Source organism: Stegodyphus dumicola, chromosome 5, assembly GCF_044657685.1.
Source record: "Stegodyphus dumicola isolate Sdum_Otavi_A_Nest chromosome 5, ASM4465768v1".
Classification (NCBI taxonomy): Eukaryota; Metazoa; Arthropoda; class Arachnida; order Araneae; family Eresidae; genus Stegodyphus; species Stegodyphus dumicola.
This window is the reverse complement of record NC_140772.1, coordinates 56,047,246-56,108,193: the sequence shown is the minus strand read 5'-3', so window position 1 is coordinate 56,108,193 and position 60,948 is coordinate 56,047,246. Positions and strand designations below refer to the sequence as shown.

At 32.3% G+C, this 60,948-nt stretch overlaps 1 protein-coding gene across 5 annotated transcripts; it reads right to left on the bottom strand.

Annotated features, from left to right (window-relative positions):
- Positions 1-667: 667 nt before the first annotated feature.
- Positions 668-46,926, bottom strand: CycB3 (cyclin B3). Of its 5 annotated transcripts, none has more exons than XM_035350186.2 (9): positions 46,828-46,926; positions 45,214-45,260; positions 21,359-21,666; positions 15,847-16,003; positions 11,430-11,660; positions 4,271-4,426; positions 4,043-4,189; positions 2,385-2,515; positions 668-1,108 (listed from the first exon to the last, which is right to left on the bottom strand). In XM_035350186.2, the coding sequence occupies exons 2-9, from the start codon at positions 45,250-45,252 to the stop codon at positions 1,036-1,038; spliced, it is 1,242 nt and encodes a 413-aa protein (XP_035206077.1). In that variant the 5' UTR covers positions 45,253-45,260; positions 46,828-46,926; the 3' UTR covers positions 668-1,035. The 5 variants fall into 5 exon arrangements, with proteins under 5 accessions (XP_035206077.1, XP_035206076.1, XP_035206078.1 ...); XM_035350185.2 differs by having other exon boundaries at positions 46,724-46,862; XM_035350187.2 differs by lacking the exon at positions 46,828-46,926 and adding an exon at positions 46,602-46,675.
- Positions 46,927-60,948: the final 14,022 nt, after the last annotated feature.

Here is a 60,948-nt window from a genome sequence, read left to right as displayed (position 1 = left end):
ACAAATTATAACCCATGAACTCATTCAAAAGATAACCATATATGTCAGTGAATCGCCAAATATATTCCTCCAAAATGATAATTTACACTCAAAATGGCACTTGTAAAAATAGACATTTCTGATGATTAAAATTAAGGACCTTCTGCCGATTTTGGCCAAAATTAAGGACTTTTAAAAACCAAAAATCAATTCCAAAAAACTTAAGGACTCTTAAGGACCGTACTAAACCTGCAATTCAATTTGATTGCATAATTAAATGTGAAACAAGACATTGGGTTCCTTAGGCAAAAAGCAAAGAATTTGCATAAAATTTAATTAAAAATGCATCATGTTTAAGACATATTAGGAACACATTTATCTTTGAATAAAAAATATGACAATCAGATTTCTTTATATTCTGACAAGTTTTATAATAGATAATGAACATATTTAAACTGCATTGGAAAACTAATTAAAAACTTAGGCAGAACTTAGGAGATGGGAAGAGGTACACCTTTGATCTGTTTTATATAAATTTTACAAACTGTAATTAAACTTTGTATATTTCTTCTAACTTTGCAAAAAATGTTAAACATTTAATATTTTCTTTTATCCATTTCACTGTAAACAAAAATGCGAAATACTTTCCTTACTTCTAAATGTTTTATAAATGAATACAAGAAAAGAGTAAAATTAAGTGAATTTTTATTTAAAAAATATAAATGGACATCATTTTAATTTGTCAAACATGCTAATCAAAATTGCATTACACACAAAATCCTCATGATGATGCATTGCTTATAACAAGTACAGATAATTTTGCTGAAGAATTAAGATTCTCAGACTTTCAATAAAAATAATAAATTATGTATTTAGATAAGCAGTATTAATATAATTTCAATGATGTCATACAAACAGTCATTCTTCAAGTACATATACTCACACATAAAAATAAGAAAATACAGTATAAAATTTATCTACAGTTTTCATGAAAATTTACAGATGTAAACAAATACATTTAATATGATATACTTGTACCAATGATATAGTAAGCAATTAAGTTTCTTGATCCTCTCTTCTCAATTGCTTTAAATTCAGTGTAGGAACTTTTGCAACTTTGAAGAAAATTCTAAAAGAGAAAATATATATATATATATATATATATATATATATTAAAAGTGTTTTAAAATATAAATAAACTCTATAATAAGTTCAGCTTGACATATAAATTTAAAAGCTACTACAAATACTGGATATCCGGCAACTTTCGTTGTTATAACAATCAACAAAATGAGAATGATCACGTTTTACTCCTTTGTGGATGAAAAATGCTTGGCTGAACCAAGCACAAAGACTACCTACAAAATTATCTCTCACCATGTATATATCCTTCCGAGGGTTATTGACATATCCGATTTTTAATTGAATGTATATTGGAAGAAAAAGAGTCAAGGTACAACATGAAATGGTCATTTTGGAATTATAACCAAGAAAATACTACTTATTCATGAAAATCTGGGGCATTCTGAAATATCAGGGCGAAACTTGTAACATGCTTGAAGAGATATAGTAACTGCCTTCATAAGTGCATTTCACAGCTACGGCATATGCACAGATAAACACCCTTAAAGGAAATACTTAATCAAAAGAGTGTGAAAAGGAAAGCAATAAACAGAAAATCAAGTAAGCAAACTTCAAGGATGAATATTTTACTAAGCAAGGAGTATTTTTTTAAATTACTTAACAAAATTTTTAATGCAAAGTCCTGCGTATACGTAAATTGATTTCTTTTATTTTTAAATAGTATTGACTTACAGAATACACCAAACCTGAATGTTTTGGGAAATATATTTGTTATTCACCTTTATAAATTTAATTTTATTAATATAATGGTATTAATAAACAAAGGTGCTGTATTTCAATATTTTTTAAAAAATGGAGAATCTTAAAAACAGTAAATCCATAAACATAAGTCCATGACCACGATCATCAATAATCATCTTCTCTAAGATGACAACCCCTACACTAAAACAAAATTATCTGAAACTATGAATAGGTAAGTTAGAAATATTTGCTGAAATTTCAATGACATTTTCATTCATTTGCATAACATCTCAAAGGATATATCAAAATAATTCTCTAAGCTCCCAGTAATGGTTCTATTGACCTAAAAAATTGAATCTGCTCATATTTAACATTTGATTATGGATACCATGCTATTTAATAGACATCTAAAATATAGTCTACAATATTTAAGTATACCAAAAAAATTCTTAGTTAACTTAGTTCTTAATTTCACTTAATTACAATTTAACTAGAGCAATACTAAAGGTAATATTTAAATTTTTAAAAAAATCGTATCTTTGAAAAATAGGCTTTGCTACAGGAAAAAAAAAAGTACTTACTCATGAGAATATTTTTTGCGAATAGTTTGTAGCTGCTTATTGGGTACAGCAGATATATTTTTATTCAATGATATCACAAGGTCACTCAACTCATTTTCTTGATAGCCAGAATAATACTGCAGAGTAGGAGTCTGGAAAAAGAATATTCTGTATATGATACATTCATTTACAGCAGCATCTTTCTAGAATTTTAATATTATGCACATTACAGTTTTTAGCTTATTTTTATCATGAAAATAATTTACAGCCTGCACATATATATAGTAATATATAAGGGGCAATCAAAAAGTTTCCATCTGAAGGCTGTACAGTCCTGATTTGGCATGCCAGCTATGCAAAATCATCTTTAGCATTTAGGCAATCATCCCACTGCTTCACCAGGTTGAATATACTTGTTTACTAAAATTCCTTTTTCTGCTGCTTGAAGTAGTCAAACTGCCTGCTGCACTTCTCCATCTGATCGGAACCATTGACTTTTCAAGGCCTTTTTTAAAGGACCAAAGGTGTGAAAATCACATGGAGAGAGATCAAGACTGTAAAGCGAATGCTCAACAGTCTCCTATTTTAATGTGTGTAACTTCAGTATTATGACATTTGCAGTATAGCTACGTGCATTATCATGTAGCAAAACTTAATATAAATTTTCTAGTTTTATGTCACAGGTTTCTTCCATCTTTTGGAAGAAGGCTTTAGCATTCCTAAACCAAAACAGCAAAAAAATGAAGAAATAAGCATAATTAACCTAGATGGGAATTTTTTTTCTTTTAATGTTCTAACACCAGGAAAATGGCTTATCAGATTATATACCCATTATTTGGCACCTGAAATAATATCAACATGTAACAGAAGTAAGATTGCGGTAGCAAATATATTCCAAAACTGGAAGAACAGCAAATGCACTTTGAAAGGTGACGGTGATGGCAGATATTCAGTCTAATGGTAGTAGATACAAGAAATTCATTCATGAGAAAGGGATTTTCTAATTAACTCATTTTCATCGGCTGCACAGGCTAGTGATTTTGAAATCCCCACAGATAGGCACAGAACATATACACTAACATCTAACATTTTCTATACTTAAGGAAGGTTAAAGTAACTAGCAAAATAATGATTATTGGAGAAGTCAAACAACAAGAATCAGTGTAAAATTTGTAAATTTTGCAGAACTAGTTTCGCTAGTTCTGTAGTTAAACCATCAAAAGCTACTCCTGCAAAATCATTTGCCTCAATATTGAAGGTCCTTTTATGTGTGATGTAGAAAGGCTTGAAGAATGAGCTTGCATGAATTCTTAAACTCTTCCCCCCCTTTTTTTTTTCTTTTTGGTCGTAAATACAAATAATAAAATTCTGACAAGCCATAAATTTAAGCAACTTCAAGATTAAGCATTAAATAATGTTTCTGAAGTCTAGTAAAAATCATTTACAAATATAATTGTATGTCATAGAAATGAGTACAAATACAGACAACTCTTATACATAGATCTGAAACTAAAAATTGGTATATTTTGACAAATGCTGAAAAATAGTAAATCTATAATATATTTTGCAATACAAATTCAGGTGTCTAAAAGCCTCACATTAAAAACAATATAAAAGTTAAATACTAGATACATTAACCTTATAACAGAAACAGGAATGTTAAACTAAATAATTCATACCCATTTCTCTCCTTTCATCTTTAAAGCAAGAAACAGAGAAGCAGCTGCCATCTTAGAATCCAAAACATCAATCAGATCATAATCCATCAAAGAAGTTTCCAGAATATATCGAGCTAATGTCAGAAGTTCCATGCCAATTCGACCACACTAAACCAGCAATAAAATCTTATGAGTTTTTGAAAAATAAAACTACACAAAACATTCTTGATAAATATTTTGTATACTTACACGAGCAAATCTACGTAAAAATCTATAGGACAGTGGAATTCCCAGGTCAAAATTTACGGTCTTGAGGATTTTTATTTCAGTCTGAATTAACTGTTCACGGTTGTAACAATCATCACATATGTATAAGTAATCATCAACTAAAGGTGGTTGTCTTTCCTGCATACAGATATGACCAAATTAGCTTAAATAATAATATATTCTCATAGATTAAGAATTAAATAAAGACAATATGAAAGAAAAATAAATAACATTTAATTTTTTTAAAATCTTCTTTGTAAACTTTTCTTTTGTAATATAAAAAAAAATCAATCTTAAAAACAGCATATTTGATAGCTATTATTATTATAAAAATTAATCTGCATGTCCCAGCATATACATAGTGGAATAAAAAGAAGAATACCTATGTTTGAGATAGAAGAATGCTTGTAATAGCCTTTAGATGCTTAATTGGTGACAAAACAGTTTTGACCAAGAATATTCGATGGTTAAACAGTTGAATCTAGATATTTCATATTTACTATATCCTAGCATCAATCTCTTGAACAGACTTTCAGCTGAATGAACATCCAAGCCAAAAAGATATTATAAATTTATGAACATCCAGGTGTTAATTTGGCCCAATCATATGGCAGCCAGCTCTGCTATTCAACGTAAACAACCAGAACAAAGCAAATATCAAAAATTCAGAATGTAACCATTTTATCACCGGTTAATTTATTATTCTATGGCAAAACATTTAGGAAGTATCAAAAACAGAAGAGATTAGACACCTTTGTGGAAGATTCCAAGAAAATTAATTGCATTATGTACGTAGAGAGCCCTGAAAATCTCATATAGTCTACCTATTTATCTTCTAGGAATTGAATCCTAAATTATCAGTTAGTTCCACAGCTCTACATACTCGATCACTGGTGATTTAAGCATACAAATGTCGAATTGTAAGGTATTTTCTCCTTTACCCTGTGCCTTCATTTTGTAGCTAAGCACATCTGCCTAGCAGTTGGGAGGTCTAGAGTTTAAATGAGGGCACTGCACATTTTTCATAATCCCTACTCCAAAATATCTGGTTGTAACGAAAGTTTTCCACCAAAAAAGATTCTTAACAAAGTTAGGGGGGAAACACATGAAAGCAGTAACTGTAGTGCAGGTAGTAATTACCACCCAAATCTATGATTTTCTGCCAACATTTTGGTACTTTTTTAAAGTCTTCAGGCCAGAAACTCGGTGGCTGTGAATTCAAAAACAGATCAACCTCATTTCGGACGTCCTGTGCAGAATGGAAGATAGCACCAACAAAATGTAGCTGCAGGAGTGAAAAATAACCGTAGAAGTCCGAAGGAGCAATATTGGGGCTATATGGTGGGTGTAGCAAAAGATCCCATTCGAGTCCATATTTAGCCCACTCGGTGAATGCAGACACATGTGGCCTTCCAGGAAATTGCCTTTTTCCGCCAGAACTTAGTTCGAAGATTTTCCTTGATAGCAGCATCAACACGGACTAGCATCTCGCTATACACCTTACTGTTGAGGTTTTTACTTCTTTCCAAATACTCTTCATGGATAATACCACGGCAATCCAACCAGATACAAAGCATGATCTTTTTTGTTTCACAAATTGTGTTTGCGATGCTATCGAGGAGCTCATTGGGTGCAGACTAATCTCCTTTTCGGCTTGTGTTGAAGTAAATTCGCTTTTTATCTGGTCCAGAATTTTGTACTTGCATTGATATTTCAGCAGATTAGTGTAGGCCTGAAAATGTATGTCCTTATCTGCCCGAGTCAACTCATGTGGCACCCAGCAATTGAACTTGTATGCCAATGTATGTGATGCATAGAGCAACTAATGGACAAGGCATTAACGTCTAACTCCTTAGTAAGTTCTTGTATGGCTGCATACTGTTCTTCATCCACAAGTTCTCATAGGTGGGCCTCATCAACATCAGAAGGCCGGGAAGAGCACTCTGCTTGTTTAATGTCATAGTTCTAGTTTTGGTACCAAACCTTCAGTGTCATACGATACAATATTAAGTACCTAAAGCTATACATATGATTTGGTGACATTCTGTAGCTGACAATTTACAACAGAACTGGAAATAAAAGATGTTTCTAATCTGGTAGTGTGATAGTTCCATTTCAAACAACTTGTACTTAATGATAAAGATATTTTTTTTTATAAATTTCACAACACAGTGTTTGTTCTAAAGCAAGTCTCTTTCTTTCAAATGCCAAAAATTGTTCGACAAAATAAAATTAAACACAACACGAACTGTTGGCGCAAAGGATATTTGTGGTGGGAAACTTTCATTAAAACCCGATAAACCTAACAACTTTACAATTGGCACCGAACTAAAATATATTGGTTGATAATTAGTCACCACCAGGTATTTAGAAATTGGGTCCTCACCTCCTCAGTTAACCTTTAAAGTGGAGGAGAATGCAAGATATTTTGAACTGCACTAGGAAGGCATTCTCACTGAATGTGCAGTTCAAAGTACATCTGGTTAGCAATTAGGAGGTCTGGTATTCGAATCTTCGCAAGAGCACTGCACATTTTTTCGTCACATTTAATGACTCCACAGATTATTTCAGATCTCTAGAAAGACCTTAGAAATATTTGAAACAATGTTAAAATATGAAATGGCAACAATTATACAGCAAAAACAGAAGAAAAAATGTTCTTCATTTTTTGTCCATTTAAAGATATTAATGAAACATTCTGCTATATCTAAAAATATATTTAAATTTTCTTACTGTAAATAATAATAATGAACTTTTCAATCATAATAAATACTAGTTCAGATCTATATATGTGTCCCAAAATAATAATTTTCTTTTTGAATGCTTATTGAATAAATGAGATTTACTTTTGGGCAAAGGTAGTTAGCAAACAAATTCTGAAATATAAGTTTTTTTTAATTGGAAAATATAAAATGCTTAAATTTTACAGATATGATTAAACATACTAAATTCAAATAATGTAGAACATTGATAAACCCAACACTGGAAAAACTCTGAAAATTAAATTATTTAAGCTTAAGATGGAAAAATATTCTTTACTTCAAAGAATGGAAGATAACCTATTCCAAGCTATCCTTAAAATAAATTCATTGAAAAAATCCTTCTCATAAACAAAAATCCAGTCATGAAAACAAATATTTTTATATAACATTAACTTAAATTCTTTTAAGCTACAGAATTACAAAATAAGCTTAAAAGCATTTCATATATATTTAAAAGCGAAAATTAAATATGTACTTTGGCACATTTCACAAATGAAGAACAATTTGATATACCTACAGAGCCATTATTTTAAAATAATCACCATGCTCAAGCAAAAGTAACAAGTCTAACTCTGATAAAAACAAATAAGGCACTGTATATTTTTCATAATAAAATGTAGAAAATATTTATAGTACAAAGTTTGAAATTTAGATGGCCAATAATTAGAATAATGTATTATCTAGATCTCAAGAAAAGAGAAAAGCGTCATAAATAGATTTTTTTTCCCCTCCAAATTAGCTTTTTTTTTTTTTTTTTTGGTGGGGAGGAGGGGTAGAGTATACTATACATTACATTACCTTTAAACACCTATTGTCTATCAAACCACATTTTCAATTCGGCCTTTGCGTAATCATGAGAAGTGCAACTTTTCTGTCTTTTTATCCTTGTATATAATAATTAAAACACTAAAGACTCATTTTTGTTTGTAGGAGAATGATGTCCTCATTTCTTAGCGTGACAGGAAAACAGAATTAGATATTTTATTCAATTTAAATCTGGCCAGCACTGGAAATTAAGCTCTTCAACTGGCAATTACAGATTTCAAGCAACAGAACTTTATAATTAGTATGAAATTATGTACTTCTATAAACATTTTTAAAAATGTTGAAAATAATGTTTAATAAAACAAAATATAAAATTTAAAGTTTTTTTTCCCCTAGATTTTGGTTCCTTTAAGGGCATGACTGTGCTTCATATTTCATGTAAAGCTTTTGCATACAACTAATGATCTAACATGCAGAACTGCCAAAATTCTGATCAATCAAAATATCAGACTTTGCACTATATATAGAGAGAAACTGACATAAATACATTTTGCCCAGAGGGCTGTATGGTTTAAAAATATCAGCATATTTAACGATGTAAAATATCACTTACAGTCAAAAGTCGTTAATCCGGACTCGTCGGGACTTCGGCGATTCCGGATTATAGATCATCAGTTTAAATCTGGTAAGATGGCATGCAGAAATTGCAAAATTAAAAATATGAAACCATAATTTATGAAATAAAGAACAATTATGATCTAAAGGGTATCAAAATTTACAAAAAGAAAAAGCTTAATATTTATTTGTTTACTTTATTAAACATTTCTTTCAACGTAAGTTGTTTAAGTTGCTTCATTTCATGTGATAATACTTTCTATTTAATTCTATTAAACAGACATAATTTCTTGTTTAGTTACAAAGTTCCGCTGTTCAAGTCCTACAATTGCTGTGTCGAGAATACCGACTAATTCGTCAATTGAAACGTTTTTGTTTTCAATAATCTCTCTGTCACTTTCTTCACTATCGGAAGCGAATTATAATGACGAGGAACTTGATTTAAATCATATCAAAGACGGTGTACATCCAGATGAAATATTACATTCAGTAAGAATTATAAGCCAAATAAAATAAAAACCATCTGCCCTGAAGATAAGGATAGTGTTGACAGATCAACTTCCAATTCACTGCACGCCACTGCGTTTCTGCCCCCCCCCCTGCCGCAGAGCAGCGTGAAATTGATAAACAGATTTCGGATTTCAAAACATACTTTCGCTTTGTAGATCTTTTACATATTAGTAAATATATATCGGAAATTCTATTTGACATAATCGAAAGTTCAAGCTTACTTTTATAAAATTGCTCTAACAGTCTGCAAAAAATAATAAGCCGGATCCAATTTGAAGATTAAGGAACAACGCAATCTGCAACATTAACTGAATTAGATAATTTTAGCTTAGTTATACCGTCCGTTATACATTAAACGCGCATGTGTAAACGTATTATGCGCTTGTGCACACCCATATTCGCAGCCGTAAAGGTCCTACGTGCAGGCGTAAATGCCTTTGCGTGTGCGTCAACGCGACGCATGCGCAGAAAGTTTGTAGCTCTGAGGTCCGGATTATGGGTGTCCGAATTAACGACTTTTGACTGTATTAGCTTTCTGCACATTTTCTTGTATTTTCCTGTATTAAAGTGAATTGAAATATAATTTCTTTACAAGTTTAGATTCCAGATTTTATCAATCTTCCTCATAACTAAATCACTTTATACATGCCTGTCCAAAATTTTACGATGAACACTATTATACAAAATCTAATGAATTAATATGTTACAACATTCACAATTAAATTATGCTCTCTAGAAAGGCAATGAATGTTCAAATTTTCAATCCTTCCATTTAGAAGTCATATTACAATTTGAAAGGAAGCAAAACTGAATTCTCATTACCTCAACAAATGAATTCTCACCTGCATTTGTCAGAAATTCTGAATGTGAAAGAATAAATATAAATTTTTGTCATGTATCAAAGACAGCTCAGTTTGATATGAGAAAAGAGTGTAGAAAAGTTAGAAGTCTTCAAATGAGATAAGTTGCAGTGGAGTTTGGAATCATCAAAGCATTATCTCCAGACTTGTAGTGTTTTAGACAAATAGAATATATTTCAGATGCAATGCAGGAAGTCATTATTTCTTTATAAAGTTACAAAAAGACTGAAATTTAGTTGTTATAACCCAACATAATAAAGGCTTGCTTTGTCCTCATTGGCTAATATATGCCAGATGACACGCAGTGGAGCTCGATGCCTATTGGGGAACTGGAGAACGACGTTTCTGGATACGTATATGCTCTCACTCACAAAGCAGAAGTTATCTGATTCGCAAGGTTTTGTTTTAGATATAATTTAGAGAAAATTCAATTGCTTTTAGACGTCAAAAAATCACTTTTTTGTTTGTTTGTTTGTTCATATAACAAAGTATTAAGCCAAGTTCCATAAAAATCGTGAGAAATTTTAAGAATAAGAAAAAGTCAGGAGAAATATATTGTAAATCGGGTTGGCGGGAGAGCGGTCGAAAATCGAGAGTCTCCCGCCTAAATTGGGAGAGTTGGCAACTCTGAAATTATACAGGCTATTTGAAGACTAATCATGTACGACATTTAGAGAGCACCAGAGGGCATTTATTTACAGCAGCATCAAATCCACCAAAATGACTGATGCAGTAATGGACCAATGTCCGCTTCTCCAATGATACTGAAATCAGTCAATAAACGAATTTCAAATAGCATATTATCTGGCATAAAAGGGGTAATGTATACCAACAGCAAAGTTTATAAGAAAGGTATCATTCTGAGGTGTTAAGGAGATGGCACCACTACTAATGAGTGTACTAAGCTATAGGTAATAGGAGGCAATGGCATCATAATAGGCAACCTCTATTGTAAAGAAGTTATTGAATGTTATGTTTGCTTGTTCAGTGGTGCTTTTTGGGCATTTAAACATTTCTTTTTATGGGTGAAAATGCCACACTTCATCAAATTAATGCAAATCTGGAAAGTCTGAGTATCTATCAAACTGAATGGCCAATATGCTCCTCAAACCCCAGTCCCATTTAGTAAGTAGAGGACATTATCATGGGAAGTCAAACTGTAGCTTTCAGGTCTTTTCCAGGAAACAAATCTTAAATTCACGCTTTAAATAAGGAAGGAAATAATCTGCTTCCGTAACTTCTTAATCATTTAATAATGAGTGTGTCATGGCATTATGATTTCTGCACCCCAATTCAAGGTTGACCTATTCCTTACCCAGTCAAAACGCAGACCCCAAATGTGGATTGTTTTATTCATGTGTTATCCTTCCGTTCACTTTTTGAAAAAGATTTGTTAATTTCAACAGAATGTTGATATTATCTTGAATTAAATATTGGGAAATAAATATTTTGCCTGTGTGTCTCTATTAATGACAGTTTTCTCTGTACATACAAAAATATTTTTCATCCTAAGTTTTGGACTTGTCTGCATAAAAATTTTATATTAAAAATATTAAAAAATAACACAAAAATTGAATTGCACAATAAAATATAAAGAAATAAGGAAGACTATTCTGCGAACATTCTTACATCAAGTTTTGCTGCCACAAATATGGCAGTCGCTCCTACTAATTGCAACTGAATTTTTGGCACAGTTTGACTCATAAGATATCGATCAACTAATTTCACAGCTAAATACAGAGTCTCGTGATTAAGCTCAAAGCTTTCTTGAACTTCAACCATCCAGTCAATTAAAATAGCTCGCATTGCTTTTGAAAGTTCTGCCTGTTTGTCAAGGTATTTTGTCACAGGAAACATTTTCTGCAAAAATAAATTTCACTATTATCACACCAATATGTAAACACAGATTAAAAACAAAAAATAAAATCATACCACAAGCAGAATTCCAATTATATTTACATCTTAATGTTTTCATTAATTTACATAATATAAAAGGCAAGTTCATTAAAAAATAATCTACTAAAAATCACTTTAGCAGCAACACAACTAATTTTTTATTAAAATCTGATGTATCACAAATGAAGCCCCATAATGTAATTATGCATGTTATATGTTAGTTTTATTATTTAATGCCCTAAAAAAGACTGTAGTTTAATTTTAATTGAAGTGAACACGTTACGGATTTTGTTTTAGAGAAATAAAAGACAATATATCCAGTTAATATATATTAGAAATAAAAATTTTAAGAGTAAATTTTAACAAACCGTTCCTGTTTCAGTTGAAATAAGAATGGGTTGTATGTTCAAGATAGCATGTAACTTTTTGTCAAATAATTTTTTATATATTGTTTCATGGGAATAATATTTTATTTAACTATGCAATCTTTACTGAAATAAAATGTACCTTTTTTTTAAACACATTTCTGATATACTGTTTCACATGCAGGAAATACAAAAGACAGATTTAAAATAATGCCCAACAATAGCTAATTACTGTTATTTTGGCATGAATCAGCATATAAAGCTGTGTTTTTTCAAAAATTATTATATTTCGTATGGTCTGGGTCACTAGCCCCAGCAGTATCCAGATTGTTTGAGATCAGACTAATTAACCCTCTGAGTGTTATGACCGGCTTTATCTGGTCATCAGAAGTTTTGCTACTTGGCATATATTAGCTTATAATTTAAAACATTTTGCTTTCTTACTTTTTTTAACAATGTAAATATCATCTTAATGAATGTAAGTTTATGAAAATACAGACTAAAATAAGTAATAATACAAACTCAATAAATAAATACTGTTTAAATACAGTTCTTCATGGCAGATCAAAAATCCTGCACCGCTCAGAGGGTAACTAAACACATGCAAAAATTGATAACTGGTTCCCCAAAAATCTTTTATCAATTTTTTTAATAAATAAATTCAAATATCTTAAAACGTTTTAAAACCATGTTTTAGTAACTCATTTTTTATTTTCTGAAAAGTGCAATATTGATATATGAACATCTTTTCTGTGGTTAGGTTAATTGATTAAAGCAAAGCAATTAGAGGGCTATCGAGCCTATGGGGAAGGGTGCCTTCATTCCCTTTTAATGGAAACCGGCTGGTATCCACATTACACAAGGGGAAAACCACAAAAATCAACCATGCAACCAGCCTATTTACTAAGGCTTGATCTCAGGTCAAACTGCTAGTGTTCATAGACTTTAACACTGGTGTGCTCCCCATATTTTTTGTGGCCTTTTCTCTTCACACATTAACTTGTAGTAACAAACAGCACAGTTTATTATACAAATAATTGCAAAGCTATATTCAATATTGAAATCAGATTCCATTACATGCTCTGAAAACGATCGGCTATTCTGATTTTTTTTTTTTAAATAATTCCCTTATCCAGCTGTAGTATTCGATTCCAAGTCCTTAATTACACTGATAGACTGCAGTTCACTGAAACCAAATTGCTGTTTAAGATCCACCATATTATTAGCAACTTTACCACCTTCAGTGGCAGCAGTCAGAACTCGCAAACAAATGGGCCCAAGCAAAAGTACATACATATACAATGGGGAATGCCTAAAAAGATTCACTACAGATCGTATCATATAATTTTAAAACTACATAAAAACAAACTCAACTATGGATCATTTATATATTAAAAATAACTTTGTGTACTTTTTTTTTCACTTTTATTTTGCTCGATTAAAATTTGATTTCTTTCAAAATTTTTAAATCAGCCTATGGTGAATCTGCAGCAATCAAAGACAGACTATCCAAGGTATAATTACATACACAGGTGCTGCATGTATACATGAATGAAAATACACTCTTGCTAAAAAATAAGCAATAAAAGTAAAACACAGAATAAAACAAAAGCTATTTAATGAATATGCATGAAACTGATCCAAGAGGTTGTTATGGCATTATTAGACCACACAGCAAAAAATAAAGCACAGACATACAAAAACACATGTATTAAGACCATCACGAATTAACAAATAGGTTAGGATAATATGCAATGGAAACATTACATATACAACAGGTATGATACCCTCTAGCTGAAATGCATGCTTGACAAGAAAAAGCTGGCAATACCACCGTCAGTCGCTTGTGGCAGTAGCACCCATTGCTGTAGTAGTGCAAGTCAGAGCTCATACAGGGTGCCTGGCGGCAGACTACGACCTGCTATCTCCGGTCTCAATATATATCCCACACATGATCTATGGAATTCAGGTCTGGTGATCTAGCAGGCCCCCACAAATTTGGAATAGTTTCATTCTCCAGATAACTCTGCACCACCCTCAAACTCTATGTGGGTGGGCATTATGGTCCATAAATATCACATCAGTGCACAAGTGTCTTCCTCTGTAATGGTCTCTTTCCATGATGTTTGGTGCGTGATAGCATGTCCCTGGAGCTTGACATATCATTGCTCTTTGAGAATTTTTCTGGAAGTTAAACCGAGACTAAATTAGGAGTCTCCAGGTGGTTTTCATGCTGTAGGACGGCAACATTTCAAAAGTATTCCAAATTGACTTAAATTTGTTTTATCATGCATGATACAGGTTATTCAACTGATGTAAAAATATATATATATATATTTAATTAGATTTTTATTTTCTTTGGTTTATATGCTTTTGTAAATTTTTACAGTTAAACTGAAAATATCTTGAATAGGAAAATTTTGAATTTATCAAAGCACTTCTAAACATGTTGAAAATAAAATTATAATTAATATGTCATTATACGTACTATTACGTGAATAAATTTAATAATGTGACATATATTGATATGAAATAAAACTGAATACAAATATTTACTGATTAAACATCAGCTGAATCTTCGTATAAAGCTCTGCGATTGTTTATGGTAGATAAGACAATTCAGATCCAACAAAATGTAATAAGAAAAATTATACAGAAGATAACTAGGGGTGGAGTTTTGCCTCTCCCCATTTCTTTTGAAATGAGCATTAATTGAATCACATCCTGATTTCTGTATCTAGTGCATGTATGCTACCAACTTTGATTTTGTGGGACAGTGACAAAAGTCCCTTCCCCCATTTGTCTTACAACTTCATGTTTATACTCCGTGTTATCACTTTGATTAATGTTATTCTTATGCAACGTTAATATTTTGATCTATTAAAATAATTTCTTTTTCTGCGAATAGGTGTTTAATAGCCATCCAAACACCATAGAGGTATGAAATTCACACAACTTAAGTTCCATGAATTCAATAAATTTAATTTATTGTTGAAAAATATTTTCAATAGTACAGGCTAGAAAACAGGTTAAAAACTGAGAGATTTGGTTATTTGACAGGAGACCGCAAGATGTGATGAAAAACTGGGAAAGTTAGTAGCCATGAAATTTTAACATCAATAAGTTTTCACTTCCTACTGCTTTTATACATGTAAAAATAAAAAACATCTCAGATGAAAGTTAAAAAGAAAGAGCTTATTTCATGTGGTTTATAAATGCAATGGTAAACTGTGATTAATAATGCAAAATCTAATCATCACTTTCCAAAAGTGCGTAATTACTCAATTTAATTCTGCTAAATTGAAGAATTTGCCTCTTCACAACAATTAGGGAATAAAATTCTATTATAGCTCAATATATAATATAAAAGAGGCAGAATTTCATTTTCTGTAAATTGCTATTAAAAGCAAAAAAATATTTCCTGTTTTAACATGCTTTTCTCTATAAACTGTAATACTGTATAAGAAGAAATAAATCAGAATGATTAAAGCATTAGAAAATAATTTTAAGCTTTGAAAACTGATGTTCTGATGATGAAAATATATAAAATTTTTACTAGACTTTTAATATAATATGTGTGCAAGCAAAAGATACCAACTCAAATTCAGCCTTTTACAATGTTATGAAAAATTGAAACAACTAATATTGTTTCAGTGAAATCTTAATATATGTTTATATGTTCATTATCAATATTTAAAAAGCTCACATATTAAAATTATGAAAGTGTTCTACCTTAAGATGCTTTTAAAAGTGGATAAACAAAATATGCAGCGATTACAAAATACCTCTCTTTCTCTGTAATACTTGAAAATGTCTGCAGCATATCTGGGTTCACTGTATGGATCAGTCAAACACGACTTGTCAAAATCTTCCACTCCAGGTGGTAGAGTCTCGCATACAGAAACTTCCGATTCTTTTTCGATACTACTCTCATTCGGAAGACTATAAAATATATGCATAATAAATATCAAACATGGATTCTAAATTATATATAGCTGGCTTTTTACATGAATATGAAGTATGTGGATTCATTTATGGATATTTTTTTAATAAATATAATGGAAAACTTGTGAGATTTGCACATTAAATGAAACTAGTAAGCAAATCACATAGTCTACAAGTATTGAAAACATATAAAGTTGTATATGTCATGAATGCAAAAAATATATGTAGCTATTAATTACTAAAAATAGCAAAAAATGTGAAAATTTGCCAAGATACTAGAAATGAACTCTTGCAGACAGACATCACACAACACTAATGGAAGTGGCAGTTTAAACAAAAATAAATCACATTTAGATAATATTAACTGTACCACATATAGTGCTATCGCAGTAATTGTACAGTTTCCTCTTGTTTCTCAACCCTAGCTTTGCAGCATTTTTGTTTTACCTATAACTATGATGAACAGTCATTTTCTGCAACTCGGTGAACTCTTTCCGAGAAGAAAGTCCAGAAAAAAGAAAAAAAGTCCCTTTGTATAGAAAGAAAAATTGAATAGGGGAGGGAAGAAAGAGGCTTTAAATGTTACTTTTAAACTTCTTTATTAATATTAAATGGCAGCACAACACAAACCAGTCCATACATTTCAGATAGTGATTGGACAAAAGCTTACTGAATGAAAATGCATCCCCCCCCACAAAAAAACCCTACTGGGGTAATTGCCCACATGATAAATACTCACACTAATGTAAGTGCACATTGATATATGCCCATGCTGATAAAAACCCATGCTGATTTATATGCTATGTTAAAATTAATATTTCTCCCATTTTGCTTTCAGTTATACAAAACAGATTAATCAAAAAGATAAATTAATAACAAATAATTGAACAATAAAGTAACGGAACATTTTATTTTGGCCTCCGACTGAATTGAAACCCTATATGTATATAGAAAAGAGAATCAAAGTAAAATTAATATAATAAAAACATATCTACGTGTCATTTTGTTATATTTATGGGGAAAAAAATGTTCCTCATATATGTCTGTCAAAAGGAGGTGAAATGGAATGCTGGCCACACTGCTTCTTTCAATTCTACAAAATTATAAGGAGTATAAAATACATGAAAATTTTCATCTTGTACAGAGAATAATTTATAAATTATTTAAAAGTTCAGAAAAATTTTTCTATAATGAATTTAATATGAAGATGCCGTTTTAATAGTGAATCAAAAGCAAGGTTTCAAATAATTTAGTTGAATTTTGACTACTTCGATTTTACATAAATTACCTTCACTCCCACTTTGAAATTTCATATTTAATCATAATAATTATTTGTAAAATTCTTTAGGAAGTCATAACTATTTTGAATTTTCTGAAAATGTGCATTCTTTTTAAGTAGGCATTCATCTTGTGAGCTTCTATCATGCAGTTTCCTAACTTACCACTAGCTATTCAGGTGGCGGAACCATTTGCGTTCCTTTTCTTCCTCCCAGCCAATTGAAAAAAAAAAAAAAAAAAAAAAAAAAAAAAAAAAAAAAAAAAAAGCAGTTAAAGAGAGGACAGCTTTGACTTGCTTTTTTATCTCCTTTTGAACCTACGGTGCCAAAGGGAGAGGAGAGCATTAGAGATTGGCAAAAAAAATTAAAGAGAATTTTAGACATTTTTGTTATTTACTAGCAAATAATATCTGAAATTTCGATTGTAACTGAAAATAAAAAACCCTCTCTTGCATTTTCTCTAGTCTATTTCCTGAATTATTTTTGTCTAAAGATTTAGGTCGAATTTCAAAAAATTTTTTTAATTTTCAGCAGCTGGAAAATGAAAAGAATGAAATAACTGATGATTTGAAAATATTTCTTTATCATTTTAAAAGGATAATTCACTATTTTAGCAGTAGAACTGCAGAGTTGACAAGTATGCTGGTTCCTGACTGGATAGTGTCTCTAACAAGTTTTTGATAAACTAATTAAACATGCTTATTATGTCGAAGCAAAACTATTCTTTAAAAATAAAGCTATTGAACTATTTCTAATAAATTAAATTACATATATTAAAATTTACATAAAAGTAATATTTTTCATTTAAACTTTTGTATGTTTGAAAACAGTATAACCATTCAAATAATTTAAATAACGAAGGATTCTGAACTCAACAAGAGGATTTAAGAACCATGAGCTCAGCATTGTAAGAAATGTAATCTTGCATATTAAAAATAAATTTTATTTCAACAAAAAATGTTATGCTACTTGATTAACTGTAAACACTTTTTAAAAAACAGTCCATTTTACTTTACTGTGGTTATTTATATACAAAACCTTTTAGTGAAACAGATTTAAAGAGTATTTGGAAACTACATTTTACTGGAATCTAGTTTCTAAAAATTATTGTGGCCACAACCAAGGTCATTGACAGAAAATTCGGCACTTAGTATATTAAATGCTTTAAGATACAGAATGAAAATGCAAAACACAACTTATTTTTAATTTAGAGCGTATTTATAAAATTATTTTTCAAGGTAAACTTTTTTAATCACCTCAAGAAAGCATACCTTTACTTCTAAGATCACCAAAATGGTCATGGATGGACAAATTATTTCATATTTCAAATTTCACAAAATACATTAGGAGCATAGGATAGGGATATTGCCTGATTTCATTTGTACAAAAAAGGAAGGTAACAAAAATAATTTTTAAAAAGTTTGAGAAAAGACCAACTTTTCTTCAGAAAACTTGGAGTTCAAGAAAGATGAACAAAGTTTATGATAAGTTTGCAATACATAATATTTTTAATGAAATTCTGATTTTCTGAAATGTTTAGTTTATTGATTACAAAAAAGCATAAGAGGATTATTATAAACATCTCGAAGGGTTTAATAAAGTAGCTTTCTTGTGATTTGGCTATATCTATTAAGCAGTAACATGTGCAAAGTTTGGGCATAAATGAAAGGAACTTTTTTAACAGATTAATGTATAATATTTTGAAGACTAGCATTTTTTCTGTATGGAAGCTAGACAGAAAGGTCAATTTATGTTATCATAACTATCCAATCAAATTATTTTGAAAAACTAACTGGAAGAATTTATCTCAGATCAATAGCGCTAATAAATCAGTTTTAGTGTAAACACTTTCACAGAAGCTTATAATCTCTCTGCAATGGCACATTGAGAAATGAAATAAAAATCTCTTTAAAATGAAAGAAATTTTTGCAATGGAGGTTAATGATTTTTTTCCTACATTTCATGATATAGGCATCTAATTTGATTTCAAATAACAGTTAAATAAAGAGAACGCTGCTTTTTGTCAGCATACCCAAGTCCAAGAATTTTCTAAACATTTTAGTTCAAAAACTAAGGCTTAAAATTTCTCCTCATAGCTGTAAAATACTTTTTTTCCTCTGTTCTTTGAACTGAATACCATTTCTCCCATTTTTTAAATAATGAAACATTATTATATTTAATCTCAGCCCTATAACGTCAAAATAGCATGTGAGGAACTTCAAATGATATTTTTCATTTTTACATACACATACCAAAATTAATTAAATAAATAAATAATAAAATGCATTTTCAGATTTATCATCGAAAGACATTTTAAGACATTAAAATTCAGATCTGAATACTTCATTTACTATAATTACAAGTATAAATACATTTTTATAGCGGTTCTTTTGATTATGTGGGCGTCTATCAGTGCGAGCTTTTATCAGTGTGCACTTTCTTTGGTGTGGGTGGGGGCAATTATCAGAGAGAGTTTTTTTGAGCTTTCGTCCAGCGGATTTTGTCAGGGAATCATTTCAGATGAATTTAATTTTTAAATACCCTCATTTTTCAAAGAAATCTGACTTTTTTTAGAATATATGAAAGGAATCATTTGAAAAGAAAATTCTGTATTATTTTCTCGGCTGTATGCTGATCTCTTTATTCTATATCAGTTTTAAATTTTTATCCTGAAATCTTGCTTAAAATACGAGGGTTGGGGTAAAAGTCATGGCAACTATTTTTTTATTGTAAATCACAAAACGTATATGTTTTGTGTGGAAGTTCTGCAGGCATAGAGTGTATGCAAAACAGCTGGCTGTATTCACTGATGAGACTAATGAAATTACAACCTGAATCTTGCTTTGTTGCTCATTGGCTAATATATGCCAGATGACCTGCAGCAGCACTTGACATTCATTGGAGAATTGGAACACGAAGTTTTCGGACATGTGTTTCATAGTTTCACACACAAAGCAGAAAAGTGACATAATATCTCACTGATGAAATGACTTTGGTTTTATTTTATACATAAGCAAGAAAAACCAAATACTTTCAGACACCAAAAATCCCTTTTTGATTACAGTATAAAGTATTAAGCCAAGTTACATAAAAATCAAGAATTTTAAGCATAAGAGAAAGTCAGGAGAAATATGTTGTGAATCGGGAGATGTGGCAGTTCTGCAAAGGTAATCTTTAAAACTAATTGTTTATTTTTTCCATTATTTATGTGCAATTTTTTTTTTTTTTACTCTCATTACAATTCTCTTTTATTTTGTCCTATTCTATTTTTTCCCTTTTGTGATGTGTTCAGGATGAGAGCAATTTCCTTGGTTGCTTCGATTAAAGAGTGGTTTAAAATTTTCAATGAGAGTAAGAATTTTTAACTAGAAGGAAGGTGTAAAGCGCTTTTAAACTGCTGAAGAGAAACTTGGAAAAACAGTCGTGAGGAACAAGTAGAGTCAAGCAGAAGGAAGAACTGGGAACTTGCAACATAACCAATGAACATGCTGTGTACAAGGCTGAAGCCTGGCAAACTGTATTTGCACACAGTGAAGGTGTAGATAAAAACTATATATATACGAAATACACTACTCTACATGCAAGTTATTATAAATTACCCATTTATATTTTATATAAAATGATATCTCATCGACAGTTTTAAAGAAATTAGTCTATTTAATACTTTTACTTTTATCTTTAAATTATTTTACATAAAGTAATGCTTCTTCAGTTTTTATATTTGGTCTACTTAAAAACCTTTATTTGGGTTTTAATAAAATTAGTAAATTTTTAGTTTTTCATTAGTATGAACAGTTACAGGCACATATGTTTGGAATATATTAATTAAATTATAATTCTTAAGCACTTGTTAATACACGCCTTCTAATGTTACTTTATCCACTCAAATTGAACAGGCTGCTAATCAAAAGTAAAGTCATGCAAGGATTGGCTATATACAAAATTTTTCAAAAAGACTTGCGAACAACATTTGGTGCATTTTTTAGGTTGGTAATAAAACCTTTTTTTAGGACATACTACTAATGAGAAAGAAGCAAAATCTAAAAAACTTCACAGAGCTTTAAATGAATTTTACCATTCAAGAGCAGATACAAATATGGAAGAATCATCCCCATCTTCAATCTTCGTAACAGGTAACTCGACCTCTGGGCTGGCATCTTTGGTAACAGATGATTTCTCACTTTTACAGGAGCTAGTATTAGAATATTGACTGTCAATCTTTCCACATTTTCCGGCCTTCTTGTTGCTTGGTTTTGCCTTGGAAATCGTACTTGTACCTTTGTTTGTAATATCTCCTAAGATCCTTTTCTTATCTCCTGCTTCTGGCAAGTGATCTGCTGATCGTTTTGACCCATCTTTCATAATTACACATTTCTTAGGTTCCTTAAAAGGGCATTTAGGTGATTATATTAATAAAATTCAACAAAACACTAACATTTAAAATAAAGTATATATAAACTAGAATTTAAAATTAACTTTTTATATACGATGTACAATTTTATAATTTTAACTGCTTTATATCCATTTTCTGAGTAGTGATGGCAATTTTTAAGTAGGGCATCACTGCTTTACATGAAAGATGAAACTATATTATTAAACATTGTATACTATATATAATAATGAAACATGGATTTAAAAAACCTGAAAGAAATACCCAAACAGGCATTTTTTTTTTTAACTTCCTTGTAAGAAGAAAAAAGGAAGTATTATAATCGCGAAAAGTTTCAGGCAGCATATTTCAAAGAAAATATCAATTTTGACCGCTATTGAATGCAATTTAACGATGTTTTTGCATGACAGCTATACGAAAGGACAGAATAAAACTTTTTTCCTCCAAAAAAATTATAAAATTTCTTTAAAATGAATTCTGAAGAGAATTTTTCGTGGTGTCTGTACGTACACATGTATCTCGCATAACTCAAAAACAGCCTCAGAACATTTAAATTTTGTATATAGGACTGCTATAGCATGCAGATGTGCACCTCGTATTTTGGTTCAATTGACCGCACCAAACGTATATAAATATATATATATATATATTCACTCTGTTACCCGGCTCAGTTTCTTTACTCTTATATGTTTGTAAATTGTGCATTTTTTGCTTTAAAATGATTGAATAATGTTGTTCTTTTCTTCCGGTTAAGGTTTTTATGCCTTAACCCTTTGACGCGCGGTGGTCGCGCCCTGAAACCACCATTTTCCGAATTTTTTTCTCCTCTTTTTTCCGAAATTTTTGAATGAAAATGAATTGATTACTGATCTCTTACATCTAAACAACACAAAATGACTGTAGAATCATATATGTTTTAGGTATTAATACTTCAGATCGGATGCGTTTTAAAATTCGTTTTCGATGAGACAAAATAACTTCCTTTTATTAATATAAACAACTTTAAATTTCAAAAGTTAGTCATCGTACATCATGATTTCTATCATAAGCAATAAAAAATTGCAGTAACTAAACTGCACATATAAAAAAACCCTCTATATGTATGGCATTTGCTATGTGGTTTCAGAGCGCGACCAGTGCCCCACTAGAGCATTGTGTCACAATTCTCTTGGCTCTAGAGGCTCGGTGGTCGTGCCTTGAAACCACTGCTCTTCACAATGGCGTTTGCTTGCTTCCCAAATAGAAATGTTTATTTTTACCCGGATATAGATAAGCGGTTTTGAAATCACAGAGTTATTTTATTACTAAGCAATACATGCACCTGCCCAGTAAAAAGGTCTTTCTTTTCAAAATACCTTTCTCTGACCATCCACACACTTGCTTCCCAAGCTAGTATTGTGATTTTATAAATTATTTCATGTGGTTTAAATTTAATGTAAATATACTTTGCTATAATTAAAAATAGAAATTGCATAAAAGTTTTATTTAAATTAAAAATATTTTCTGAATATTTTGGGACGAAATACGAATAAAATAAGTATGAATGGGAAACGAACGATCCGTACAAAGCCAAAAAGACCAAGCCCCCCCATTAACATAAAAAAACCACAAATTTCATGTGCCAGATGAAAAGAAACTAAATAACGCTGGACATATACCAGTGAAATTTAAATCGAGGCAGTGTACATTTTGTAGCACAAGGAAGAGACCTCATAGAACAAGATATATGTGCGAAACGTGCAGTGTGGGTCTATGCATGTGCCAAAAAGACAAAACATGCTTTGAACAGTGTCAAAAAAAAAAAAAAAAAAAAAAAAAAAAAAAAATTCTTTTTTATCCTTATTTTATTGAGTTTTTTAATCCATTTATCCAAATGTCCTTATTATGTAAGTACTTATATTTTCACTGTTATAGAAAAATTACATGTTTATTTTTTAATTTTTTCTGACGACTTACTTTGTAAAATAATTAAAAAAATTATATATAATGCAATTCTTACATACATATTTTTTTTTAAATCCGTAAATTTTGTCATTTATTGGAAACGGATGAGGAAAATAGTAAGATTTTTTTCCCTACTACATCAGTAAGTTTCAAAGTCCTAGACGCGCGGTGGTTTCACAGTGTGACCACCACCTACAGAACAATGGGCAAGAGTAGATTTTTTTAAATTCATATATTATTTGCCTCTAGGCTCATAATATTCAATTTCTAGAGTTTTTAGTTAAAAAAATTATAAAAATAATATCGCGTGCGTCAAAGGGTTAAAAGGGAATCTGCATGCAATATTTGTAGAATTATCAACAATTTAAAAGCTGTTTAAGTGCGGTTAAGCTTAATTTTTAAATAACATGGCGGACATGTTTGTTTACATTTGAAACAGCAGAACAGTAGATTTGTTGCCAATCTAGAGAGACTAAGCTTTGCAACAACAAAGAAACGCCTTCATTTATTATTGCGAATTTTAAATAATGCTTAATCCTTTCTGAAAATTTTTCGAGGAAATAAATGTTTAAGATTTACTTCGTAATTTTTAATATAGATATTTTGAGTTTTTAATGTATTTTTGCCTCGTCGTGAGGTGAGAACTGAATTAATTTAATGAGAAATACTGAATCGTCTAAGAAAAACTGTTTCTTTTTTGTTTTGTTTGCTTAATTTCTTTTATACATCGTTCTAGATTTATTATAGTATCCGAACAGAACGATTAGATAATTCTTCAAATGGTATAAATTTTGTGCATTCTGAATTATAATATGAACAAAATATAACGCTGTTAAGTGAACCTAGAGCCAGAATGACTCTATGGTAAACAAATATAGTGAATTTTAAAGAGTGCATTTATTCTATTGTGGTTTATGCGCTATCGACAAAGTACATTTAATTCAATCCAATAAGTTTAAATGAAATGCAAGAAAAAATGCATATAATTTAATATTCCATACAAGGAAGTCATGTGATGTACACATCAATTTTTTTTTCCAAGAGCATTTGGGCTAATGCCACATTGAGCTAATATTAAAAAACAGCATATTTTTAGAATTTTCAATAGTCATGCCTGCTGGAGATAATGTTTTATTTCCTACAGTGTTGCTACTGCTTGCTTTGAAATTGAGTTTTTTTTTTATTATTATTATTCCTTTTATAAAATATGAAATAGACAATGAAACAAATTCCAAATTCAGGCTTCCTGGTGACCATGTTTGGGTGAACCCTTTACTCAAAATTTGATGACTCTAGACTACGATTTTCAGTGCAAGAAACATGGATACATTCATGTAGATTTGTTAATTATTTAGTTTCTTCCAATATAAAACAGGCGATAATATTTGGTGAAAACAAGGTGAAAAGCGTTTCAGACATTTAAAGTGATTTGACACAAAATGCCATTTTGAGATTAATAGGCCTTCTGGATTTTAATATCCATTTGGACTAAAAAAGCTCACTAATTTTGATACCTGACATGAGTCTTCATAAAAGTTGGTGGATTTTTATAAAAGAGTATACTTATTGATTTATCATTTAGTGTTACATTATTTATATAAATAACATATGGAATCAGGGCAATCGCAGAATTAGGAAAACAAAATTTGGACCAACTTTATCATGATTAAAATTTAAATGTTAACTGCACTTTTATTTGTTAAGATATACTGCCTTATAGTAGCTTCACAAAATAAGGATAATGCTTTAATTTTAATGTCTTTTTCAATGAATAATATATTTGCACTTGCTATTGAGTTGCTGTAATATATATCTTAATGCTAAAAAATATTATTTAAATAAAATTAATTCTGCATGTAGTTAAACTGATATTCATAGACTTATTAAAACCAACTAGTAACTTTCATTTAAAATGTTAGGAACATCATGGATGTTTATATAATGAGCTGGTTCAAGTGCAGATTTATATTCAAGCTCAAAAGGTTTTATTAGAAAGCAATTAACTCATTTTTTTAAAATTGTCAAATATATTATAATATAATACAGGCTAGCATTATTAAAAAAAAGTTTCAGAAATGTAGATTAAAAGAAAGGAAATGTAGAAAGCTCTAAACTTACTGTAATGTGTCAAATTTATGTCTAGAAATATAGGAATTAGAAACTGTAATTTTTGATGACTTGAAATATACTGTCAAATTTCTAAACACACCCTTTGTCTAAATGATTACTTAACATTAAGCTACAGGGTTCAGGTGTTCCAGATAAAATGCCTATCAAATTTGGCAAATTTTTATCTGGTGTGGTAACTATGCGATTTTGATCATATTTTATTTCGTATGGCAATTCATTTAATCAGTTTAAATGTTTCTCTATATTTTTTCTTATTCCTGCTCTGCTTTTTGTCAAAAACGAATTTTATTTTTAGTAACTTCTATTTTCTCTCTTTTCAATGGTATGTGCACTTATTTTTATATTGTTTTAATTATTAGCACAGAAGGGCTAGTCTCGAAATGGCATTTTACATCAGTTCACTATAAATGCCACTTCGCCTTTTTTGATTGTTGCCACCAAATACTATCAAACTGTATTATATTTAAAGAAATTAAATAATGAAGAATCTACATCAATGTTGTGATACTTCTTTGGCGATATGAAGCAACTCCAATGATGGAACACAGCAATAACTTTTATTTAACACTCAAAAATGGCGACATACAAACAAGAAGTGAAAACATATTCTATCATTTAAAAATAAATTACATTCTTCGTGCGAGAGTCGCACGAGGCACTCGAGTCTGGTTTCAAATATTGCCATTCACAAATACCTTAATGTTCATCTATTTAAATTATTTAAACTACACAATTTTAATATTATTTAAAGCTGTTACAACCTCTCCCCCAACGGAGAGACTTTTACCGAAGGGAAAAGTTCTGTAAAATTCGAAAGTTTATAAGCTCGGCTTGCTCAATTGCTTAAAGAGAAAAGATAACTTCTCTCATAAGTTTCCAAATTTTCAGGCCGAAAATTTTAAGTTTTAAACAAGTATTTTTACACCACATTTAAATAGGAAGAAAATGGACCAGTGTTCAAATTAGTCTTCTTTTTTTTTCTTGACGGCGCCTAGATCTCTTCCATGGTGGACCAGTTCCTAGTCTATAAGTCACAGCAAAGCCTTTCCTCAGTTCATCTGTGACTTTCGGATAATATTCATTTGTTATTTGCTTTCGACAATTGTTTTCTTCGTCTATTAGTAGCGGCTTTGATATTAAATCAAAAGCCGAAAGATGATGATAACGCTGCATTGCAAAATGATTCTCAGTATTAATTTCTTCATCGTTTTTCAAATTTTCGTGAAAATCTTCCACGTTTAATTCCGGTGATTTAACTTCTTCAAAGATATCTCTGGATGCTTTATTTTCTTCCTTCATCGGTTCCAAGATCGTCTTTTCGGCTATTTCTCTTTTCTTTTGAGCTCTAGTAGAGACAGCATTAACCTGGTAAGGACAACTATCAGGTTTCTTTCTTTGTTTATTTAACAGTGCAAAAGTTCGATTGCCTAATAAATACCTTCCTTTGTCGAGTTCATTTCTAATAATGGCAGCCTTAGTTATTACTCGTCCAAGATCGCAATTTAGTTCGATCTCAGCCAATGGTAAACAGGTTGGATTCAAATCTAATGGCTGTTGCACCCACACATTTTCACCTGTCAGCATTTCCGGCGTGATGTATTTGCGACAATACTAGCACCTGAATCCCTTAATATAGGAATTTTATGACCATTTACGTAACCCAGTATAAGGTAATAGAAATTTATCCTCTGGTTTTGCACTAATTCTGTTAAGATTAGCAGGAGATTCAGTACTATTCTTAAGTTTTGGACATAGGGGTCTTAAATGTTGATAGGACCCACACTGATAGCATTGTGGCGTTTTTCGTTTTTCATATTTATCATCTGGACGTGGACTTCTAGGTCTATGAAACCAGCTTTGCGAATTAAATCCTGATGACAATTTTTTTTCAGTTTTATTTTCATTATCTGAACTCAATTTACCTCGAGTTAGTGCATTGTATCTTTCTTTCTGCTGATCCACTACAGGCTTTTTTTGAAAGTTTCCGCAAACGTTTTCATAGGCATCAAGTTTTTCAGCTAATTTTTTCGATGAAATCATCTTTACCCATTCATCAAGAAAATGATCTCGAATTTCAGGAGAAACTCGATGTTTAAGTTGGTCAAGCACCATCAAATCTAGCAACTGATCAAAAGTCTTAACTCCTAGACCAGTCACCCATTCTTTGCAATAATTTTCTATTTCATAATTGAAATCCACCCATGTGGATTCGGTACTTTTTTAATGTTTCATAAATTTCTGCCTAAACTTTTCCGGGCTTAGTTTAAACCATCTTAACAATAAATTTTTCACGTGTTCATAGTCTTTAGCTTTATCGGAGGGTTCTCTAGCTATTAACTGGGTTACTTCGTAAGGAAGTAGTCCTAGTAAATGAGATACAAATTCTTCTTTATCAATTTTAGCCCATTCTGCTTGCCTTTCAAACAATAGCAAATATAGACTGATATCTCCTTTCTTGTCATCGAATTTCTGCATAAGGTGACGCAGCTCCGTTTTGCTGCCGGATCTGTCCAGTATTTTGAGACTTTGTCTCTGCTTCAAGTCTTAATCTCTCTAATTCATACTGTTCGTTCCTTCTCCGCTCTTCTGCTTCTTCCTGTCTCCTACGTTCTTCTCTTTCCTCCCTCTCTTTCCGTTCTTCTATTATTGTGTCTAAAACTCCTTTGACGAAGACTTCATCATAATCTCTACTTTTAACAATTTTCTGTTTTAAATCAACTATTTTCAAATCTGCAGTCACATGAACTCCCAGTTCAGCTGCGAGATTTTGCAAATCTTCCTTACGAGCTCTTCCTAAGTAAGACATTGTTTCTACGTTTAAAATTAACGAACACTGTGTTCCTTATATTTCCTCAAAATAGCTCAAAAATGAAATTATATGAAGTTCATTCTCTCTACCACATTAATTGTGATTAAAATAAGAATAATAACATAGAGCAATATAAATATCTACCGTCTGCACAACTAAAATGAATATTAAATATAATATCAAATAAGGTAATAAAATAAGACAATTTAATATTAACAGGAAATAATAATCTGGTATCGCTAATATTGCGTTCAGTGATGAACTAATAAAATAAAGCAATTCTATATGAACAGGAAGTAGTAAACTGGTATCACTAATATTATGTTCAGTGATGAACTAATAAAATAAAGCAATTCTTTATGAACAGGAAGTAGTAAACTGGTATCACTAATATTATGTTCAGTGATGAACTAATAAAATAAAGCAATTCTTTATGAACAGGAAGTAATAATCTGGTATCACTAATATTATGTTCAGTGATGAACTAATAAAATAAAAATACGCACGATTATTCGATCTTGGACGGTGCCTCCAAAATAATTAAGACTGATACTTCTTTGGCGATATGAAGCAACTCCAATGATGGAACACAGCAATAACTTTTATTTAACACTCAAAAATGGCGACATACAAACAAGAAGCGAAAACATATTCTATCATTTAAAAATAAATTACATTCTTCGTGCGAGAGTCGCACGAGGCACTCGAGTCTGGTTTCAAATATTGCCATTCACAAATACCTTAATGTTCATCTATTTAAATTATTTAAACTACAAGATTTTAATATTATTTAAAGCTGTTACAATGTATATATGTTTCTTGCATTATGAAAACAATGGTACCTAGAGACATCAAATTTTCAATAACATAATTCTCTATGCAAACATGGGCACCTCGAAGGCCAACTTTTCAACTTGTTTTACCACCTTTTTCATATTTTGTAAAATTTTAATGAATTTTTGATTAACAAACTCAACAATTTCAAAATGAGCAAAGGCAACACTGTACAGGGGTGAAAAAAAAATTATCTCCAGCATGCAATATTTTCTATTGGAAATTCTAAAGAGCTGTTTTTATATATTTTGTGATATTGCTGTTGAATTGAATGTTATGTGGTTTAAGTGCTTAGAACATGATATTTAATAAATAAAGGTAGCACACAAAATGCTAAGAAAACACCCCTTTGGGTGTAATATAAAATCTAAAGGCTTTCAGATTTTTACTCCAAAGGAGCATTAGCCCAGAAGGGCTATTAGTCTCAAAATGGAACTTTGCGTCGGTGCACTATAAATGGCATATCATGCTTTAAATTCTTGCCATTAAACATTATTGCCCCGTATTATATTTAAAGAAATTAAATAATGAAGAACTGCATGAATGTTTGTACATTTCTTGCATCATGAAAAAACAATGGTACAAATTTAATCCACCCAAACCTGGGGCACCTGGAAGCCCGAATTTTGAATTTGTTTTATCATCTATTTCACGAGTCCCTCCCAGTACGTGGAGCCTATAACCCCTACAAGGCGCGTTCCCAGGTGGTGGATCAGGGAATGCCTCCAGTGGATTTCCAATAGGTGGTTGAGGGAGAATAAAATACTGTTACGAAATGTACAGGCGCAGTAAGATAGCTTCCCTGCAAAGCAGGTTTAGGGTTGCCATAAAATAGCAAGATATGGCAGAGCTGCCACATTTGGCGATACACCATGGACGGTTGGAGAACCTTCTGGAACGAATTCTTACCGGTTTAGCCCAGAATGTTCTCGAACATAAGCCGAAAGCTATATAAACGCTGCTGGTCCGCAGTCAGAGTAAGTGCCTCATCTAGCGAGCTGATAGTCATTGAGCGAGTGTTTCGAAGTCTAGCGCCGAGTTGGTAGTCGAGTGCATCGAAGAGTCTCTTAGTGTATCGTGGTTAATGCATCGTCAAGAGAGTGTGTCAAGCTCCGGGAACAACTGAACCGAAGAGTCAGTAGCTGTGCTCTGTGCGTCATCGAGTGCATCGCAAGTTGTAGCGTGGAGAGTCTCGAGAATATGTGGAGTTCCAAGAATAACCAAAAGCAGAGTCAGGAGCTGTACTCTGGTGCTTTGCAGTGAAGCTGTCTCCACCGTGATAGCTTGATAACCTAAAAGCTGTGTCGCTGATCGTGTCTGTAACAGTTCGATGACTGTAAACGAGATTTTGAAGTTATCCTGATTAATACTGGCCAATAAAGTGTGTTTACGATACTTCATCAAGTGTCGTCGTTATTCACTCCAAATACACACGAACGTGAAGGAAGAAAATAACATAACAACTGGTGTCAAAAAAGAAAAACGCAACAATACCCTCCGTGGACCAACAGGCAGAAATCTAACTTCTTTGGAGGCTCTGGCAAACTTCCTTATCTACGGATAGTGCAATATTGGAGTCTGGTCTTAATGCTACTGCGTGCCTGGCAGCCGACGCATTGTGTTCTGCAGTCCGGTACCATGTCGAGAAATTTTCTACGCGGACAGTGAATTTCCTCCAACTTAATATTAATAGCACAGAAAAGAAAATGGACGAATTGTCTTTTATTCTGCATTCAAATAATGTTCGCATTGCCTGCTTGCAGGAAACAAATCTAATTTAAACTTAAATATTATGGGATTCATAGTGAAAAGGAAAGATAGGCTCACTGGTATTGGTGGATGCATTGCTTTTTTAGGTAAAACTCCAGATCTGAAGTTTACAGAAATCCCCCAGACTTCATCTTCTGCCAACCGGGGCTCAAACAATAATTTTTTTTCTTTATAAGCATATTATTACTGTGGTAAATGCTTACCATCCTGATAATTCACCCCTTGATACCAATCTCCTCCAGAGTCTTGCAGATACCACAGCTGAGACCAAAATTTCTTGGAAACTTCAATGTTAAAAGCACTTCATGGGGTTGCCAGCTACTGGATTCCAAAGGAAACCAAATTGAAGACCTGGCTACTGACTTGAATTTGACTATTCTTAACACAGGAGAAAGCACTTATGTCTCTAGAACCAACTATACTGCATTTGCTGTCGGTATCGCCACGATAAGCTACCAACCAGATAATTCCCACTGGGAAGTAATAAAATCTGCAATCAGTGACCACTATCCTGTTTGCACCACTATCCAGATAAACGAGGAATATTCCCCATAGCATACGCACTCATGGAACTTCCGCAAAAGCTACATGGGAAGGTTTTATGCAGGAGCTGGAATGCCTCTGCTCGGGATCGTCTGAAAACGGAAATCTTGAGAAACTCCTCACCGCCTTCACAAGTCATATTCAAAACCATGGCCAGGCACAACATTCCTAGAGGAAAGCAAAAAGACAACTGGATACCATTTTAGAGAGACCACAACTTTGAGGAGCTGATACATGAAAGAGACTATCAACCAGGAGCTCATGAGAAACAACAGCGAGCAATTAAGAAATAAGCTTACTGAAGCTAGTAACAAAACTGAAGAAGAAATCTTCGCCTGCAAACAAAAGAAATGGACAGAGCTTTGCAGCAAACTTGATCCAAGAAACAGAACCTCCTAATACTGGAACATGATAAAGGCTCTAAATAACTCCAAAAATTTTCCCCAAGAGACACCTCAGTTGAATATCTTGTTCTCTGATGATGACATAGCCAGAACAAATAGAGATACTACAAATATGCTTGCCAAACACTATAAAAATGCAAGTAGACTATCGTACACTTTATATGACAGAAAGTACTACAAGACATACAAATCTATTATCAAACTAAATAAGTAGTTTTCAGATGGCTGCATCTTCACATCTGATTAACTAGAATCTGCCATCCAGTGACTTGATCCTAGAAAATCCCCTGGACGCGACCTTGTTCATGCTCAAATGCGAAAAGATCATTGCTTCATATTTTTAATACTTCTTGGCACACAGGCAAGCTACCTAAAATTTTGAAGATCTCAACTATTATACACCTATTCTTAAGCCAGGAAAAGATGCTATCAACTGCAAAAGTTTTAGGCCCATTTTATTGACCAGCATGGACAGAATCATTCATACCAGATTGATGAAGTGGCTCACTGAGAATAAGGCCCTCCATTTTTACCAAATTGCCTACAGGGCCAAGCATAGCACAGTTGACCAGCTCTTCTACCTCTGCCAATCAATGGCTTCCAGGATGAGCGTCACAGAAAACCACCACAGTCTTCCTAGATCTTTCTTCAGTGTTTGACAAAGTCTAGAGGCAGAAATTAAATGATATTATCCATAGAGCAGGTGTTCTGGGTAACTCTTTCATCTGAATAAATGACTTTTTGAGAGGAAGAAACTTCAAAGTAAATGGCATGTTTTTAAAACCCCCCATTGCAGATGGGCAGGAGTTCCACAGGGCTTTGTGTTAAGTCCTCTTCTTTTCCTCCTCTACCTTAATACCATTGACTCCCACATCAGCAAGGAGGCACGAGTTGTGTGTTATGTGGATGACATTGCAGTATGGTATACTAACTCTGACATTCATGAATCACAAAGGATTCTCAATCTTTGTATGCAAGGCATTGGGGACTGGTCAAAATAGCTCAAGCTCACTTTAAATCCTGACAAAACTAATTATTTTATTTTTGAAACTGACAAGAAAAACAGAAAGTCTTTTCAAGCTACTATAAATTTATGTGGCTAAAATGAGCTACACATCCCAAGTACCTTGTTGTAACTCTTGATGATGAGCTGAGATTTTCAAAAACACCTTGAACAAATCTCTAACAAAGCCTTGGCTTAATAGCCTTAAGAGATTATGTGGTGCATCTTCGGGATCACGACCAACAACTGTTCTTAATACTTATACTTTGCTTGTTAGACCCATTCTAGAATATGTTGCTCCCATTTGAGCACCAGCCTCATCTACAGAACATAAGATCAATACTGTCCAGTTCAGAACATCTAAGATAATTATTAGTGCGTCTCATCTACAAATAACAATAAAGCAGAAACTGAATGCAGCCTAACCCCCTTAGAAAACAGAAGAAAATTGATCATCATCAAGTTCACAAACAAAATTAGAAGCCTTACAGATCTTCATATCTCCAGGAAAACCTTCAAGGCACATAAGGGAAAAAATATATTAAAACGGCCCTCCACCCTATAATTCGACAGTGAAATCAGGAGAAATCAACTTGTATGAAGATACTGATACTGTTAAAGGACCTCTTCTATCAGTCCCTCACCACAAGCAAATGTAAATTAAACCTCTAGCAACCTTGTAACAAAAAACAGCCAGCTGCAATAATCAAGGAGAAAGGCATCCACAACATCAATGTACTTTCAAATTTGGCCCAAAATCTACCTATTTCATATACAGATGGTTCCTCGGATTCAGACCTCGACAAGGGTGGCACTGACATCCATTTCATTCATGTTAATGGTGAATCTGAATCCCATACAATACCTGTTGATAAAATTGTCTCAAATTATACTTGTGAGCTCGTGGCCATCAAAAAGGCTTTAAATATCTACCTTTCCAAGGCAATCTAGAATTCCAGTGGCCTTTTATTATTCTCATTCTAAATTTGTACTCCAAGCCATTCTAAGAGACGACTCTCAACTTATGCAGGACATTGTCATGCTCATAAATAAAACTACTGCAGCCCAAGGGACCTGCACACTACAGTGGATACCAGCAGATGTTGATATTTACGGAAATGAGCAGGCTGATGGCCTTGCCAAAGACGCCCGAAATAGTTCTCAACTTTCCAACAGCTTAATCTTTACCAATACTGATGCAAAAGTCAGCTGAAGACTTATCTCCCAGTCAATCAAGAAGAGCTCCATTCCTGCCTTAAATTGTAACCATGTCATTTCCACTATTATAGTCAGACTGAGGACAAAACACTTTAAAGGAATGAAGATATACCTTGATGGCAAGTGAAATTATAATAGCTGTCCTTACTGTGCTGATATCCAACTTTCTCCAGACCATTTTTTCGACTGTCATGCTATTTTGGCCAAGTTCCTCAGTATAAATATAGCTCCCTTGCACCAACTCCTCTGTTCTTCGAAGATTATTGATGTTGCAGGTGTTGGATACTTTCGGTCCTGTTTGACTCCTCGGACAAGACAACAACATCTATTTCATATTTTGTAAAACTTAAACTTTTGAAGTTTTTGTTTACATTTTGCAGTGTTTCTCAGACCCCACTGAAATTTTTGGTATGTCTGGCACACCAGTTCCAGCAACAGACAAATACAGCCAAATAATCTTTATTTTTAGCATATTTTATCTGATATTGATGAAGACCTTCGAAGTAGCCAATTTTTTTAAACTGCATCATTTAAAAAATTTCTTAAATTTCTCTCTTTATCATTGGATTTATTACACCAGTCAGATAAAATGTGTGTGTGATTATGGCAAAGCCTCGAGGGCTATCTGCCTAAAGGGAGGGATGCCTTCGTGGAAGACTTTCTAAGGGAAACTGGCTCGTATACACGTTACACATGGGGAAAACCACGAAAACGCCCATGCAGCCAGCCCGTTTGCGGGATTCGAACCTTGGACCGAACTACCAGTGTTCAGTGACTTTACCGCTCGGCCGCTGGTGGGCCTTCCAGTCAGATAAAGAACATGGTCTATCTTTTAAAATGAGGATTTCCAACCTTTTCCTTGCTTGCACTCTTTCAAAAGAATTTTTTTCTTCGATTCACCCCCTTTTATGTTTTTGTATAATGCAGAGCAGGCATCAGAAACGTTTTTGGCTGCAGGTCAAAATTAACAAAAATTGGTGAATAAACCATATTAACATATGGTAAATTGGAAAACAAAACAAATTTCATAGTTGCATATAACAACAACAGTTAACTTTCAATATGTTTCTGAAATAATATTTACTACAGTCAAAAGTCGTTAATCCGGACTCGTCGGGACTTCGGCGATTCCGGATTATCGATTTTTCCGGATCATTAGTTTAAATCTGGCAAGATGGCATGCAGAAAGTACAAAATTAAAAATATGAAACCGTAATTTATGAAATAAAGAACAATTATGATCTAAAGGGTATCAAAATTTACAAAAAGAAAAATCTTAATATTTATTTGTTTACTTTATTAAACATTTCTTTCAATGTAAGTTGCTTCGTTTCATGTGATAATACTTTCTGTTTTAATTCTATTAAACAGACATAATTTCTTGTTTAGTTACAAAGTTCCGCTGTTCAAGTCCTATAATTGCTGTGTTGAGAATACACCGACTAATTTGTCAATCGAAACGTTTTCGTTTTCAATAACCTCTGGGTCACTTTCTTCACTATCGGAAGCAAATTATAATGACGAGGAACTTGATTTAAATCATATCAAAGACGGAGTACATCGAGATGAAATACTACACTTAGTAAGGAATTATAAGCCAAATAAAATAAAAACATCTGCCCTGAAGATAAGGATAGTGCTGACAGATCAACTTCCAATCCACAGCGTGAAATTGTAAACATATTTCGGATTTCAAAACATACTTTCGCTTTGTAGATACAAATTACATATTAGTAAATATATATCGGAAATTCTATTTGACATAATCGAAAGTTCAAGCTTACTTTTATGAAATTGCTCTAACAGTCTGCAAAAAATAATAAGCCGGATCCAATTTGAAGATTAAGGAAGAACACAATCTGCAACATTAACTGAATTAGATAATTTTAGCTTAGCTTATACCTCCGTTACACATTAAACGAGTATGCGCACAAACATATTCGCAGCCGTAAAGGTCTTACGCGCTATCGTAAACGCCTGTGCGCATGCGTGATTGCGACGCATGCGCAGAAAGTTTGTAGCTTTGAGGTCCGGATTATGGGTGTCCGAATTAACGACTTTTGACTGTATTGCTTTTTAAGAAATATGGCAATGCTAACCACTCTTTCCACATGGTTCATCAATCGTTACGTTAGAGTTTAATTGTACTTATACGTGTTAAAATTTTTAAATATTATGGACAGTCTTTTTAAAAGAGAACAGACAGAGGCAGATTTACGGGATAGCATATATTGCAATCACTATATTCAGAACAGCCTATGTTAATTTTTAAAAATAGTAGACATGTCTTAAGATGAGGAGGCCCCTGGAAGTTCATATGAAATGGTCTCCCTACTTCATAAATTCACCTGTGGGAACAGAAAAAAGGAACTGGAGAGCATTGAGGATTTGTCAGATAATGGCTAACAACACTAGGATTGTTTGCTGAAGGGCAAGTATATCTTTCTGGAGTGCTTTCTAAGAGAAAGGATCATTTTAGAGTGCAAAAAAACCTTCCTTTTAACCTACAAATCTTGGTTCTTAACTGAATTGTTTCAATTATATGTATGAAATATAATTATTATAATATTATGCTAGACTGTAACTTTATTTTATCTCGATTTTAATTTTTGGCACATAAACAGATCCTGGATCTTATGTTTAACCTTTTAAAAAATTGATAGTCATTTATGAATAATTATTTTTACCTGCATAAAGCTACACTCGTCAATATCTTTCCTTGAATAAAATATACTCAAACAATGGATAGGCAACCAGCTTTCAAAGCTTAAACCCAATGACTGGATTTAACCGTCTTGTACCAGAATCATTTCTTAAAATAATTTTAGTTTGGCAAACCAGTTTATTAGAACTGAATTGCAAAACTTGTTTAAACAATTTTCAACTGTTTAGTTAGCTAATTATTACTATTTTCAACTGCAAACCAGTTATTAAATTATTAATTTTACTACTGCTTAAATCCATAAAGAATATATAAAATTACATTCACAGACCAGTTGCTGAACTACAGCCATAATTTTTTTTTACTAATCATGATGAGTAATTTCCAAAGAAATAAGATTCATTGTAGGTGTCATAAATGATTTGATTATAAGGATACTTAGTCACTATCGTGCTCATATATTTCTAAGCGATCATCCTATTAAATACTGAATACATTCTTCATATACAAAAGCTCTGTTAATTTTAATGTCAGACTTTTTTTAAAATATATACAGTACAAAGTCCGAAATCTGGACTCGTCGGGACTTCGGCGATTCTGAATTTTTCCGGATATTGAATCATCAGTTTAAATCTAGTAAGATGACATATACAAGTTATAAAATTAAAAATATGAAATCGTGATTTATGAAATAATGAAGTATTTATGATCTAGAGGGTATCAAAATTTACAAAAAAAAAAAAAAAAAAAAAAAAAAAAAAAAAAAAAAAAAAAAGGCTTAATATTTATTTGTTTACCTTATTAAACATTTCTTTCAATGCAAGTTGTTTAAGTTGCTTCTTTTCTTGTGCTAATACTTTCTCTTTAATTCTGTAGAGAGACATAATCTCTTGTTCAGTTACATTGTTGAAGTCCTGTAACTGCCATGTTGAGAATTCCGACTAACTTGTCAAAGAAATTTTTTGTTTTCAATAACTTCTCCGTCACTTTCTTCACTATCTGTAGCGGTATTTTCTGGATCTAGAACCATACTACAGATTTCACCATTCATTAATTGACTGATATTAAGAAGCATAGTCAGCACAAAGAAAAACTTTATCATCTTAATTTATTACTGCTTCTCCACATTTCTTTACAAAATCCATTAATTTGAAAATTTCACCTTTGTTTAGCTATATCCGAAAACCTTTAAAATTCATGGCTATCATCATCAAATTTAGCTATTGTTTGCAATACATATTTGCAAGACTGTAGTCAGGTAGTTTTCTGGGTAAAAGGAGTCGAGAGTCGCTAAGAACACGCCAACTCCAGTTTATTTTGGACAGTTTGAATATGAAATGAAATTAAAGTGAATTGAAAAAAGATTTCAATTCTTTCTGTAGCATCTACTACTTCTTTTATATTAAAAAAATAAGCTGCAATCCATGTGTATTTGTTTACATATACACTCTTAGACAACAACAACAAAAAGAGAGAGACGCACCAAGAAGATATAAAGAAATTGGACAAAAATTGGTATGCATACAGGTTTCGACAGAAAATGCAAAATTTTACATTTTGGCTGCCAATGAATGAACGGTTGTCGCTACAGCACATCTGATCAGCAGAACTGGCAGGATATTTAAGAGGAAAAATTACGATACCAGGTTATAAATTCTTCATGAATTTCATTTCGTGTACTCTGGTAGACAATAACTATGCCTCGCACAGATGCGCGAACGATATGCACAGATGTCAGAATTTGAGGGAGGTCATGTAGTTGGGCTCAAAGAAGGTGGTTGGTCTTATCGGCGAATAGCTCGACATTTGAGCAAGAGTGATGCCACTATTAGACGATGTTCGCAGGAATGGGTGAACCATAACCGCACACAGCGTTAAGATGGCAGCGGTAGGCCTACAGAAACGACAGAACGTGAAGACCGAGCAATCGTCAGAGCGGCATTCACAACCCAAGATGCATCATTATCATCGATTGTATGTGCAACAAGTGCTTCAGTGACTGCAAGGACCATTCATAGACAGCTCACAGAAAGGGAGCTGAGATCATGACGTCCCTTGTACCGACTACTATTGACCTCTGTACAACATCAAACCCGTTTGTAGTGGTGGTGGACTCATTCACACTGGAATGTCACTCACTGGAGTAGAATAGTCTTCAGTGATGAGACCCGCTTTGAACTGAGCCCCGATGACCAGCGAAGGACCAGCGAGTCCGACAACCAGGAGTGATGGTTTGGGGTGCTATTTTATTTGATAGTAGGACCCTTTGGTTGTCATCCGTCGCAAACTTACAGCACAGCGGTATGTCGACGAAGTTCTAAGGCTCGTTGTGTTGCCCTTCATGTCACACTACCCTGGGCTTACATTTCAGCAAGATAATGCCCGCCCCCGTCACTGCACATTTCTACTGCTTGCCGAACATTACCTTGCCCAGCAAGGTCGCCAGATCTCTCTCCTATTGAGCACGTTTGGAGCATTATGGGCAGGGCCCTCCAACCAGCTTGGGATTTTGATGATCTAACGTACCAGTTGGACAGAATTTGGCACGATATCCCTCAGGAGGATATCGGCAACCTCTATCAATCGATGCCAAGTTGAATAACTGCTTGCATAAGGCACAGAGGTGGACAAACGGATTACAGTCAAATACCAAAAATCCACGGTACCTCTCAGAATATAAACAATCAGTTTATAAGTTCCGGAAAACGCAACATTGAGTACGAAGTATTGAAGAAAAAAATACTTACCGAATAATGATGTCATAATTACCGAATAATAATGAGGTTTTTTTTCGAGGTATGCATCGAGGTAAAAAAGCAGACGATTCATTCAACTCTTTGTTCAAGTTCACGATTCACGTTGTTGTATTTTCTGAGCATTTCAAGAGATTGTTTAATGCTGCATTTTTTTTATCCGGATAATTTTGTGGATAAATTAAGAATGTTTTTAATTTCAGCCCTTTTTAATACAATGACAGATAAACGCGCTCGTGATTTTACTGCATGCAATGTCGAAAAACGTAAACACGTTGCATTGACGGTAATGCAAAAAGTGCAAAAGATGGAAGCAGGTGCTACTCCTCAATTTATAGCAGAATGGTATGGAATTGCGACATGATTGTGTATGATATACGGAAAAATAAAGAAAAGCTGTTGAAATTTTACAGCAACAGTGATTCTAACACCCGAAATCTTCGCACGAGGCGAAATCGGCAAACCTTGATGCTGTGTACATATAATACATTGAATAATATAATCAATTTATGTATGTAGTAATAATTTAATGTATCTAATACACCTTATTCATTTTGCACTTTTAGTCCGAATATTATGCTTTATCTTTTCTATCCTGAAATCCTCACAACCTCTGGTCCCAAGCTTTGCGGATTTCTGGAATTTTACTGTACTGACTTTTTCACTTTGTGAAGCTCTATCACTTCAATAAATCATCCAATTTTTCTCAAACTGTAATCATGTTTTTCTGTACATGTACAGAAACTTCCACAGATCACTTCCACGGTATTCACTTCAAATCCGTGGAAGTGATTCAAAAGTATCACTTCCACGGATTTTCTTCCCATTCAAATAGCTCCTTCTTGGTGTGCCTCTCTCTCTCTCTCTCTTTTTTTTTTTTTCTTCTAAGAGTGTATATAAGGGAGTCAGAGTCTTTCAAATTCCAGGAGTCTGTCATTTTCCCTACCGAATCCACAGCCCTGCATATTTGGCTATGCATCATGAGCTTGGCAACTAATAATAAGTTGTTCCGTTAAATTTTATCTTGCTTCTAATGCGCACTGAGACAATTAAGCCTGAATTGTATTAGTTTACTTATTTATTATACTTATGGCTATTTCTTGCACATGCTTAAGGCTTATCAGTCCTGAATAAATTCTCACATATAAAGCCTTATTGAAAGCCAGAGCTAGATATCTTGCTGCCTGATGCAGTGTCTGTGCGTTCTAAATTCTCAACCCAGTGCGGCTATACAAGCCCTGGCGCTGGTTTTGGGTTTATGTGAATAACAAATCAGTTATTCTTAATTCAAATAGCCCTAAATGTAATCTTTGGGTCTATGAGTATCATCAACAAAATCTCTTTTTAGCATATGGAAAGAAATTTTTGTTAATTTTTTCTTCGTCAATATTTTTAAGTACATTTACTTAAATCTGTAATGATCGGCAAGCTTAATGTCAACATAAAAGGTTATATACTCTTTTATTAGTCAATTACCAACATAAAAAAATTATTTAGGCATCGCTACATGAATCATTACTTAAGTTGTCATGTGTTGATAAACATGCGGTGATGAAAGGAAACTATAATAAATAATGATTCACCAGGTTGGCATCAGATCAACGATATATCTATGTGGAATGTTTCAGTTTGGGATGTATGCCAAGCAGATATGCAGCAACGGAGCCAAATTACTGATCATACAAAATTATGCTAAAATGCTTGTTCCTTCAATAACAAGGTACAGTCAAAAGTCGTTAATTCAGACACCCATAATCCGGACCTCAAAGGTACAAACTTTCTGCGCATGCGTTGCAGGCGTTTGCGCGTGCACGTAAGACCTTTACGGTTGCGAATATGCACCTAATACGTTTACGCATGCGGGTTTAATGTATAACGGACGGTATAAGCTAAGCTAAAATTATCTAATTCAGTTAATGTTGCAGATTGCGTTGTTCCGTAATCTTCGAATTGGATCCGGCTTATTATTTTTTGCAGACTGTTACAGCAATTTTATAAAAGTAAGCTTGAACTTTCGATTATGTCAAATAGAATTTCCGATATATATTTACTAATATGTTTAGGATCTACAAAGCGAAAGTATGTTTCGAAGTCCATTAAACAGAAAGTGGAATTGCTGCAAAAAATGGATAAAGGCATATCCTTTGATTATCTCATCATTCCGAAATATGTTTATCAATTTCACACTGCTCTGCGGGGGGAGGGAAACAACGCGGCGCGCAATGAATTGGAAGTTGATCTGTCAGCACTATCCTTATCTTCAGAGCAGATGTTTTTATTTTATTTGGCTTATAATTCATTACTAAATGTAGTATTTCATCTCGATGTACTCAGTCTTTGATATGATTTAAATCAAGTTCCTCATCATTATAATTCGCTTCCGATAGTGAAGAAAATGACACAGAGGTTATAGAAAACAAAAAATTTCGATTGACAAATTAGTCGGCATTCTCGACACAGCAATTATAGGACTTGAACAGCGGAACTTTGTAACTAAACAAGAAATTATGTCTGTTTAATAGAATTAAAGAGAAAGTATTATCACATGAAACGAAGCAACTTAAACAACTTACATTGAAAGAAATGTTTAATAAAGTAAACAAATAAATAGTAAGCTTTTTTTTTTTTGTAAATTTTGGTACCCTTTAGTTCATAATTGTTCTTTATTCCATAAATTACGGTTTCATATTTTTAATTTTATAATTTTTGCATGCCATCTTACCAGATTTAAACTGATGATCTATAATCCCGAAAAATCGATTATCCGGAATCGCCGAAGTCCCGACAAGTCCGGATTAAAAACTTTTGACCATATTTTATTTAGTACTGAAGTGAAATTAAGAACCTGGACTCTCCAGATGTTTTATTATGCACAAAGAGGTGAATCAAATGCGCATGCATAAGCCTACGAGAAAAACGTTGTTTGTGGTTTCGAGGTCCAGATTTTTGATAATTCCCGATATTGGATATCTGGATTTCGGACTTTGTATTACAGTCAAAAGTCGTTAATTCGGACACCCATAATTCGGAATGATCTATAATCCGGACCTCAAAACTAAAAACTTTCTGCGCATGCGCCACGTTGACACATGCGCATAGGCGTTTACGTGCGCGCGTAAGACCTTTTCCGACTGCGCATGTGCAGAATACGTTTTCGCGTGCGTGTTTTATGTATAATGGACGTATAAGCTAAAATTATCTAATTATCTATTTCAGTTAATGTTGAAATTCGAAAATTAAGGAGTGTTGTTCCTTAATTTTCGAATTGGATCCAGCTTATTATTTTTTGCAGACTGTAAGAGCAATTTTATAAAAGTAAGCTTAAACTTTCGATTATATCAAATAGAATTTCCGATATATATTTGTTAATATGTAAAGGATCTAAAGCGAAAATATGTTTTGAAATCCGAAATCTGTTTATCAATTTCACGCTGCTCGGCGGGGGGAACGCGGCGGCGAGCGCGTAATGAATTGGAAGTTGATCTGTCAGCACTATCCTTATCTTCAGCGCAGATGTTTTTATTTTATTTGGCTTATAATTGAAGATCAGATGTTTTTATTTTATTTGGCTTATAATTCCTTACCAAATGTAGTATTTCATCTCGATATGCTCCGTCTTTGATATGATTTAAAACAAGTTCCTCGTCATTATAATTCGCTTCCGATAGCGAAGAAAAGTGACAGAGGTTATTGAAAACGAAAAAATTTCGATTGACAAATTAGTCGGTGTTCTTGACACAGCAATTATAGGACTTGAACAGCAGAACTTTGTAACTGAACAAGAAATTATGTCTGTTTAATAGAATTAAAGAGAAAGTTATCACATGAAACGAAGCAAAACTTAAACAACTTACATTGAAAGGAATGTTTATTTAAGTAAACAAATAAATATTAAGCTTTTTCTTTTTGCAAATTTTGATACCCTTTAGATCATAATTGTTCTTTATTTCATAAATTACGGTTTCATATTTTTAATTTTAGAATTTCTGCATGCCATCTTACGAGATTTAAACTGATGATCTATAATCCGGAAAAATCGATAATCCGGAAAAATCGATAATCCGGAATCGCCGAAGTCCCGACGAGTCCGGATTAACGACTTTTGACTGTATATTATATTTTGTGCTCCAATTTATACAATGTGTGGATATTTTCACCCCTCCCAATTCTGCCTACTTTCATCACTGTGTATTTATAAACATACATACCTCATATTTTTCATTCAATACATCTCTTTGTATAAATTTGCATTTTGGACATTAATTTTAGACAAAAATGAATGTTAAAGTTTTAATCTAAAACTCTTTTTAAATTATAACTTCTAGGTATTTCTAGGTAGAATAAGATTTGTTCGATTTTCAAATGGGAAAAGTATAATGGCTATGGTGATTTTATCCAGTATGCTACAATTTTGAAGTATTTAAGTTTATTATTTTTCTAAGCCTGTTTGCAACATCGTTCCATTGGAAGTTTAAAGATTCTGGTGTGTTTCCCTAACCTTATCCCCCCTTGAAGATTTTCTTTGTATGATGAACAATTAAAAAAAATTAATTTAACTTTTAATCTATTTTTAAAATTACATTCTTATAAGGTACTGAGGGAGCCAATATATTACCATTTAAATTACCTTTGAATTCTTTGAAACTGGCTTGGCCCACTAATTTTGAATTAAAATAGCATAAAAAATATTTTTAATTTGTATAAAGAAAGCACAAGCACATACAAAAAGACGGGGGGAGGAAAAAAACATTATTGCTGAAAATATTCAATTAAAATAGGAAGAAATTATAAATGATGAAACTAAAATAATTTTAATTTCTAAAATGCTAAAAAATTTATATGAAGTGTAAATGCAATATTTTTCAAAAATATTACTACATGCAATAGTTCAAAATTAATAAATATCCTTTTCAGAATATGTTTTTGAGGTAGAGGGGAATTGATTTTATTATATAAGTACAGCAAACAGAAAAATCTTTCAAACATAAGAAACTAACCTATCTTAAAATTTCTTAAAGTTTACAACTGGGTGCCCTTGTTTTTGGCAATTCTTTTTTGATGCCAAGATCAGCACTAGGAAGGCACAATTTCATGATGGCCATTACACAAAACCAAAATAAAAAGTCAAAAGAATTGCAGATTCAATGTCCACGTACACTTTGATCTATTTTCAATTAAAAAAACATCAGAGAATTGCACAAACTTGGCAGTGCATAATGCCTTGACTTTGTCCATGTATACATCGATCTATTTTTACTTTAAAAAAATCAGGAAGCTAAAGCCAAGTTAAAACTAACATGTTAACCAGAAATGGAGGTTTCATCACCAAAACTGAACAAAATTTGTTGCCAATCGAAGGGGCACCCAATTCTACACTAGAGCCATAAAAAAAAAAAAAAGATTTTCAAATTTAAGTTCAGGTTTTATTTAGATAAATTGAATAATATGAGAAAAAGATTAATTTCTTTACCTCCCTTAATTTGGTAATATGTAAAACACTTGATTCCATTATACGATCTGAGAGGAAAAGAAAAAAAAGTACTCAGCACAAAACAAAATTGATACATAATACTCAAAATATGAATTTCTGAAAATATAAATATAATTTAACATTTCATTAAAAACAATCTCTAGAGCAAACTTTCAAAGTTAAAACATAAATTTATATAATAATAGATATAGAAGATATAATCTTAGACAGAACAAATTAAAAATTGGCAATGAATGATTTGAAACACTTCGCTATTTAGCACTTGTCATTCTTAGATTTTAAGTTATAAAGTTTAGAATTAGTGTATAAACTATGTTATTTCTAAGTTTATGCATTTTTGTAAATTTCAAAAAGCACACTCCACATCTGTTTCAGCGCAATGAGGATGCAGCATTCTTTTATGTATACAATAAATAAATAACGTAAAAATTCAGTAAAATATTCTCATTTATCATATTTTTAAAATTTTCTAAGGTAACTATTAAATTATATATCAGCTCTTTAAGACACCATTAGCCGAGTGAATTTTATTTTGGTTTAAAATAATTATAATCAATTGAAAAATAATCTCAAAATGATAAATTCAACCCCATTGTAATATAATTCAAACTTCAATGAAGTGGAATAAAAACGTTACTACTGTTTGGAAAATTTCAGCTTTTAGTTAGGGGCATTAATGAAATTAAAAACGTATGTGTGTAAGAGAAGCCGTTTCATTTTTCCTACTTGATTATCAACCCACCTTTTGAAAGCATAGGCTTAGCATTACAGAAACACGATTAGTACTTTACTAGACATCTCAAAATTATTTCAGCATTCAACGTACTTTACAAAAGCTACTAATTAATATAATGTGCTAAATAAATAAATGGATGATTCTATTAAAACATTTCTGATGAACATAAAAAACTTGCCGATAATTCAATACTGAGAGAGAAAAATATAGTTTAATTTTCGGGTATTTCATACCAATTTAATATTTCTTTATTAAAAATCTTCTTATTCCATGATGGAGAAAATTCTGATGAGAAAACTTTACTTGATAACGTTTTCTAAACGTAGGCCAAGCTAAAACGCAAGGTTGACTCGTGATTATTTAAAATGCAAGATTATCCCCCTTTTCTGCTAAAAATGTTTAATAATGAAAACTTTTCTCATATTTTACCAATGCGTTTAGTAAAATCAGCTTTTAAAGCTTAATGAAATAGAGATTAAAACGGGCGGGAAATTTCCTGAATGACCTTACAAAAATTACAATCTCTTCTAACACTGACTTTTCCAGTAAAGGTTACTTCTCTAAGCTTAATAAAGTAAACTGAAAGAATGAAATTTAAAAAAAAGCATATTAATATAAGATAAATCCTTACTATTAATAAGAAAAACTAATAATTTTAACAAATTCAGTCACTAGTTTAATAAATCACATGATACCGTATGCAAGCCACATGCATTTGAAATAATGGAGTCTAAACCTAAATTATTCACTTACATTAAAATGGAAATTTGTTTAAAATTGATTAAGATAAATTACATAAAATTAGTAAAATTAATACAATCCTTGCAGACCACAACTGAAACTGTATAAATTCATACTTATTTATCTGCTTCGAAATACGAGGATAGAAGTGATCAGTTCTGATTGGTTAGGAGCTTAAACGCGGCAACCAGTCAAAGTTTTGAGAGCTGTGTTGAGTAGAGCTAAACCAATGTCAGCAGTTTTAACTACTATTTGTTTTTTCGGATATTCTTCGGAGAACAGCCTAGATTGCTCCAACTTGATTCTTTTCTTTTGGACGACATTTCATTATGCCAACATTTCATTATTATGGAAGTAAATATCATGTGAGGAATAGGAATATCCTGTAAAATGAAAAATAAGTTAAAACTTATTCACAACTTAAATATAGTGTCTTAAAATTACACTTAGTTATTATGCGCAATTCTATAAATTTCCTGTGCATATCCTGTGCATTCCTGTTTGGTTTATTTAATTATGGCTAGAGCTGGAGCAAATCGCATGTATTCGTTACCGAATAACGGGTACATCGGTTGACTCGAAGTACCGATTCGGTACTCACAAATTCATTTCGTTACTCGCATCTGTTCGTTACTCGCATCTGTCGTATGATGCGGTTTATTCGAGTACGAATGATGCGGTTGCTATTCGAATACGTATGATGCGGTTGTTATGCGAATACGAATGATGCGGTTTCTATGCGAATACGAATGATGCGGTTGCTGTTCGAATACGAATGATACATTTGCTAACAATACCCGTGTGCCACATTTTTCATTGATAATTTCGAATTTTTTTGGTTAACTCATCGGGCAAACTCTTGTTTACATTATGTGTTTTAGTTGAAATATTGTTTAGTTGTTGATATTTAAGAAAATGATCAATTTTGATAGCGTGAAGCGTTATTTTGTATTTGCTTTTCACATTTAGATTTATAGTGCATATTATGTTTGTAATTTGAAAATTTAGATGATTATTGATTTTTTTCTTGAGCGTGCCATTGGGAGATTTTATTGAGTTGAAATATTTATATACTGCACTTAGGTATTGTTTAAGAAAGAATATGTAGGTTAATATAAGTTCTTTACTTCCTTGTACGAAATAAAAAGGAAGTAAGTATTGTAATCGAGAAAAATTTTTGGGTATCATATTTCGTCGGAAATATCGATTTTTGACGATTACAGAATCCATGTGAATTATTTTTTTGAATGACGTCTGTACGTACAAACACAATTTTTTTTTTTATTTTTTTTATTTTTTATTTTTTTTTTTTTTTTTATTTTATTTTTTTTTTTTTAAATTCCAGAAACGGACTGTTAAATGTAATCCCATTTACTCTAAGCTGATACTTATGACTAATGATTATGACTCTAAGTTGATACTTGAAAGGGATTTTTTCGTGATGTGTAAGTACGTATATATGCATTTCGCATAACTCAAAAAGGATTAGTTCTAGAACGTTGAAATTTTGTATATGGGCCTGTTATAACATCTAGATGTGCACCTCCCTTTTTACTGCAATCGGTAATACTACAAAACGTAAATATGTATATTTTAAAGAAATTATAATTAAATGTAAAGTACATATATATATATATCCTTATAATTAAATGTAAAGTACACACATATATATATAAATATAAAATAAAAGCCAAGTAAGGCAAAAATAAAAGCCTTGGTTTTTATTTTATTTATTTATCACTAAGTAAGTTACTTGGCTTTTATTATTTTACCAGAGTATAGATAGAAATTTGGTTATGTAGCCTATTCTTCTAAAACGACGTTTCGTCACTGCCTTCCCCCACAAATTCCGTTTTTTTTTTCGGTTTCGGATTATTTGGTTACGGCAATGCACACTAGGGCTATTGCCTAAGGGAAGGGATGCCTTCGTGGAGGACTTTTTAAAGGAAACTGGCTCATATGCAAGTTACACATGGGGAAAGCCACGAAAACGCCCGTGCAGCCAGCCGTTAGCCGGGAATTGAACTCCGGAACGAACTATAAGTCTTCTGTAGGCCTTCCGTAGGCGCTTCTGACTTCTGACTTTTGTGACACAACAAAAAGAGGTGAATTATTTCCATCCAAAAATACGACGTAAAACTCCCTATCGCATAGGGCCGTATACCGATCCCTAGAGCCGTATACCGATAAAATAGGCTCAGGATACGAATACCGATGGATTTTACCGAAAGTAACGAGTAACGATACGATAGTAACGAGTACTGGTTCACCGAGTAACGAATACATACGGGTACACAATTTCTCGTTACTTCTACAGCACTAATTATGGCAAAGCATACTAAGGCTATCTGCTTAAAGGGAGGGATGCCTTCGTGCGGGACTTTCTAAGGGAAACTGACTCGCATACATGTTACACATGGGGAAAACCACGAAAACGCCCATGCAGCCAGCCCGTTCGCGGGATTCGAACCTCGGACCGAACTACCAGTGTTCAGCGACTTTACCGCTCGGCCGCTGGTGGGCTTAACACGAGTTTTAAGGAATATTTACTCATTACAGCATAATTTCAAGATTCATATTTATAATTTTGAATTACGATTCTAATGAAATATTTCAGAGCAAAGAATACGATCCAAACAGAGCAATCAAAATTTCAAACTTTCGAACAGATGTTATTGTTCTCAATTAAGAAGAGAAAAGTTGAACAAAACGTGAAGTTTTATAGAATCTCACAGCCCTGTGCTAAGCCACTTATCTTGGGGTGATCCTCATAAATTCTCTTACATGGACCCCACATATACACTCTATTATTCAGGTTCGTAAATTTAAACTCAACCCCTTAATTGCCCGAAACAGCGTTCTATCTATAGATAATAAGTTACTCATTTATAAATCCATTTTGTGTCCCATGCTCTGCTACGCTTGTCCAATCTGAGCGTATTCATGTAAAACTCTGCGCAAAAAACTTCAAACTGCCCAGAATATTGTTCTCCGGCAAATTACAAACGCACCGTACTATATTAGAAACAATGCAATTCATGCCGAAATAGGCATAATTCCGCTGAGAAGTTTTTACTACCACCTGGCCAGACAGTTTCACATTCGTTTACGTACTATAAGTAATTCTGAACTCAGAATTTATAATTACGATTATAAGAACGATGCTAATAAAAAAGGCCAATGTCCATTTTCAGTCCAACTGTAATCATGGAAGTCTGAATTTTTATATTTACTCTGTCATGTTATTCGGTATTCTTTTGTTTTTATTTATATATATTTATACCTTGTGTGTATTACATGTATTTGTTCACCACTTGAGACTTATTGATTCAAAATTACCTTGATAACATAGATTCAGTAAGACAGCTTTGAGGCTAATAGTGCGTGAATCTCTTCAAAATTTAATGATATTCTTCGGATTCCTTGACGTCAAAAAAGGGAGAAATGACTTAATATGGTTAAGGCTCATTATGGTTATGGTAGATTAGGCTATGGTTGTCATCCGATGACGTACTTCCTCTAGGATACTTTTCCTCTGCTAAGGAATTATCCGTAGTAGCAGATCGAAGTACGTCTTCGAAAATATCGTTGCGTTTGCTGTTCAATGCCGGATTTAGCATTTTTTCTAAGGCGAGGCAAAAACTTAAAACCGCTGCCCTCACCCATCTTCCTTTAAGTTTCTCTCACAAATTAAATTTTTTTTTAAATAAACATAGAAATAGGTAGGGTTTGAGATAAAATGTAAAATCCATTTTATAGTAAGAAATTCTTTATATGTCATTTTTGTTATAAAAGAAATATACATAACAAATGGTTTAACTTCTTTACTCTGTTACAAAGCAGAAGTTAGATTCTTTTAACTCTTTATAATTGTGATCTTGTTTGCAAAAATTTTTGGAAATCCTTCCCTGAAGTATCAAAATTGTGACGTGAATGTTCCAAAAAAAGAAACTTTCTACAGATTGGACCCAAATCATCTCAGGACTTTAAAAATTATTATTGAACTCAAAATGTTACGTATTATAATTTTATTGTTCGAACTCTAATATTATATTTTGTATGTTTCAAAGTTATATTTCTCATATTTTTGCTACTCTAATGCTTTTTCTCTCAAAAAGGCTTCTCTATCGCTCCGCTTTTTCCCTTTTTGAAAGGGGAAATGTGTAAGATAAAAAATATGAAAGCAAACTTCTAAATTTAATTCGCTATAACCTCTTTTATTTTTTATTTCATTTGGAAACTTCATCTATCTGTCCTAAAAATAGCGCTGTAAGTTTAAACTGCGTTATTTAAAATAATCATGCGATCTTACGTAACCGTTAATTCAGATGCCTGTTGACCAATCACCAAAATGTAAACCACAACTAAAAACTGCTACCCTTCTTTTTATGAACTGATGCGTCACTTTTGCTTGTGCTTTCCTCTTGGCCAGACTGCAATCATGTGTGTACTGCTTCATTGGCTTCTATGGCAATAATATCAGAATTTTAAATGTTCTTTAATAGGCACGAGTAGAGTGCCAAGTGCTTGTGGCCACAAAACGTTAATTTAAATAAAAAAGGAATTTAACGCGGCTCGACTGCGTCTTCTTTAAAAATGGATGGACGCTCTAACACTCAAGTATCTATGCAATTAATATTTCTGCGCATTTACATCTCAGTGTTCTTATTTCAGTGCTTCCAAAATTTGTGCTATCATTATATATATATTATATATTATATATATCATATATATATTATATATATATATATTATATATATATATATATTATATATATTATGTATTATATATATATATATATATATAATTTATTTGATTATTGATTAATTTGATTTGATTTGATTATTGATTACAGTATTGATTAATTGATTATATTATCTCCTAAGTTTAATTAAAGTAGAATTATTATGACAATAATTACATGTTTTAATTTTTCCTTTTACAATTGTAATATTCTTCTTCTTGATGATTTAACTCCAGTCCCCGTTAAAACATTATTAACATTTTGCTTTCAAATTACTTCAAAACATCTTTCAAAATATAACTTACCAGTATATCAATCAGCCAACCTTACAGAAACATCTATAATTAACAGGATTAAAACTTTTCATAAGAAACTCAATATTACTTTCAATGCAAACTACAACAGATTTACTAATCTTTATGCGATTCCCAAATTCCATAAAACACCATTAAAATTTAGATTTATAGCTAATGGAACTAATAATTACAAGAAAAATATAGACTATTATTTTTCAATTCAACTTAATAAAATCTGTAAATTTATTTTCAATGACTGTAACACTAATCATAACTATTGCTGGATCATTCATAATAACACTCCTGTCATTAATACCATTCATACCATTAACATCCAAAACATTAACTGCTATGATTTTGAAAACTTATATACCTCACTTCCTCTAGAAGAAATCTATACCAGTCTACTTGATCTATCAAAACTTTTCCCTAATATACTCAATATCATGACTCTTGACAAATGGAAAACCTACCTAAAATGCACACTTTTTCATAACTACATCAAGTTTCAAAATCAACTTTTTAAACAAGTCAGAGGATTGCCAATGGGCTTACATTCCAGCACCTCGATCTGTAATATCTTTTTATTTGTCAAAGAATTTAACTTCCAAAAAAATCTACAACCACAAGAGTTAAATTACTACAAACACACCTACAGATATATTGATGACCTTATTACAATTAATAATTTTGGTAAAATTGAAAACTCCGACATTTATCCGAATTGTCTTAAACTTAATAAAACTAATAATTCACAAAATAGCATAGACTTTCTAGATCTTCAAATCATTAACTACAAAAAAATTTTACTTTTTGACAAAACAAGAAACTTCAATTTCAATACTAACAAATTAATAAATTGGAACTCCAACATATCCAAAAAAGTAATTAACAATACTATAATTAATCAAATACAACGAATTAAAACTATATGCACAAATACAATAGATTTACAACGCGAAATTTTGATCCTTATCAAAATTCTCAAAAATAATCTAATTCCCTTTCAATTTATCAACCATTGCCTTAAAAGAGCAGGCGTTAAATACTCACTCTAAATCATTTAACTGATAGGGATATGATAATTTATTCCTAAACCTGAGAAGGCGGTATAAGTTGGATGACTGTCAGTTGAAAGATTTGTATATAGTGTAATTACTCAATTGTATATATTGTAAAAAGCTAATTGTCTTCAGACATATACTGTTACTATACTGTTACTAAAAAAATGGGCCTATTTCCTGCCTTTAGACTGTCTACTAGCTCTTGGACAGCGAAAATGCCTTTTTCCTTTCTTAAATTCTTAATCATTGCGACACGACAATTAGCCAGAAATTAATTAATTTCCATTCACTAGTATTTTCGAAAAAATCTTAACAGACGGTCTCTCTCAGATAAGAACTCCACAAAATACATCCCTCAAGAATTCCAAGTCCCACCCACTACCATAAATTACTTCACCCAAGTCTTACCGACTGATATTATTCAAAGCCCCTACTGCCGCTAAGAATTTTCGGACACCCTACACTTCTGAGTCAGACACGAAGAGAACACATTGCCAACTCCCCCACTAGAAAGAATGTAAGTTACTTAATACCTTTCTGGACTTTATATCTTCATGTACATTCACTGATCTTATTTGTATTATTTTCTATATTATTTTTATATTATTTTTATGTTTTCTTTGATTTGTTTTTACAAAGTTTGCATTATTTATCTTTTTTATAATCTTCTATGTTTATTTCAACTTTACTTTGATTTCGATTTCATAATGACAATTTCCAATGTTTAATTTCTACAAATAATATAGTACTCAAATACATAAAGATGATAGTGTCGGGGACGGTTATTCGAGTTTTACAAGATTTCTCTACAGTAATTGATTTTTACTACAAATTGAATTGACTAAAATGCTTCATGAGAATAAGTTCTTTGAGTAGCAACTATTCGCGGAAATATTTGGCCTGACTAGAACTGCCGGTTTGGCTTTAACTTATAACTCGAGTAAAGACGAAACACTTTCATATTTACGTAGTTTTATCAATTATTGTTCATTGAACGGGAGTTGGTTTGTTCCCCTTGAAAAGTCAACTAATTTCCGATCAATGACAATAATTACATGTTTTAATTTTTCCTTTTACAATTGTAATATTATTCTTCTTGATGATTTAACTCCAGTCCCCGTTAAAACATTATTAACATTTTGCTTTCAAATTACTTCAAAACATCTTTCAAAATATAACTTACCAGTATGGATGCACAATTTTAAAATAATTCTACTTTAATTAAACTTAGGAGATAATATAATCAATTAATCAATACTGTTTAGGAAATAAATTATTATTAACAAACTTTGCAGCAATTGCGCAAGTAATAATAACTTGTATTCGCACTAAATGGATTTAAGTTCATACAACATATATATATATATATATATATATATATATACATATATTTATTTAAATTTTTATGCATACGGGCATAATATCAAAATATTTGTGTGCTTCTAATAACCTTCACTTTAATTATTTAATTTACCTCTTATATATGATTGCTTGCCTAGGATAGAAGGGATATTTTCGCACTGAAACAATGTGATTTTCGATACTTTTCCTTATTTTTTTAAATAAATTTGTAGAGACATTAGGTATTTTTTGAAAGTAGGCAAGATGAAAAACGAGCAATCGCCTTTGCCGGGAATCGAACCACGAACCTCTGGAATACCAGTCCAACGTGCAGAACCACTTACATCACGAAGTCACGCTAGTAAAGGCGGGAGTAATACCTTGTAAAGGAAAAATAAAATATCTTGGGGACTTGGAAAATTTCTTATTTTATTTGCAGCTTTGGGTATTTTTCTTTCAGAGTTTATTTGAAACTACGGTTATAAATAATATTTCATAACTTACTTGATATAATGACGGAACTAATTAACTGAACAGGAAGTAAAAAACTTGTTTATTTGCTAATCTCCATAATCCCAGACGTCTAAATTTTTGTCATGCAATTTTCCGTTTTTGTGTATAGCAATAAGTAAGGAAAGCCGCGAGTTTATTAATTGTGCCATAATGATTTTGTTTTCTTTAAAATCTGAGAAAATATCATTATATTTTACTATACCACTACTTATTTTTTGGGGGGGGTTAAGAGTAAATAAACATTTGCTCTTAGAAATCTTCGTGTTAAAGAATTATAACAGCATTAATGAAAAAAGAAATCGGATGTTGATGGATTGATTCTTATGGTTTTATTACTTACCTTTAATTCTTTCTCTCTCTACATATAGAAGGAATCAAACAGAGACACTAGTCTAATGCTCTTGGTGCTTACTTATTTTTTTAATTTTATTTAATTTGATTATGGAAAGCAATCAAAGGTTATTTGCCAAAAGCTACGGATGTCTTCGTAAAGGAATTTCTGAGGAAAAATGGCTCGTATACACCTTGCATGTGGGAAAAAAAAAAGCTTACGCAGTGAGCTCGTTCGCGGGACTCGAATCCTGGGCCGAATTACCTGCGTTCAGAGAATTTATTGCTCTTCCGCTGATGGGCCAACGCTGTTGATGCGTTTTATGCAACATGAGTTTCAGTATGTGCAGTCGGAAGATTGAAAATATTTTTTCAAAATATTATAGTTAAATAGAAGTAATGCATGGTTTTACTTAACATTTTCTATCAATATTACTTTCAGTATAGTTACCTAATACAGAAACATACGTTTTTAAATATTTATATTTATAATTGGGTTTTCGATACATTGCATTAAGATTATATCCCAGAATAATTCACTACATTCTTAAATTTTATTTTCAGTATAAAATGATATTCAGTTATTTTTAAAGGGTGTAAATGTGAACGTTTTGAAACATGAAAAGAAAAAAAATTATGTCCTTCAGTTAGGTTTTCTCAAGAGTATTTGTGTTAATATACATGCTCAAAAATGCGAATATTAGAAATTATATATCAAACATGAAGTAGAAGTAAGCTTTTCAACAGAAATTCAACTAATTTCAAAGAAAACCCGGGATAATATGGTCACAATCTATCTGAATATTCAAGAACGTCTGGGCAACAGGTTTGCTTCCTATAGCCTTATATTTATTTATTATTATGCACATGTGGGACTGCTATGTTTTTAAACAAGGTGTCCCGTAAATGTTGTAACAAGCTTCTGGCGTAGGTAGGGCACATCATAAGGATTTGCATGGGAACCCATGCCTGGAAATCTCAGGGGTAAGTGCTACCAGAGGTAGAAGATGGGAAAGAAACAAGAGAGTCATTCATTTCAAACATTTATTAGACATGAATACAAATGGTGGACGACAGCTTGAATGTTACAACAAATACTCGAAGTTTGCACCATCAGATGCCAAACATGTTTGACACCGACGGACAATAAATCCTTTGATTGCCGGACTTGTTCAAACACATCGGGAGTTTCTTTGATTCTAGCAGCTGCGCAGGCGGGTCTTGCCACCAGATCCATTTCAGACACAACAGGATCATGATATACGACACTTTTCATGGCTCCAGATAAAAAGAAATCAAGGCTGGATAAATCCGGTGAGCGTGCGAGCCAGAGAATCGCCACGTCCAATCCATCGATGCGGGAATGATCTGCTCAAGTGGCTACGAACATCCAGTCCAAGATGAGCAAGCGCCCACACGTTAACTTTGAAGCGCTGTTGTGCCGCGTAGTGTCGCACACTGTGAGTGAGTCGATTGTAGCCTGCCCTCACTTTTCCTGCCATTTCTTAATGACCCGTAGGCATATTTCACAAGTGCACATCAGCGTAGACACTGAGGGAGGGGTTTCGAAAATGGACCAATGAGCTGCTACTGCTCTTGTGACGCTAAATCTTCGTGCATGTGAGCGTATGTTGTTTACGTTTTAATTTGCATTTGTTTGACAGTTATAAATATATGGCGTAATAGTAGAAAATCTCGTAGTGCTTTCGTTTTCTGAGTTTGATTAATCGCTGACATTTCACTTTCGCGATTTTTATCACTCATTAATATTAGGATTGATATTCGCGGCATATTATGTGGGTTAAGAGAATTCAAGTGTATATTTTTTTAATTGAGCTGAGAATGATTGAAAGTGTTTACAATGAATCTAGTGCTTTCTGATTTCAGTGCTTACATTCTTTTGATTTTTAAAGTGTAAGATTCAGAACACATATGATCTGATTATATCCATTGCTAACATTAAAAATTTTATATGAATAAACTGAATATACTCATTGTGAATACGATAAATTCACTCTGTTTGATGAGTATTTTTTGTGTAGACAGTACATTTCAAGGTGAGCATGTATTAAATGGGAAATTTAACGCACTAAATGTATACGAATACAAATTAGTAAAGTTCACTTTGAATAAAATTCTGCATTGGTTATTATTATAGAACATCTTTTTCATATAGATTGCAATAAAAAGGGCTGACTTCTATTTACATATATAATTGGTGTCAATATTTTTCTCATACGCATAGTTTTATATAGAGATTGCATTTGGGCTCAGATGTTTATCACATATTTCTTTCTTCATCTTATTTACCACTTATTAAGTAATATTTCAAATCGATATTTTTGCGAAGTATCCAACATGTTTTTGTATTTATTTCAACCAGGTAGTGAAATCTTCATAATTTCCTGTATTTGATCTAACTTCGCAATGAAAACTTTCAGAAGCAATCGACGATGTTTTAATTATTTTGTACAGAAAATTGCGTGGCAGAATATATTCAACCTTCTTGCTTAAATCTTAAAGCACGCGAAAGGTCATGTGACATGACAGTAATATTACTGGATGCTCATTGGTCCATCCTAGAAGCCACTCCCTCGGTGGCTACACAGATGTGCACTTGTGAAATATGCGACCCGTAGTGGCACAAATTTTGAGGCAGACGTGGAAGCTAACTGTGGTGTGGTTGACGTTTGTCGGGGAAACGTTCTCGATAAATGAGTGCAGCGGCTCGTCCATTACCCTCAGCTACGCCATGACTACAAGCTCTACGTTCGTATAGTGCTCCATACTCTTCGTATGGTGCTTACCACTCGAATGAGGCATTCCTCACTTTCCGCTGGCACTCTCCTGTGCAGCACCCTTTGGCAGCGTACAGTGACGTTTTTGGGCATGGGTTCTTCTGCAATTCTTAATTCTTATGATGTGCCCTACCTCTCTCAGAAGTTTGTCGCAACATTTACGGGACACCCTGTATATAAAATGTTTTCCCCACCTAGGGTATGAAACAAAAAAATTTAAGATTTTAATTTCCGTCAAATAAAATACAAAACAGATATTCTACGGCAAAACTGAAGTGCAAACTTTTTATTCACCAAAAAGATAGACATATTTCTACTTCAACTAAAATAATATTTCTTGTGCTCTATAAATGCAATTAGCAGGTAATATGGATATTGGAAAAATTTAAATATAAATTACACTTTCGAAATTTCTTTCCTACTGTAATAATAACAACAATATATACTTCAAAAACGGATTAAATAAAGACTAAAAAATGTTTTACAATCAAAAATTAATATAATGTACGCAAACAAAAACATTTTAAAGCCAAAGAAATTATATATAAAGAATTGCAAAAAATGGTAAATTAGTCCAATTCGAGGTTTCTTAAGGACATCAGGGGAACAGCGCAAGAAGACTCCAATTTAGCTAATTTCCTTGGCGCGTTTCGTCAAACGAAAGCGATTGAGACAGAAAGCGGAATTCATTAATGAATTCATCAAATTATATTATCTTTGTTCCGTCTTTTTGGCAGATAGGTGGCGCTCTTGATGCGCGCCGATGAAAAATATATCTCTTGACGCTTGAACATGAAGAATGACGCATGTCATATTTATTTGATGCTTGATTATGTTTCATGGCCGCTATAGGCGGAAGTAATATAAGTTTATCGTTAATAAATGTTATTTCTATGTTCTGTGAACTCTTGAAATTTTGATTTGAAATTCTAATGCTCTCCCAACCTTGACTCCTGAAACGAAACGATCTTTGAATTTATGACTCATGAAGAGAGACACCACACATTTTGTTGGGGTCTGAAACCCGCGAAAAGGGGAATTACCTTTTGAAAGGTAAGAATTTTGATTTATTTGTTCTTGGTATCGATCTTTGAAAACGAAACACAATGGATGATTTAGCAAAAGAGAAAAAGAAACGTGCTATTGTACGTAGTAAAGTTACTACACTTCTAAATAAACTTGAGAAATTATTATCGGAAGCATTAAGTAAAGAACATGTAGAAGATCTAAATTCATCATATGAATTGTTAATTGAATACCATGAGAAACATAAAACTCTTGACTCAAAGATCGATGCTCTCATAATTGATGAAAAAGAATATGATAACGAACTACTTGTATGTGAAGAGTATGATGAAAAAATTATAACGTTTAAAGCTAAGATTGTTAGTAAAGTAAAGAAAATTAAAAGTAATGAAGTTGTTGAAAGAAGTATAATTACAACTAGTAATGGTATTAGTAGTAATCTGAATGGTAATAATGTTGTTACAAGTAGTGCTTCAGTAAAGTTACCTAAATTAAATATTGAAAAATTTGCTGGTGATCCCAGTAAATGGCTCGAATTCTTTAATTCGTATGATAATGCTATTCATTCTAATCCAAGTTTATCTAAAATAGATAAGTTTACATATTTGAAAAATTTATTATCTGGTTCAGCATATAATTGTGTTTCTGGTTATGCTTTATCTGAAGAAAATTATGATCTATGCATTAAAAGTTTAGAAGAGAGGTTTGGTCGTAAAGATGTTATTATATCAAAATTCATGCAGATGTTGTTACAGTTAGAACCAGTTAAAAGTTCTTCAAATGTTTTTGAGTTAAGAAAGCTCTATGATCAGTTACAAATCTGTGTTAGAAATTTAAGTAGTTTAGATGTTACTAGCGGTTCATACGGACAGTTATTGAACCCAATAATTCTTAAATTGTTACCTAAAGATTTAGCTCTTGAATTCCATAGAAAAAGAACATCTAACCAAAATATAGAAGTAAGTGAATTAATAGAAACTGAATGCCGAGAAGCAAGTATTTTGATTAATAGCTCAAAAGGTAATAAATACACAGGGGTTAATCCTAAACAAGGGTTAAAAAATTATAAAGTCAAATCACAAGTTTCTGCTTTTAACACATCGGTAAAAATGTTTTGCATATTCTGCAAATCAAACGAACATACATCTGCCGGATGTTTGAAATTTTCCGACGAACAAAAACGAAAGAAATTGAAACATGAAGGTCGCTGTTACAGATGCTTTCTAAAACATTTGTCGGCGTTTTGTCATTCAAAAATACAACCATGCGAAAATTGTAACGACAAAAATCATAATAAACTTTTCTGCCGTTTGAAATCGAAAGAAATGGAAGATGTTAACTCCGCAGATACGCAAAATAAAACTTTAGTATCTACTTCCCGCTGTAACACTCTAAAACCTGAAAATAGTGTGCTTTTACAGACATGTTCTGTTATTGCTCAAAGCAAAAATAAATCGAGAATCGTAAGATTATTAATTGATTCAGGTAGTGAACGAAACTTCATCACCCACAAGTTAGCGCGCGATTTAGAATTGCAAGTCATTAGAAAAGAATTTCTAACAATTTATTCGTTTGGAAATCAGCGCGGTAACTCGCAAGAATTTGATGTATATAGTCTAAAAATAAAAAATGAAAACGATGATCGATGCCTTGTTGTAGAAGCTATAGGGATAGAATTAATATCATCAATAGAATTCCAGGCGCCATCAACATGTCAAAGCATTAAAGAATTTATGACTAAAAAGGGCTTGGAACTTTCGGATACAAGTCCCGTTAATGAGAACATAAATATTCTGCTTGGCGCGGAGCATTTCTGGTATATACAAACAGGAAGTAATTCAATGATAAATGATGGTTTGTTTATAGTACCGACCATATTTGGATACACAGTGATGGGTAAAGTAAAAAATAATAATACTCGAATTAATGCGTTGTTTTTATCTGCCGTTGAAGGAAACACATTTGATTTGCAGTCATTTTGGAAATTGGATTCGATAGGAATTGAAAATGAAAACAAAACATTTTCGGAAACTGATTTGGATACTATTAAGCATTTTAACGACAGTTTAAAATTTAATAACGGCAGATACGAAACAAAACTCTTTTGGAAGAACAATAAATCACA

Excerpts from the sequence above, each read along its gene's own strand:
- CycB3 (XM_085816669.1), bottom strand. The coding sequence starts at position 37,874 with ATGTCTCTCTACAGAATTAAAGAGAAAGTATTAGCACAAGAAAAGAAG. Across the intron at positions 16,004-21,358 it reads TTTGTATCTGCTCTTGAATG|TCTTCCGAATGAGAGTAGTA; the intron begins GTAAAATTCATT and ends TATATTTTATAG. Across the intron at positions 4,190-4,270 it reads TTTTACGTAGATTTGCTCGT|TGTGGTCGAATTGGCATGGA; the intron begins GTAAGTATACAA and ends TTGCTGGTTTAG.